The sequence below is a fragment of the Pelecanus crispus genome, chromosome Z (genome assembly GCF_030463565.1).
Source record: "Pelecanus crispus isolate bPelCri1 chromosome Z, bPelCri1.pri, whole genome shotgun sequence".
NCBI classification, from domain to species: domain Eukaryota; kingdom Metazoa; phylum Chordata; class Aves; order Pelecaniformes; family Pelecanidae; genus Pelecanus; species Pelecanus crispus.
Window position 1 is genome coordinate 52,569,072 of NC_134676.1, and position 71,773 is coordinate 52,640,844.

A 71,773-nucleotide genomic window follows, 5' to 3' on the forward strand; every position below is an offset into this window, starting at 1 on the left:
AGTGTGCATGAACTGCTATGTTTCCACTTATGTTAATAAAACAACACTGATTTAAACTAGGAAAGGACTGAGAGTTTGACTAAAACCAGTCATGTTTCATCCAACAGACATGGAAGAGAGAGGTGGGCTTCCGCATCAAGAAAACAGAGAGCAAACTGTAGGTAATATAAACAGCATGCAGTGAGAGGTAACTAAGATTAGCAAAGCAAATTAAATAGATCACTCAAAAATGTTACAAAGTTCTTTTGTGGGCAAAATGAAAAAACTTTCCCTTTCATACTAGAAGAAACTTTACTACTGGAAATGAACCTAAGAAAAGGCAGCACTGTGTTTGCTTCTTTTGTCTAAAACTGTGTGCATTCACACACGTGACTTTATGCAAGTATTGTACGGACTTTGCTAGTACTGCTTAATGTGCATCAAATCATAGCTAGTCTTTATTCTGTTTCAGTGTAACAATCTAACCTGTAAATGCATATGTTCAACTGTTTCATACCCAATATCAAACAGTCCTCCAAGAATAAGTAAAAAAAAGTAAAGTCGCTCATACAGTGGCTTCCAAAGTTATTTCAGATAATTACAGTGGCAAGAGAAGATATGGCGACACACACCGTCATCAAGAGTGCCTGGGTTTTGCATCAGCTCTCACCCACATGCTTCCGCCTCCCTTTACTTCACACTCTTAGTGCCCAAAATACAGCTTCAAGTCCGCATCCTTATCATTTTACGCTATACCATCTTAAATTAGGCTTATACCCCTCCTTCCCTCCTCAGCTTTGTGCCACATGCTTCATCATCAGATAGATCTTCCGCAGGTTCCTATGGCAAAAGTACTGTTCCCACCATGGATGGATTGCTGTACAGCTAATGGGAACCAGAAACAAGCTCCAAAACCCACCTGAAGTCAGCCATGGCATTTGCAGGCATCAGATTTTGTTTCTTGGTTGCACTTAAGAACCCAGGAAGCAAGAAGAAATTGGGAGCTCACTCCCAAGTTTACAGAGGTTCAAAGTTGCTCACTTACTAATTTGGTTGTCGCTGGTGGTAAGAGAACCTGCCCTCATAGATTCATGGGATTTGTAGCACTTCAAAAAACCAAAACCAAAACACCTTATCCCTAGTGATAATTTTAATTTCTTAGATTTATCAATTTAAGACCAAATTTTGTATGCGTTACTGAGTTGCAATGTCCAAGGAAATAAGCTCTGCAGGTACAAAGGACTGCATCTACACGGGACAGAGAGAGCTTATAATGCTTACAACCTTCTAAGTATTGGGATGTGCGTTTTTGTATATACTCTGAGATCCACAGATGAAAAGAACCATGTAACTGTGCAATTATTGATTACAGCAGCTCCCATTACATTAAAAACAAATATTATCCTGTACATTCCTCTCCAGACACAAGTCTGTTGATTTTGTTTTGGTTTTAATATGTTTAATCAAAAAACACATTGGAGCAGCTGCCTTGCATGTGCGTAGCTAGACTTATTCACCCCACAGCAACATCTCAACTACACCGTTGATTGCAGGATAACCTTTTGGCCTGTCTGGGAAGATGTTCTAAACCTGTTGCTCTGCAAGATACTGTGTTTTACCTCTTGTTGGATGGCATAGCTATTTCAGAATCCCGCTACTGGTCAAAATACTCTTCCTTACAGAACTTTCTGCACTTTTCCAAGAACTCATGGAACAATCACCACTTATTTGCAACAGTTGTTTCTGCAACTGTAAGAATTAGATCCTGAAAATGATCCCTAAGCACTATGCATTCATGTGTGGACTATGGTAAAAGGAGACCTGTTTGATACTTAAGGAAAAAATAAACTAGGGTGCTTCTCACTGCAGATAAATGCTGCTCTTTTCACAGTCTGTCCCAAGTTGGTAAATATAGCCAGTCAAGAGTTTAATTAAGCCTGTATCTCTTATCTACTCATTTTTCTCACCAGAAGACAAAATTAATCCATTTTTAGCATACAAGCAGGACAACAGCTGTACTCTTTTTTGTTACCAAGCTGAAAAGAAACAAATTCCTTCTAGTACCCTGTTAGATGAGAAAAGTGTTTTCTCCCATTAGGAAACAGTCCTATAAGATTCAGAGCAGAACTGACTCAACTGCACAAGATGTAAGGCATGAACATACAGATACTCAAACCAAGCCTTTCAAAGTGCAAACTGAAAACTCAAGAGAATTTTTGGTGGAATACAAGAGAAAAATGAGGGAGGAATTTGACTCAGTGATTCAATGCATTGTTCACAACAAAGCTACTGCATTAGTTAATTTTAAGTTTGATCTTTATCAAATACATGCTGTTTGCACTGATCAGATAAAAATAAAAGACGTTTGAAAGTCTTGATGCATAATTTCTAGCACCAGATCTTAAAAAAAGCAACAAAAAAATCACATTCACTCCTGTTGCAGAGTATACTTTTACAGGCATGTTTCTGTGATTAGTACCATAAACCAAGACATAACATATAATTCTGTGTAATTTTGTACTAAAGAAAGCCAACATAACCTTGGAAAACCAACTCATCTGCTCTCTCCTCTGCTATATGTGGTACCTTCCCTATTTTACAGGGAAGTCCATGGCTACATTCACTCACAGTTGTAGAATGCAAAGTTAGTTGGAAATAACTTTTTCAACACAAAATATTTTAAATTTGCCTGTAACCTTTTTAAAACTACATCTACTTTGATTCCAGTACATGAAAAATCACTGTGTTAGCTCAGAAGCAGCAGTTGAGTCGTTTTGGATCTGTTATTCCTCTGCAGCACTGTATATTCACAATTTAATTGCCAGATCATAGTCTGGCTGCTTTACAAAGTCAACTGGCTGGAATATCTAAAGCTTTGACAGAATTCTGCACAATGAGACGATAAATCAAACCAATTGGCATTTTTTCCTTTTAGAAACTGTAGCTCTGTACACCATTACTTTTATGCAAATAGTTTTTCCTTAATTGTATAACTATGGATGGAACAGAGCCATAAAGTCAAAGCCAAATGGCTCCAAGATTCAGGATGTCAAAATGTGAGTTCCTGATAGATTACAGACTTAATTGTTGAAGTTAAAATCCACATTGGAAAATTAACCAAGTTTGAAGCTATTTTATTCTGGTTTTCAAGTCTGTTAACAACTTTTGATGGGATACAGAATGTTCTCATTTGCTACTCGTTCCAGTGTCTGTTAACAGTTGGAAAAGAAGGGCGCTTTTTTTTAAAACATTTGCTTGGATAAAAATTATTAAATGTAATTGTAAACTAGACCCACAGAGTTCTATCTGTCAGAGTGAATACTGTTCAGTGGTAAACTCTTATTTTCCATCTGCAAAGTTTACATTACATCATACTATTACCAAAAAAAGGCTACTTTTACAAATAACCTTAAGAATTTTTACTAAAATTCTCATTTTCACAGGTTTATACTTACAGAAACTCTTCAAAAACCTCCCACTTGAAAAACACTCAGTGAAAAACCTACCCCGTGCTGCATGCAAGGGTAAACATCAAAGGCAACTTCTAAACTTCATTAAACAGAGATACGGAATCACAATTATGCTAAACCTCTCTACTGCAAGACTTGCACGTATGTGTTGGAGCTCTTCTAAAGCCAGCCAAGATCAGCAGTAGCAGCAGACACACCCAAGTTATTCTTTAGAAGTATTCAGGAATTACACTGCATTCCCATCTGATTTCTCAGCTACTCCCTACCACCTCTTGCATCCAGAGCATTGAATAAAAGACAATGAAGCTGCTGTACACTCTCCTCCATTCCCCACTAGACAGTCCTATTTCTCTGGTAATCTCCTGATTGCTTTCACATCCTTTCATACTTCATTCTTTTCTTTGCCCTCTTCTGCCACTGCTCACTATCTTGCCCAAGTTGAGCGGGTGTCTAAAAAAGAAGACTGGCACTGTAAAGTGTTTCTAATAACCTTTTGTTAAAGGACAAGTTCTGGAAAGTAATATGAGCAGTCATTGAGGCTGTTTGATTTCAGATCAGGATGTTCCACCAAACTGTATTTGCTGTTTCAGCAGGTCCCACATGCCCTGTCTTTTCTTCACAGATGTTTATGGCAAATCCTGAGAGGGGGAGCTGGGTGAAAGTTACCAGATTAATTTCAATGAACGTGTGGGGAGTTTTATAATGAAGGTTTTTCTAACAGAGCTGTGCCATTCTGAATGGTGCTGTGATGAAAAAACTGAGGCCAGGCACAGGGCAGTAACTGTTCAACTCAGCCTAGCTGCAGCCGAAACGGAGTGTGAGAGCAGCCCCAGGTAACTTCAGCTGATTGTGAGTAGAGAGAGCTTATTCTGCTAGGAGATCTGCAGGGGCAGAAACCTCTACGAACAGGACTGTACCACCTTAAGCCACTACAGCTGCTTGTAAAGTCAATGTCTGACTAAGGCCACAGCATAAGACCTGGGATAACTATGTACTTTCTGAGGAAAGAAGCTGTTAAGACTACTGACTACGTGAAAATGAAGTCCAGGAAAAAAGTTTCATCTGAGCAAAGCAATTTTTGCACACTTAAATTTCCAGCCCTTCTCTACTGATAACCCAGTCATGGTCACCTTCAAAATCTTTATTTGTGACATCATGTCTAAAATTCATCTATCTAATCTTACAGAGAGGCCATACCAGTGTATTTGTTCCACAAAGTACTTCCACACATTAAGGAGTTGAAACAAGTAAGTAATAGTTACTTGCTCTTATTCATGGCTGCTGTACCTTCAATGAAATCAAATCAATTGCAACAGGACTGAATTTGACCCTGGCATGTATTTGCAGCATACATCTCATTTTAAGCTTTCCTATTCTGCATTGTATATTCTTAAGGCAGGGCACCATAACAAGATAAAGGTGGAAATGCAGCACACATATCCACACTTTTGCCACCTGTACCTTGACACAATTAGCAAGTGTTTTGAAAAAGCAGTGCCAAGGGTTTCATTGCAGGTTATCAACCAGTCCAAAAATATCCAGAGCCCAAATACAACCTTGCGTTTTTCCTTCTGTTGTCATCTGCACTGACTAGAATAAAATTAGCATATGTAAGCTCATCACTGCTACCACGCCATGCATCCTTTATTTCACAGGTACACCTGTAACTGGTAGGCACTTGTTCCTCTTTTTGAGGATACTACTACTGAGACAAGTATCTGTCTTCTTTTTGCAAAGCTTTCAGCTTGGACCTCAGTTGGATAACTTTTTGGCAGGCTACAGGTATTTAAAAAAATATGGAGTATCCTTTTTTTTTTTGTACAGAATGGACATACTAACTTTGGGACCAGAATATTGGGGTAAAAAGAGATAAAACTAAGTCTAAATATTTCACTCTCTGCTAACCACTCATTTTTGAATCAGACAAGCAGGCAAACTGAGTGCTTGCAGCAAGCCTCTGAGAAACTTCCTTTTCTCGGTTCTGGCTTCCCAGCTTTCCAGTCATGCAGGAAGGTCCAACTTTCACAATTCATTCATTCTGCTCCTAGGAACCTCTCAGCCCATTAAAGTTTTCAGCCTCATCACTGCATGGGAATATTTGTGGGGATATTCCTTAGCTGAGCCATCCTTCTACATTTTCTGTTTAGTTTCTTTAAACATTATCCTCTTGTGGGAGGTCACTTGTTGTGAAGTTGGACCAAACAGGCAGAGTACGTTTGTGTTAAAAAAAAAAAAAAATCAGAATTTCCTAAGCCCATTGATAATAAAAACTACCCAAAACTCCCACTACAAAAGGGAAAGCTCAATAGTGGGCACTAGAAGTAACTTGTCACAGAAAGTATGTGTGACACAGAATGTCTTTTTAATAGGATGGCTGTTGACATAGCAGGTTTCTCCCCTTCAAGAAAACCAATCAGAATAAAAAAGCTGGAAAAACATCTTTAGCTTCCCTCTGACCTACGAAAATCTCAACTGCAGGAACAAACAAAAATTCTTTGACTCTTAGAGCTGGCATCACATTCACATAATAAATTTCAGAGGCATCTACACTCACCAGCAGGTGCTAGCTTTAATTTCTTTAAACAACTTTAAGTACTGAAACTATTTTTCAGCCTCAGAATAAAAATCCAGTATTATTCTTTATATAAAATCCTTGTGCTGACTTTTCTGAAGACTGATCCTTCTCTTACTAGCCTATACAGATCTTCTTAAGTTCAACCTGAATTTAAAACAGCTCTGCTAAATACTACTTTCCATAACAACTAAAATCCTGCCATTGTGCAATGCACAAGTGACTTAAGGAGTCACTACCTTAACATGTCCAAAGCAGTGCATTTAAACACTTAGCATGAAAGGGACTACACAAAAGCAGCAAGCGTTGCTGCTTAGGGTACCAGGCAATAGCAGGGCTAATGAGCTACCTCCAACATTTTAGACTCTGCCTCAGTTTAAAGATTGTGTAGATCTGCTTGAGTTTGATGCAAACTGGAAGAATTTGGCTGCATCTACCTCAAACACTCTTTAAACAAATGGTAGTATAATGGACAAGTATGTATTTTGGCATGCATGCAGACATGTAAAGAGTTTTAATCAGGACATCCTTGTCAGAGTCATGAAATAGCGGTTAGGCAGTGCTGAGAAGCACTGGTGCAATTATCTGTCACATTCCAGCCCCAAGGACATGCACTGACCACATTCTGGCAGTGAATGAAATTACGGTATCATTATAAAGATGTGCTGCAAAAACAATCAGTGCCACCAACACCATAGCAGAGCATGCAGTTATTACTACTATTACGTTTTGGCTTACCTACAGATGCAGACCATCTCTCGCAGCCTGGCCTTCTGCTCCCTGCTGATCACAGTGCTTTTTACATTTGGCTGCAGCGAGGCAGGAGCTACAATAGAAGTAGGTCATGCCAAATTATGTTCTTTTTACAATGTTATTTATCAACGTGTATTTCCTTGATGAGGCCAGTACCTCCGACACGTCATGAGAATATTGAACAAGCCCATGGTCACGGAAAAATTGCTTTCAGTACCACTTGCTACAAAAGATACAGTAAACGAAACAAGTAGAACAGCAATTCCAAGTGTGGAAATAAAACACAGCAATTAATACAGCTGGTCTCCCCTCCTTCTGGACATATCCCCAGCACCATTTTCAGCAATACTCAATATCCTACATCTTCAAATGTGGGAGCTTTCCTGATTTTTTTTATGACACTCATATTTGAGCAAACTTATCCCTTCACAAAGCAGCAGAAATGGCTTCTGTAGCTGTATCTACAGTGATGACTAGCAGTTGAGAATTGTCTTTACGTGTCCAAATGTATTCTTATATCTGCTTTTCTAAGTTGATTTCAACATAGATTTAACACAGGATGTCAGTGTCCTACCTGTAGAGCTTCTTCTCCTATTATTGCCCACAACATGACCCAGCAGATGGTAAGGTGAACATTATCTTAGCTTGCTCCAGAATTTATCCATGCCAACTGCAGCTCAGACCCTGAAAAGGGTCTTCACTCAGGAAGTAATTTCAAATTTTATTAGCTTTCCAGAGCATACTGCAGACATTTTTCCTTTCCGTGGCCTCTCAGGGAAGAAACTGAGCTCCTAGCTTTTATGTGAGGATGTTATTTTTTTATATATAAACAAGCAATGCTCAGTAAAGGGAGGGAACTAATCGGAAGTTATCAAGTTGAGCCATTTTAATTCTTGGGTGAGCAGTCAAAACTACGTCAAAAGACCTTCATCAAGCCAGAGATTTTGAATGGAGAAAGACCATTTCACTTGACCATATCATATCCCAACACCCAACCACAAGAAGAAAGTAAGTACACAGAAAGAACAGGCAGTCGCACTCATTTTGCCATAAAGAAAGCAAATTTCTACAGAAGAGAGACCTAAAAATTCTCTAAGGCAGGCCAGGGCAGCCTTAGAGTGCGCCACATTAGCAGCCTCGTAAGATAGCTGGAATGCTGGGCCAGTGTTACCACAGTGAACCAGGTGCTGCAAAATGAGAAGCCGCCTTCTGCCTCCACCCTTACCACCTCTGAAAAACAGTGAAGGCCAGGGCCAGGAAAGGGAGAAAGAAAATGGAAATTCCTCTTCAGTTTTGATTTTAGCTCATGCCAGCGTACATAAACCTACTGATGATTTCATGTCCTCTCCCTTTGCATCATGGAGGATGCTGTAAGCAGGGCATAAGACAGCAGCATTCAACACCACAAACTGAAATTATAATAAAAGCAAAGATGCCTTTAATGAACAATGACAAACAGAAGTCCCTGTATCATCCTTTTACTTTATGACACAAAGAAGTGCTCCCAATGAAAGACCTCAAGACCACAAGAGTCAGGTTCTGTTTGTTCCCCCCCCCCCAGACAAGACAGGCATTTAAGTATGTGCCAAATTTTAACTTCGCCATGTAAATATAATTTCAATAAACAGATGTTCATCAGCTATATTAAAAAATAAACCTTTAAAATAGATACAGTCCTCTAGGAAAAACATTTATTCAGCTAATTTACAGAGTAAGCCAATTAAGGCAAAATATATTACTTGGAAACAGGCTTTCACTGGGTACAAATATGAGCTGGCTTAACAGTATATTGTATATAAAAATGTCCTTTGAAAGCATCTAAGAAAGGTAAAGGCAGACCAATATAAGCTGAAAAAACTGCTTCTTTAAGGCGAACAAAAAGTATTTATTTATTCTTCATTTCTTAAAAAAAGTATTATTACCAAAATATTTTCTTCACAATTACTTCCATGTTTCTAAATAGAAATTTGAGATTGTGTGAACATGGATAGAAGGCATTTATCCCCATTAAAAAAATCAGACACCACTGAAGACTTATGAGAAACAGTGAGCTCATGACATCAAGACAGCATTTAAAACTTAAAAATGTTTAGAAGCCCCAGGATAGGAAAGCAAGTGATACACATCTCACCATTTTCCACATCAAATTGCTGACAACCATAACTTGATAGAAGAAATTACATAATTCCATACAAAATACGAAGTTTGGAAGCACTGGAGTAAATTATGTTGTTTAAACTGCTGAGATAATTTCATCCGTATGTAGTACCTGATCCAAAACCCACTGAAGCAATTTGACATTTGTCTAGTGTTTCAATTGGACATGAATTTCATTACTGTTACATAAAAAGAAAAAAGATGCAGCATGGAAAATGAGATTTCAAAATTACTTAGCAATGACTTCAACTAATGGGGCATGGATTTGTGCTCTTCTTCAGCAGCTCACTGTTATATGTTGTAAAAACTACTTAGCATCACTCCTGAGAACTTACACACAGACACCAAACCTATGAGGTGTTAAGTACCACCTAAGCACAGGCCCCAAGAAAAAGTCTAATACAAAAGGTAGTCTCTCTGGATTGAAATGCATATATAACACACGTGTTATGCTGTCAACACGTTTATATTACTAATATAATAGAAATAGCTAAACAATGAACCCCTTCTTTAAAAAAGTATACTAACTAAAATAACTCAGCAAATGCCTGGTAAGGTGTCAAGTAATAGCACATTCCACTTTACAAACTGTAATGCTATTTGTCCCCGTTATAAATATATGTTTGTTCTCATTTCCTGTTTTGTGAATCATATTGGAAATCATATAGTAGTTAAAAATTGCAATTGCTCATTTCCACTATTGGCAATTACTTTTACTTCTTAAGAAGTAAAATGCTGTTTACAGCTAGATTACAAATCTGTGTTGTATCCACTGAGAATTAGAATATGTAGCTTTCACTTCAATTCTAGAATCAAAACCAGTATTCCTTAGTGTCATGGATCAGTCTTCTTTCAAACGGTCCTGGGTGGTAAATGTTGTTTGTACATTCCTGCTAGAGCCTTAGCTGCACTGTAGATCATCTGTCGACGGGACATGCCAGTGAATACCACGTGCCAATCAGTCCTGTTGACGTTCAGGATACTCTTCTCAAGAACTTCACCCACAGTCACCAACAGGCCTGACCATCTCAGATTGTAGTCCTGAGGAGTGAGACTCTTAGCCTGTGTAACATTTTGAGAAGTGATTATTGAAAGAGTTTGAAATGAGTAGTTTTGCTTCCACCATTACCAACTTTCGTAAATAATCACTCTTGTATCAACAGGACTACATGACAAATTCAAGGGTATCAGAATCCAAATTTCAGACTGCCCCATAATTTGCCTAGCCAATTATACTCTTTGGATTTGTATGTATCATGATCCATATTACATCCAAACAGTATAAAACCAAAATATGATGCTTAAGAGAGCAAAGACATTCTGCCATTACCAGGACGTAGTTTTCTCTTTTAAAGTAGCTAATAGATGGAATCAATAACAGTACATATTTATACAATGACTCTTACCCTCCACAGGTTTTAAGAACAGTTAAAATGTCCCTCTGAAGCAGGCAAGTAGCCAAATACAAAAAGAAAGCTGAGCCTGTCAGAAATGGTGGACAGAGTTATTTGCATGAAATCACAGAGGGATTACATACTGTAATTCCCTGAAATTGGAAGCAGAAGGGAAACAGTGAGGGAAGTATCACTGCATTTATCTGGTCTGATGCTCATCTGAGGCAACCACCTCTGGCCACTGTCACACACAATGAAGAAGACTTTTAGCCTCAGTAATACTGTTCTTAGTATTACTCAATTCTTCACAGCATTGCACATTGGGCCCAATTCTTCATACGATTTTATTTTGACAAATATTTGAGTTAGTCTGTTTCCAATGCATGTAGAGCAGATCAAACTTCATTAGCGTTCCATCCTTCCTAAAACTACTGTCTTGCAACAATTACAGCATATCTAAGTTTACTAGAATATGCAGTCTGCTCCAACATCGAAATAACTTATTATCAAGAGGTACATAAAAGGCAGATTTCTTAAGCAAAGCAACAGTAAGTTTTCCTTATTAGTCAGAACATATTGGCAGTAAGTAGTAAATAAGAGCACAACTAGCTGCAAGTAGGAAGTAGGGACTGAATATCTGATGATGATATCTCCACTATGATCCACAATTGCACATAATAATAAATTAATTATTAGGTATTTCTACTGCTAAAAATCAGTAAACTTCAAAAAAAAAAACCAAAACAAAAACAACCCCTTGCAGTAGTTTCCAATCCTGGTTGCAATTTCTGGCTCAGCAAAAAACAAGATGACACCTGGTCTCTTAACAGAAAAAGGTTCTCAAAACAAGCCCTCAAATCCACCTTTTTACCTCCTCGAACCAAGCAATATTTAGAGTTACGAACAGCCATGAGTGTCGTATTATGTGCTCAGGGAACTCTATGCCATTGGTAAAGACATTAACAAAAGAGTATCTATTCTATACAGACAGTTTTATCACTATTTGCATGACACAGAACAATAAAACACATAGCAAGAATTTCGAGGAATATAACTGCTTTTCATGTTGCCTCTATTAAATCTTTTGTACTGTGAATGACAAATAACATTGCCAGTCCAACACAGATTTCTTCTCTGTTCTTAAGTCTGAAGTACAACTATACAATTGCTGGCTTTTTTCCTGTCGTAATCTAGATTTTGCTTAGATATTGGACTGGATTTATACAAACATATGTTTTTTGCACACTCTTGAGAGAAACCCACTCTGATTCTAGAAGGGACGTAAGGGGAACAAAGGTAACAACTGGTGCATGCACACAATCAAGAGACCAATGATTCACCACCACGCATTATGCGTAAGTTAACTGAAATACATAGCAGCAAGACTAGGAAAAATTTAACTCTGAAGGTATGAAATGAAACTATGTTTTGCTGTTGATGCATACACAAGAACAGTTTTCTTTAAATAGGAGAGTAGAGTTCCATCTAGTTCAAGTTTAAAGACTTACAGTTCCACTGAATCTGTACTATACACCAAGCTATACACTAAATGGGTTGCATAAAAGTTAAAACAAGAATGTTTTCTGCTGTTACAAGGTAAACACTACTTTTCAAAGTACGTTTACCTAAGAGAAAAAAAAATACTCAAAAAGTTAAGCTGTTAACTATAGTTTTTAAATGACAAAGAATATTCTGTGAAACAAAAGTTAAAGATACCTACTGTGCTTTATGTTTAAAAAAATAGTTTAGTTCATCTCAATGCTCCATAGAGAATGTGACAATTATTTAAGTAGTAACCACATTGCTGTGCCTATTTTCATAGCATCACAGAATGGTTTGGGTTAGAAGGGACCTTTAAAGATCACCTAGTCAATGAAGTTGTACCTGCTTAATTAGTATTTTTTTCCTGTAGCTTAATGTCTTTCTCCACTCTTTTTGAAAAGCACTCAGGAAAACGACAGAGAGACAGAGCAGTATTTCTCCTTTTGCCACTCATCCGCTTTTCAAAGTTTTAAGAACTCTGAATAATAAGAACTAAAACCAATCCCACAAATGTTCACTCTATTGGAATTGGTACTACCAAAAAAAAGAAAATTTAGACAGTTACTATTTGTTTTCTCAAAACAACTCTGTGAGGATCAAACCCCAAACAGTTTTGTTTTTAAATTCTTCACCAAAACATTTACTTAAAAATAATTTTCAGAACAGAGTTAACTAATATATGACTCATATATATCTGCTGTCAGGCAACATGCACTGACTGAAGTTTGGAGTAATTCCCAGTGTGTGCCCAAAGAAATGTAAACAATCTCACAAAAAACTTCTATTGGTGATATTTAAGAACTGCATTACTTTCAATGGGATGAACCTGATATTTCCAAGATTTAAAATCTTTCCGTTTCAGAAATTTTATATCCTTGTCAGAATAGCACAGTCAGAAGAGGAAATCAGCCTTGCCTTTTAGGTGAGAGTCTATATGTTCATGGTGGAATTAAGTCCAAGCACAGATCTGAAGAAGGGGTAACATTTATTTATTTATTTATTTATTAGGAATGAGTTTTCGGAATACTAATCAGTACACTGTGCTGTGTGTTTGCTGGTAATTAACAACATAAATACCAAGGCTTTATGAGCTTTGTTAAAAATTGAATGGTAAGATCTCAGTTTATAAACTTGCGCCTAAACGAAGTGTAAGCTACTTCACTGAATTGCTAACATGTACATATGTGCACACAGACACTTCACTATTACACAGTTTTGTTGGCATTAGATGAAACTCCAATACATATGTGAAGTAAGTTAAGGAAAGGAAAGCACACCTTCAGATGGATAAGAGCACTTACTGGACTTCCTTGGTGCAGTTGCTTAGTGCATTACTTAAGCTGAAAAAACCTCCTTTCGCACCTGAGGAAGAGTAAGTGTTCTTATTTTATCTATGTAAAGATTCATGAGGGTTCATTTTGAGTCACTGAACCAGACTGATGACAATATCTCAATGATTAAAGTTATATTTCCTTTCTGAGGGAGTAGTTCTTTGCGGTTAATTTCTTCTTGGTTAATAGTTCTTCTTCATTAACAGAAAAGTAAAACTACTGCTTCCAAGTGCCATGTATTGCAGAATGAGAATCCATCAAAAATTGCTTTGCCACAAATGCCTGAAGATTTTTAGGTGATACATAAACATGATTCAAAAACAGTTTTTATCCTCATTTCATAAATCAAAACATCCAAGTAGACCACTTCAGTAAGAACTGACATCATAAATGAAATTGAAATTTAAATCTTGTTAATCCAACATTGGTAAGAAAACTGAAAACTCACCTGCTGAACATATTGCAAAGGCACTGGTGTTGCTTGGGTAAAAGCTTCCAGATGAATTCCATGAATTGGATCCTCAATAATCAGGCATCCAATGTCAAACCACCTGCAATGACAATGCAAGTCACTTTTCTTTCGACTACCGAGTATCACTCAGTTGAAAAACATGTTAGCATTTGACTTATGACCATTTTACAAACTCTACTACAAATACAGTAATAAGGTAATGAGTTTCAAAGTGTACTAGTATTTTTCAAGTAAAATTTGCACATATCAATTTTACATGCATACACATGCACTATATATATAAAAATACATAATATACATGAAAATATATAAAATACCTGAAACTTACAGATCAAAGAAACAAAGAAAGCTGGTGGGGTGGGCATACATGCAGATATGTTCTTTTGGTCATATTTATTATGCTACAGTTTTAATTCAATCTTTGAATGTTTCCCATTAACATAAGCTTCCCTAACAATTAAAAAAAATAATCTATTTATCATTCATGTTCTATATTCAGAAGATTTTTTTGGTATGTCTAATCCTATAACAATCATTTAAATTATTTATTCAGAGAAACACTTCTGCACCTTTTGGAAAAGATGGTGCCTGCTGTAGCAGACACATTAAAAGCTACTGAAGCAGAACCTGAAAGGGTTCCCTATCCAGCTTGCAAAAACGTTAAACCATTTCTCCCTATCAACAAACAACACTGATATGATCCAAGTAAAACCAAGGGCAATGCATCATCACTACCTCAGTGTATTCAATTCCTGTAACAGTTTTACAGTTGAGTTGCCTCAGGAGAAACATACTCCAGGGAAAGCACAAACACAAAATCAAGGCCAAGAATCATAAAAGATTTAAAAAGGAAAATACCATTGTAGTTGTCATTTCATATATATTATATGCGCATCTACGTATAAACTGTATTTTATTCTTTAAAGCATGGGAAGCAAGGATATTGTTATAAAAGGAAATGCAAGACTCCAATTTTAAGAAACAACTGGCTGGGCCACATAACCTTCGTGTTAAGAGTTTAGGAGCAAGACAAGAAGTACTTCACTTGCATCATCTTTGTAGCAGGGAACAGAGCACTGGAATGCTCTGTGATAGAGGACGACCTCACTTGCAACTACAAGTACTGTTGAGACAGCTTCATGGTTAAAGATAACTTGCTCACAATTAATAAAGGAGATAGAGTCTAAAGGGTAAAATACACATAAAGAGTTTGCAACCTTTTCTACAAATAGTATTCAGGACATGCAATTGGAAGGGGAAGTAATGATGGACATTCATGCTGATGGACAGCTGAGAAGTTTAGCAGTGAGCAGTGACTGATCTGTTAAGTGTTAAGTGACTGATCAGTTAAGTGTTAGGTGCAGAACTCTTAGTATTGGTGGGTGGTTGCTTGGAAACTCCTCTCGTTCAGACATGTATAAATATGGTAAATAGTATCAGCGAACACTGACTGCATCCCCCATATCAGAACCGTAAACACCACAATGCTCACTTCAGAATAATAATTAATCAATTACTAGCACCATGACCTATCATTTCATTGCAGAAAAACAGGGGCCAAAAATAGTTTGAATGTTTTTTGTAACACCATGCAAGGAAGCATTCGATGTGGCCTACTGAATAAAAATTAAAGCATGCATTAAGTTATTCTTTTTCTACTGCAACTAATATCGAAGATGAAGGTGTTCTTGGGGCCTGTAACGCGTGGACAGAAAAGCTAGCATTCCTTTCAATAACACTGCAGTCCTGGGTGAGCTCTTTCATGTTTAGTACTTTGAGCAACATTTTCAGATTTAGGTATGAGTAAATTCAAAGGATGAGAACAGTAATTATTTAGAAACAGAGATCTCATTGTCATAGTTACTCCTTTGTGGAAATACAATAAAACATCTAAATCAGACTAGATGGAAATAAATACTAAACAAAAATTAAAACACTTCCTCATTCTATTTACTTTAGAAAATCCACCATCCGTCTTCCACTAAGGATACTAAATGTACCTTTATAAATGGAGCAAAAGCAGAGTATGTGACCAAAAAAAAAAAAATCAAAGCCCATCACATGAACAAAAATGCAAACATGAGGAAAAAAACCTATTTAAGTTTGCATTAAGAAAAACACGACATTGTCCTTAATATTTTGGAAATGAATGATAAAGCTACTTCAAGAACTGTCGGTCAAAAACCATGTTACACAATCAAGTAGTAATACATTTGAAAACACCATTGTTACGTCTGTGCAGTGCAAATTAGAAGTAGTAAGTACATTCTTGGTGAAAGGAAAATGTATAACATTATCTGACAAAATCATATTACTACAAATGCCAGAACAACTCCCAATATACTTTCTGAACTGAATACAATTTCAGAGAAAGAGAAGAGAGAGCGCACACACAAGAGTGAGCAAACTACTAGCCAAATTCCAGCTTTTACAGCTCCTTAATTTTGTTGGTTCAGTATAACTTCATTGTGTTTTTATATTGCGAATCTTGAAAAACCTGACAAGGATTTTGTATATTAAAGTCTCAAGATGTCTGGACAAAAAACTGAACATCATCACCAAAATCAAGTCTGCCAAAGCAATACTGAAGACAGACTCTCTCCTTTTTTCTGCTCAGAGTGATACTGCCAGCAACACTTTATAGGCCCCTTTGAGTCAACAAAGAATATGCCTTCCTCCCCCCTGGAATATATTCAGAGTTCTCACTTGTCAGGAAGCAATTCCTCAATGAAGTTTTCTACTGATACAGCAGGCTGTTTTTCATGTATTACTCCTGTCCGACGCAAGCTGTCTATCCTTTCTTGGGCTCCCTAAATGGTAACATAAGCTGTTAGACAACATTTTCTTTAAATCACAACACAGTACAATGCCTACAGATGAATGCAAAAAGAACTCTAGAACATACTTTTCAAGTTAAAGAGAATATATGAGAGATTTTGAAAAATGACTCTTACTTCAACATTAGAAAAACAAAAAGAAAACTCATGAAAAACCATAATGGATTCCAAAACAGTAACAAAAACTATGATAAAACTGATCAAATATTTTCAGGTTTTTTTCCATGAAAAAGACCTAGATTAGCATGCAAAGAATTCCTAACCTGTAATTGTGCCAAATTTCACTATTAGTTAAAGCATCAGTATATATTTCTGTTACTCACACTGACATTTTTGCAGCTTAAGGTTTGTCACATTTAGATCCTTTAAGAGCTTTGGACCAACTTTGTGGGATGAAGGGAGAGAACCTCTTTGTTGTGGCACCTATCCAACTAAGATGCAGGAATTATTCACTCCAAACCTGTTATCACTCTGAAGCTGTAATAGAAATACTATTACTACTACTACACTGCAGTAGCTAAACTGGTGAAAGAACATATATATTATCCTCCTTTACCTCAATATAAAATTGTATCAGCCAATATATTGTGATGACTATGGGCTTTACTCAGATGTGAACAGTGCCACAGCAGTTAGGAGAAAATACTTCCTTTTTAATGAGTAAATGATTTGCTTACATTTAAGAAACAGAATACTAACTAGTTGTTTTCAGGGTTTTTAGTTATTGGCCAAGGAGGTGGTTGCACCTAGATACACCTGACGAACACATACCTTTTTAAAATCTAGTGAAACAACCTTTGCTAACCCTTGCTCTGGGCCAGCACAGCTGTTTGCAAGGCTGCACAGTGAATTCTTACTTTTTAAACGCAACATAGATCTGTTCGGAAAGATCCCTGACAAGTGTTGATCAAAAAATCTTTGATCTACAGAATTAGTGGGGAGAAAACTCAGTCTCAAAAGTCTCTTTTAAATTCTAACTTTCCCAACATGGTGTGTTAATAATAGACGAAATGCCTGATATACTTTGAAACTACAGTAATATCACAGTGTACGCTAGATGTTATAGCAATCAATGACAGTATAAGAAAAATGACAAATATTCTTCATTTGTTGTGAATGTGTTTGCAAAAAATCCAAAAACTATTTCAACAAGCAGCTTTATACAGATCTAATGATCCAGACAGCATACCTTCTTTTCATGGAAATCAGATCACTTTTCATGGAAATCACTTCTGGGTGAGTGTTTCCACACTCTCTCTTTGCATTGGAGGTACTTTAATACTGTTATATATCAACTTACTTTTAAACCTGCAGCATAGCCCACAGGTTGGGGTGCGATGTTAGACTGTGCAGCCTCTCCAGTAACAACAGCCATTCCAAAGACTTCTTGAAAGGCATCTCGAATTGCTGCAACTTTTACCTCTTTATTAGAAGTAACCACTATGTCCAGTTCTCCCCCAGTTTCTGTAAAATACATATATATATATATATATGCATGCATTTTTTCTCATTCTCATTATAAGCTAGTTCAAATACATTCTACATCTTAAGAGTATGCTTCAGTTGGTCTTTCTCAGGCGCTGTACAAAAGTTCTTTCACGAAGCAGAAGCAAGTTAGGAAGTAAAAGTTAGATGAATAACTAAGTGGATGAAAGACAGACAACAGGAACTGATGGTTGTTCAGCACCTGAAAAAAGCATACCACTCATTTAAGATGACAATTCATACATTTAAGAAAATAACTTGGACAACCATTTCTAAGGATGTTTTGGTGTTCTGGGAAGTGGTAAGGAGTGTTGAGTGACACAAAAACTCTTCCTTATGAAAGGTACCAAGAGCACAGGTGCAGTTCATAAAATCCAGTGAACAGCTGTCAAATTACATAAGCTTTAAAAGAATGTCTCACATTACTTTCTGGTTGTCCTTGGGCTGTGAATTTCAGTGTCATTTTATTGCCTGTCTGCCTCCCTAGAGCTTTATCCTAGTTTTGGATATTAAGTATCTATGGAACCAAAATGTTGTTAAGTATTTCTGAATGATTTCCATATGGCAGTATCTCAATAAAGAAGGATGAGTTTTCACTAAGCTTTTTTAGAACAAAACAAAACAGTTAATGAATTAAAAGAAATCTAGAAGTACTACAAAAGATTGATGAGCTCAATTATACCTCGCATCTGTCTTTATCACAGCTGGATCATTTTTATTGCCAAATTTCATTTATACAAAAGCATCTCATAAAACTTGCTCCTGCTGTGGCAAGCTTTCTTAAGAACAGCTTAAACTTTTTTCAAACATGGAATATGACATCAGAGAAAGCTGCATAAGTTAATTGCATCAGCAAGTGTAAAGGACAAATTAATGGACACATGTCCACAAGCAGGCGCTGAAAGTAATAGGTATGGACATACATCTTGTCATCCTTAGTCCAATGGCTGTGGATGATGGAGGAGTACAAGGAGAAAGGACTACAGAAGTTACCAGATCTACTGTCATTTACCATACAGCATCTCCTGTTGCTTCCGCTGAAGACAGAACATTGAGCTAGATGAATCACTGGACTGTACCATCTCTTCTATGAGGAAAGACTGACAGAGCTGGGAATGTTCAGTCTGGAGAAGAAAAGGCTCAGAGGGATCGTACTAATGTGTACAAATAACTGAAGGGAGGCTGCAAAGAGGATGAAGTGAAGTTCTTTCCAGTGTTGCCCAGTGGTAGGACCAGAACAGGCACAAACTGAAACACAGGAGCTTCCATATGAACATTGGGAAAAACTTTTTTACTGTGAGGGTGACTCAGCACTGGCACAGGTTGCCCAGAAAGGTGGTGGAGTCTCCATCCTTGGAGATACTCAAAAGCTGCCTTGACACAGTTCTGGGCAACTGGCTCTAGGTGGCCGTGCTGAAGGAGGGGGGTTGGACAAAATGACCTCCAGAAGTCCCTTCCAACCTACACCGCTTTGTGATCCTGTGATCCCGCAGGGCGCTTCTTATGACCACAGTAGCAAACTAGTGAAGAAACAGCCTTTTAACCTGTCATTTCTTAGGCCCACTGACTGTACAAAAATATGTTAAGCTACCTCTCTTAGAAGAAAAAAGAACAGAGCTCAGTGGTTTTGCTTCTAAACACTAACACTCCACCTAATTACACAGGCTGACAGTCTGCAATATTTATCCTGATGTAAGAAAAATTACTCCATTGGTAATGATAAGCCTGAAGCTTAAATTTTAAAGAAAAGAACAATTTATTCTTTGGCTCGTATTACTTAGCAGACCTCAGTTACAGGAAACATCTTTTTTATGATGAATCACCAGAGATATGCCAGAACAGCAGTAAAATAGTCTATTTTGGTTTTAGGCTATTTTTTATCTTTTTATTTGTCAATTGCTTTACTGAATGGGATTGGGTGTATGCACTGAACTTTGAGCAGTATTTTTAAACACTGGGTTAACAACAGGACCAAAAAATTATTGAGAGTATCTTTTTTCATTGATTCCTTCTTGATAGAAATCAAGTAACGTAAGTAAACAAGTGCTTAAAATTGACTGCAGGCTTTTGCTAAAGTTAGGCTTGTTTGAGTATACAGGGATAGAAAACCTGTTAAAGAGTTTTTAATGTATTAAATTTCTATTTAATATTTCTATTTAATTTTATTAAATTATTATTATTAATTTATATTAATATATATTAAATTATTATTAATTTCTATTAAATTAAATTTCTGTTTAATAGAAATACTATTTGCTCACACACACACACAAAGGAAAAAATAAGAAATTCCACCACCTCATCCAGAAGCTTTGGAAATTTCAGGCTTTGGTGTGAGGAATCTGCAATTTGTTTGGAATTGCAGCAGTGGAGAGAGCAGAGAGAAGTGGGGCCACTTGTTGAGGGTATGGCTTTTGTTGATCCCAAAAAGCATTTCTAGAAGGAAGTAAATACTAAGTTTACAAATCTCTGCCTTATTTCCACAACCTGCAAATACCAAAAAAATGCAATGTGTTAATGGCCAAGATGCATATAGATGCTTTCCTTTCCAACATGACTTTAGAGAACTTTGAGATAACCACTGAATTTGCTTAGTCTAACTGAATCTTACAAGCAAAGTATTTTATTAGAATTACTTCCTCCCCTCAGTAATGTTTTTCTGTCCAATGAATATTGTGCCAAATTATCCAAATTGTCATTGGATACTCACAGATCCTATTTTAAAAAGGGATGGTCATGACTGCAATAGAAACCTTAAATACAGTTCACCAAACAGTGCATAATCAACATTTACTGTAGCTTTGTGTTGCATCCCGCTATTCCTCTCAAATATTTTCCCAGTTTCTGGCTGGCCTTCTGTGCTGTTTTTGGCTGCGATATAGTTTATTTTCTTCATAGTAGCTAGTATGGGGCTATGTTTTGGATCTGTACTGAAAACAATGTTGATAACACACGATGTTTTAGTTACTGTTGAGCAGTGCTTACAGAGTCAAGCCCTTTTCTGCTTCTTACACCACCCCACCAGTGAGCAGGCTGGGGGTGCACAAGAAGTTGGGAGGGGACACAGCTGGGACAGCTGACCCCAGCTGACCAAAGGGATATTCCATAACACATCATGTCATGGTCAACATACAAAACTGGGGGAAGAGGAAAAAAGGGGGAGACATTTGGAGTGATAGTATTTGTCTTCCCAAATAAGTGTTACACTTGATGGAGCCCTGCTTTCCTGGAGATGGCTGAACACCTGCCTGCCGATGCAAAGCAGTGAATGAATTCCTTGTTTTGCTTTGCTTGTGTGCGCAGCTTTTGCTTTACTTGTTAAACTGTCTATCTCAACCCACCAATTCTCTCACTTTTACTCTTCCAATTCTCTCCCCCATCCCACCAGGGGGAGTGAGAGAGTGCCTGTGTGGGGCTGAGTTGCCAGCTGTGTTTAAACCATAACACTATCTCCTCACTAGTCAGCTGATGGGATATCTTCCCTTAAATGTAAGACAATTAACTAATAGTCAATAATTAGGTCATCTTTCCCTTTTATTCCACATACTGTCCACTGGATTAGTACAATAGTGCAGCAATGTTGTTAGCTGGATCACAGAATAGGTCCAGCTGAAAAACAGCTCAGAAAAACAAAATGCAAAAACATTTTAACAGTTTCTTCTCAGCCTTATCAGTTTACTGACCAGCCTCACGTACACACAGACAAAGGGCAGTACTGGCACAACTAAGGAGGACTGCTTACCAGACTGCTGGAAGGACAAAAACCCAACCAACCAAAACAAAACTAAAACCAAACCAACACCCTGGGCAAATTATGTCTTTTGTTTCCCTGTTTTAATGAAGTAGAAATCTCAGGTCAGTTATATGTGATATGCAATTACTCTAGTAAAACAAAAAGTGGTGAATACCACAATGCTTCTCCTCCCTATTAATTTTGAAGCTGTAATTGAAATGCTACACTTTTCCTTCCAGGCTCAATGCTCAGCAATACTTCAGACTTTATTAAACCATTTTAGAATTTTAACGTTCCTACTGATTCAGGTACTGCTTCAAGTCTGCCAAATTTCCTAAAAATAGTATAAATACTATTAGGCTAGAAAAGTGGAATAGCTCAAAGTCAGAAGAAAGCCTCAAAAGCTATGTAAATACCTCTGTCCTATGCCTCTGAGTATGCCTACCTTTTGGCTTGTTTTAACTTCAATGTGATAGCTAACACAGTAGTATATAAGCATGTGATCCAACAGAACAAATACAGTGTATTTTAGACTCAACTCCATAACGCTTAAATACAGACACAGCTGAAGAAAATACTGTGCAACTTAGGGATTACAGACAAGGTCTCTTAATTGTTTTTTTTTTCTTTATAATTTCCTCATCTTTCACAATCTGAATTAAAGGGTATTACTATGCCACTATCTGAACTATAGCAGAACACAAAAGTCAAATGAACCTCAAGACAAACATTAAAAAGTCAGCCTCCAGAGTGAGAGTTTCACTGGACAATACACCTGAGCAATCAGTACAAGTATTGTGACTTTGAATTAAGACACTACATATACAAACTTGAAGTGTAAATAGTGTGCTATTATATTAACCTCTCTAACATTTACATGTATTAGTTAATGGTTTGTCACAAATACTTACTGATATATGGAACCATGCCAGGATCCAGCGTTGTGATCATGGTCTCCACTGAATGCTTGGTTTTATCAAGAACAGATTTCACCATGGGATTCTCAGCTACACCCTAAATTTAAGCAAATAGATTTCCATATTATCTTCTGTTTTTTTCCCCATGAAACTCAAAATGTTACAGTTAAAAAACAAACAAACAAAAACCAAATATTAAGCTGCTTTGTGTTTTTCTTACTACATATACGCTTTGTAACACCTACTTTATCTCACTCCTCCGCACAAACGCTACAGGATGTAACTATTAGCGCCTGACTTCTCAGTTACAACAGAAAGTTCAAATACCATCTTTACCATCCTCTTCTGCATTAATGCAGAAACAGCCCCATCAGTGATGGTGGGCAACACACTTGATCTAGTCCTATTCTGGGACCGGAAGCCTTGAGCATTTAGCAAAGTTGTACATTCTCAATGCTAATTATAGGTATCATCAGACTAGGTAGCTAAACTTAGACTGTGGTAACTCAAGCTGAAAAGTCTCTCTTTTCTAACCTTCTTGAAGACAATAGGATCTATTTTTGAATGGCTCATTACTAACAAGTATTTCTAGAGCAATTGAGCTGAAAGCCCTCAATTTATAAATAGATTCTAAACATTGCTGGAAAAATGTTCTACATTAGCCAGCCAAATCATAGGTGGAGCTGCTGACAGACCTAAAAGTTCATTAAATATAAACACAAACACTGTCCTGTGTCTTGCAAATAGTTTTAATGAATGTCTGTATCTTGTCAAAAGTTTGTTTAAATTCAGATAGGATCACAGGGGAAAGAAGAAAGATACCAATGCTGAAACAGTGAGAGATAAAGCACTGGAAACTATTTTACAGAAAGAAGCCACACTTCTACAACTACTGAGATATTGTATAGCTACTAATAATGATTATCTCACTCCATGCCTCACACTGAAATAGTTCACTTCTGGGTTCATGTACTCTTTGCACCACTGTGCAGAACACTAAGCCTGACTACAAAACAGTTAATTACTCACTCTAGCACAGTTAAGCTTTTTCAAGCCAGAGCCTACTGTAGCCACTTACTTCTCATGAATGTAACACAAGACTTTTCTGAATGGTAACATTCACTGAGTAATAAATATACTTTTGTGACTACTGATGTACCCACAGGATGCCATCAAGAACAGGGAATTTTCTGTTCCTCCTTCAGATCTCTCACAATCTGAAGTTTGTCTGTTGTTTTAACAAAAACTGAGTGAATGCTATGGGATCCTCAGAAACATTTTAAGTAGGAATTTCCAATTCTAGTGTCTTTCAAGTTATGCAAAGCCAAGCAGTACTTCTCCAATCAGCAGCCTGGCTGTGTAACTAACACGAAGTCATTATACATCTCCTGCAGAAAATCAGGTTCATGAGCAGCAAGAAGCTGCTGCTTCTACCTGTGGAAGCTGCCTTTACGTTCATCAGCCTAGAACAAGCAGGGAGAAATTAGAAAGCAAGGGGGGTCTATTCTGAACCTCGTAACTCAATGGGAGGGTCCTCCTTATCCCTGGCATCCACAATCTCTCTCACCCAAGTGTAACCTAATTTTCTTTTATGCACTTCTTCTAGGTACTAGATATACATATATATATAAACCTTATTCACATAAACTGTTGACCAAGTCTGAGACTAAGAGTGGGCCTAGCCACACCTAGGCTCCTCTCTGAGAAGGAGTTTAGAAGGCAGGGGGGTCTATTCTGAACCTTGTGACTCAACGGGAGGGTCCTCCTTATCCCCTACACACACAATCCCTTTATGAATCATTCCAACTCAGTGTAACTTAGTCTTCCTTTATGCACTTCCATGTAGTAATAGACTGAACCTTGCCATCTTCGAATCTCTAAGTCACTGTTTTGATCAATTTTGTCTAATCACTTTGTTAATCACCGATGACTGAGTACTATTAAAACATTACAATCAAATCCTTTGATTTGATACAAGTAAATTCTAAACTGCTACTAAATCAAACTGTGTAAACTCATTCATTCACAATAAATGGACATAATCAGCAGGATTCACAAACCTGCATTCGTGACATATAGTCAGTAAAAAAAGGTAATTCCTCATGAAGGGTCACAGACAAAACCGCATACCTTTATAAACCCCCACAGTCCTCCAGCAGGTGCTCCACCTTGGGCAGTAGATATTCTGGGGTCTTCACGCTCCTCGGGAAAAGTGATTGCAGAACCAGTTCCAGGAGCCAAAGGTGATGAGAAAGTTGCTTGTTGAGTAATAGGATCTGCCAAAACACCTAGTAAGAGGGAAAAATAAAACACAAGTGTTCCTTTAGTTTACTGCATTTAATTTGTTATACTGTAGCAACATGCAATTGTTTAACTGGAAAATGCGCAGGAAGAATAGAAGAATACTGGGCTGATTCACTTCATTTCTTGAAGGCCTCAGAACAATTGTGCTTGTTAAAGGTTAGCAAATATAACTACTATAAATGAGTTCAACAATACCTGCTAATAGAACTGAGACTGCCTGTACATTATGTATAAAATTAAACAATTTTTTTTTCTTAGCAGGTTAGCTTAGCAGTGGTGCTTTTTATTGTATTCAAATTCTCATAATAAGCCCTCAGTAGAGGAAAAAGAGGAATGGGTGTTGCCCTCTGAACAAAGAGATAGGAATGTTCTCATAAATAATAAAAGAGAAAGAAGTAGGAAATTTTCCAACCCTGACTGCTGGAAATTAGTAGCAATAGAAAAAGGAGCAAGCAAATAAATAGCTTTACATATTTTAAAGGAAAACAAAAGAAACTCAAACAGTAGAAAATTTAAGCATGAGCCTTTGCCCCATTACTTAAGTCTATTTTAACAGATTTTCCAACACTAGCCTTAACCAAAAGTTATTTTTATTTTACACAGCACAATTAATAGGTCTTTTTAGACATTTTCCTAATACAGACTACTTAAAAGAGATATCACCAATAATAGTAAAAGCCTGGCCCAGTTGCAGTTGAGGAGCCAAGTTTCCATTCCACTAGCAGAAAATGACATCAGTTCAGCAACTACAGCAATTGCTTGCATGGAAGGTGTGTATTTTTAGCTGTCCTAATGCAATTTAGTGGCTGGAAAGAAGAAAATAGAAGCTGGTGTCATGTGAGGGACAGCTTGTTATAGATAGCTTTTTCAGAAAAAAAAAAAAAGAAAATTATGAGATTACAGCCTGAGATATCATATTCTGGGGAAATATAAAGGCTGAAGTTGACTCTTTGATCTAAACAAAGATATGTATATACATTCAGCTGGGCTTTCCTGTGCAAGTTAACGAAAAATAAAGCCTTGAAGATTTTTCTGTGGGCCTGAATGCTAGCAGAACTCTACTGAAGAGGACTCTCTGTCCTAGACCATGACTGTATTTTAAAGGCTACTCTCCCTTCTTCTGAGTGCAGCTACATTAGTGTACCCCAAATAATGAAAAAACTGCACTTGCAGGACTCTAGCAGAGTGGTGGAAAAAGCCACCAAGGAGATCCCTCATCCTGTCTCACAAACACAGAAGCATATAAACAAAAAGTTACCTGTGACTGGAGGTGCAGAAAATGATGGCATCAGTGGGCTCTGTGGTGCTCGACCAGCATGACCTCTGGTAATATCATAGGTTGAAGACATGGAAAATCCTGAAATGGGGGGACCAGTGGGAGGTGCAGGAAGACCAGGGCCAGTAGTAGAGCTTAATGGAGGAGGTGTAGAGAGCTGGGACATGGAGGTACTAAAAGCTGAAGGGGCAACAGAAGGTGGGGCAGGAGTTAGAGGTGGTGCAATAGTAGAAACTGTTGCAGAAGGCACAAATGGAAGAGAAGCTGAAGTCATCATAGGAGGAGGAAGCGGAGACACTCCAGTGGGCAAGGCTGGTGAGTATGCGGGAGAAGATGACATGCTTGGTGTAGCAAGGGGACTGGACAAAGCTAGGGAAAAAGAGAAAAAAGGAATTTTAGAAATGCTGAGCCTTAATCTCAGAGATTCAGTTATATAATTGTTCAGACAGTTCACAAATCAGTTTTGACCTGGTCTGCTTTTTTCCCCTTCAAAGTGAATTTTAGTTCTGCTTGAGTTTGCATAAAACACCAATTGTGCTCAATTTTTGGTGATATTATCTTGTAAGCCACATCTCTTTTTCTTACATGACCCTATTTGTCATAAGTTTAAAAACATGAGTCAACATTTGACTACTGAATTTACAGCAGCTGAAGTCTGCCTCAGAAATTTCTAGCAAGCGCTGTTCTTTCTGAGTGACTGCTTAATCAACAGGAATAATGATGGTGCAGGAAGTACCAATCTTTAAGAATAAAACATACACTCATAATATCTAGGAGTGTGGGATTTACTTCAGAGGTATGGTTCTATGACATGGGTTGAGCACCAGGTAGCCCTCTCCTCCCTGGCACCCAGCCTCCTAATCCCTCTGCTTTCTCTGTTTCAGTCTGGCTCTCAGCTGATCCTTGGATAAGCCAATTTTGCTCTCTAAGCCAGGTTTAGCCAGAAAACTAAGTCAGAAAAACAGAAACGACCATTTCTATAGCAGTAAGCTGTTGGATCAGCTCAAGCATCTCACTGGCCTCAGCCTAAACATCAATGACAGTGAAATGATATGTGAAGCTGCACTAATGCAGTAGTCTCCAAACTTTATCACACATACCTATCAGTAAAAAATTTTTAAGCATGCACCCCAACATATGTAAATTAATTTACAAATTATTTACATATACCACTGTACTAGTATATTATAAAACATACACAATAGACATTTCAAAAGGGTGAGATAGATGAATGAAAAAATATTTAAAATAATTTTATTAACAGTACAAAAACTTTTCTGCTCCCACTGAAAATGGTTTTATTAATATACTACTAATATAATAACATAGCATGTTAATAATGGTTAACATACTACATAATACAATTATTAATAGTAATTTTTTACTGTGAGCAATGTGATTGAACAAGCCTCATTATTTTTTACATCGTGGTTTAACACCTCATGATACAGCAATCTGAAGATCTGGTCTATGTTCAGATTATTTCCATACTTGGGTTTAATGGCTGTCATCACTGGGAAAGTGTCCTGGTTTCAGCTGGGATAGAGTTAATTTTCTTCCTGGTAGCAGGCATAGTGTTGTGTTTTGGATTTTGTATGAGAATAATGCTGATAACACACTGATGTTTTAGTTGTTGCTGAGTACTGCTTATGCTAGTCAAGGACTTGTCAGCTTCCCAGGCTCTGCCAGGTGCACAAGAAACTGGGAGGGGGCACAGCCAGAAGAGTTGATCCAAACTGACCAAAGGGCTGTTCCATACCATATGACATCATGCTCAGTATATAAACTGGGGGGGTTGGCCAGGAAGCAGGAATTGCTGCTTGGGAACTGTCTACGTATTGGTCAGCGGGTGGTGAGCAATTGCATTGTGCATCACTTGCTTTGTATATTATTAACATTACTATTTTACTTTATTTCAATTATTAAACTGTTCTTATCTCAACCCAGGAGTGTTTCTCACTCTTACTCCTCCAATTCTCTCCCCCATCCCATCAGGGTAGGGGGAGGGAGCGAGCAGCTGCGTGGTGCTTAGTTGCTGGCTGGGGCTAAACCACGACAGAAAGATACCTCAAAGATACATAGATCCAAATGGAAGTAGTACATTGTTGGCTGTGCTTACTAAATCATGGTATTCATTTTCCACTCCCACCCACCAATTATGCTTTTTCTTGAAATTCAGCTAGCAAATTTCCATCTTTCCTGATGTCAATCTTGCAAACTAATCAGAAGGTATTGCACTTTGGTATTTTAACAAATGGGTTCAGAACCCACTAAAACTCTTTGTTTTGGAAGATTTGCAAGTTCATGTGTACAGATACGACAGTTTGTATGTGACACTTGCATTGTTTTTGGCAACAGGATTGCATAATGATGAAACATGTCAAAATACCAATTTTCAAAATGCTCTCTCAAAGCACAAGTTTCTTACAAAAAGTAGGTACTGTAGCACTCCTTGTTAAACTATCACCTTTACCTTGAAGTGTGTATTTTTTTGAAAATATCTACTAGGTTGCACACCGCTGACAGCCACTTGTCATCATAGAAACTATCAGCAAATCTGGGAGACTTGTCTTTTTGTAAGAAGAATGTTCATGTCATCTTTAAGTTCAACAACTCTTTTAAACACATTGCCACATGACAACCAACAAACCTCTGTGTGATACAAAAAAATTTCATGGTCACTCCCTATCTCATTACAAAGTATTGTTAAAAAATCCACTATTTAAAGATCATTTTTATAAAATTAACAACACCGACGACATCCTGTAGCACTTCGTGCACTTATGGCTCCAGTTTCTTTGCTGCAATAGCTTGTCTATGAATGAGGCAGTAAGTAAATTTCACATGTGGTAGTATCTCTGTAGCCTTATTCCAGAATCCATTTTTATCCTAGTCAAAGCAACTGCTCCATCAGTGCTTACACTACAGAGTTTTAATAAAAATATTGCTTTTGTTAAAGAAGTCATTTACTGTTGAGGATATACCTTCTCTGGCACATCTCTCCTTTAGCATTTGACAATAAAGTCGTTCTTTGTGTATTTTATCACTGAAACAGAATTTAGCAAAAACCATAAGCTGAGACATGTTAGTAACATCTGTACCTTCAGGCAACTGTACAGCAAACCTCCCATGCTATGTAATGTGTTCTAATACTTGTTTCTTCAGATCTTCAGCAATGTTTTCTATGCATCTTCCAACAGTATTTGCTGATGAATGCATTTGAGTTTGTCACTATATTGTTTTACACGTATTTCAGACATTTTTACCATGTCAGGAAGAACAAGTGTTTCTCCAATGTACACAGCTTTTTTGTCTTCACTATTAGGTAAGAAATCTCCAAAGAGGCTTCTAAAGATTTATCAGAAATTTTACTGAAATCTTTAAGTACTGGATTGAGTACTGTATGACTTGAAACATTAAAAAAAAATTGTAGAGGTTTGTTTTCATGTTCTGCTTAGTTTTTAGATGTCTTGCTAATCACAGTGGCTTCATACCAAGCTGATTTCTCAAGGTACAATATACACTTAGGGCAAGGTTCATCATTAACAACAGTGGATTTAAACTTATATTTCAAACAGTCCTCTTGAAAATTTTGACTTTTTTTTGGCCAACTTCTTGTCAGATCCGATTAGATTGTTAGACATATCACAAGGTAAAAACAATGGCAAAGAGCTCATACTAGGAGTTGGAGAAGTGTCAGCTCTTCCATTTTCTTGTTGTTTGCTTGCGCTCACATTATTAGCAGTATTTTCAATCCATGGTCTCTTTGCAAGAATCTTTTAAGTCACTTGTCCATTTTATGAGTTCGTCTAGTTAAAACTAGATAACATAACCCATAAATCCACTTAAGCAGGCACACAAACTGCAAGGTGTTGCATTATGTTGAAAATGAGCAAACGAGTGAGGGTGCCACTGTCAACCCCTTTTGCCTCATGGAACACCCACTGTTCCCTCAGGACATGTGAATGTCCGACATAATGGACCAACTGATTGAGGACACCAGTGTCAAGCAGTATATTAAATACTAGTAGAGCTTAATTTCTTTCTTACATTTTTAGATAAAAATAAAGATTAATGGACATTGTAATATTTTCTGCCCACACCCCAACGGATTGCCTTGCACAACTCCTGGGTTAAGGGCACCCCACTTGAGAGTCCACTGCACTAGTGTGACTCAAGATAACAATACCAGATGTGTCAGAAAATTAAATATTTGGTATTCAGAATATGGTGTTCAAATTCTTGAAAAATCAGGTAAGTGCTTTGATTACCACCCACAATATTATAAACCAAGTGATTATCCAGGCTTGCCACTGTCCCCCACATGACTAAATTTGTTTTGTTTTTAACTCCCTTCTATGCTGCTCATCTAACTGTGCTCTGTAGTTGAAGGTATTATTTCTGTGGCCCCACATCCTTAAACACAAGTGCATCCACATGACTTCATAAAGAAGTTTCAAGAATAAAAAAACGTTTAAAATATTGTGTGTCAGATCCATGTCAGATAAGCAGCACACTTCCATGATTAAGAAATAATTCAAATTCCTCCAACTACGCTGGAGAAGAGCACTGTAATTATGCTGATTACAGCAGTTTTGGATGAATTGCTGTGCTTCAAAAGACATGAATAAACACGACCAAGTTGCTGAGGAAGTTTCTGTACCTAATGAGACAGGTGTAGCAGCAGCAGCCCCTGCTGTGCTTGGTGGGGGGGTGCCAGGTGGAGTTGTCTCTATTCCACTCTCTTCCATCATTTTCCTTCAGCTATGAAAAGCTGTGAAGAAAAAAAATGTGTATGTTGAGAAACAAGGGAAAAGATTTTAAATGAGAATTTAAAGGCGACAACACAGTGATTTTCATTCCCGAACAGAGGAGGTAATTCAAATGCCAATTCTAGAAAAAAGAAAAAATTGACTGAAGTACATAATTATCCAGTACATCTCATTTCTCCAGTATCTTCCCTTTATTTTTAGCACTGTGATAATACCTCAAACTCCAAGCCTCTTTCTAAAAACCTTACCATGCATGACCAGTTACTGCTTCCAATACATACTGGTGGAACTTAGATGGGTAATAACAGAGAAGTAATTACACATCCACATCACAAAACCCATATCCCGTTGCAAGAAAAACTTCACTACAGGGTAGTATTTTGCTGCATTATTGAGCGGCAGTAACCCAAACAGGGACCTGTTGTTTCCAGAGCTGACGCACACCAGGATGCAAGACGTGGCCAGGGGCGAAATGGAGGACTGAAGTCTCCCCCTCTTGGCAGCCAAGAACCATGGCTGCTCAAGGTGCTGTAGCCCTCTCGGGCTCAAGCACTTCAGCAGATGCTCCTGGGCATCACACCTGAGCGCAAACACCTTGCTGAACACCAGGAAGAGCAGCATAGCTGGCAACGGCCCAGGAATTCCGACTCTGTGACCCAGGCTCTAACCATTACCTTGTCTACCTTAAAGCATTTTGGGGTCAGCTAAATAAACCTCCAGAAAAGCCAAATGAAACCAGCTGAAATTCACTTCCAATATGAATAAAGTTACATTGAAAATAATCTACACTGCATTAAAAATAATCTACACTGAACAAGTTTTCCAGTATAGACCATTCCTGTAAAATCCAAACACCATACTGCTCTGGTGATGCTATCAGATGTGAAAGTAACTGAAAACAAAAAAATTGGCTTTTATTTTGAAGGCCAGATTATGTTGGAAGTATCTTCTCGTATCTCTGAGTAAACCTGTAAAATATACTACTTCTGGAAAACTAAAGCTATATGCTTATTTAAAAATCTTAATGTAAAAGGGCTTAGGAGAAGAAAAGGAGAGGGGAAAAAATGAAGACTTTCACAAACACCTGGAGATTTTTGTTATTCAGTGCAGAGCAGCTAACAAAAAACCCTGCTTCCTTCCAAGTCTGGTAAACTAGACAGCAATGATTTGTATCACTCCCTGAGGTAACAATTCTTAAGGAAATTTTAATGAAATAAAAATCCTATACAGAGTAATTATATGTATGATAAATAGACGGACTCAAACGTTTTCCACTATATCCATTACATCAGCAGCTGCAGACTGCCAGCTTATTCCCTTTAACAATTTACAGAGGAAAAGGCTTAGATAATGTGTTGAGTAAAAATACCCATGTGTGTATATAAAGAACTCCACTTACAAAAATACAGGCATCTTCCTCCCTTTCAAAAAAAAAAAAATTCATTGTTGTTTTACAAGTATGTACAACTCTTAAGTTTAATATGGAGGAAAAATTAGTTATTAGCAAATTGAAAAATCCAAAAAGTAGGATGTCCATGTTAGTCTTGACAGACTTACAAAGAGTCTCAAAAACAAATGAAAGCATCAAAATCACATAGGAGAAATTATAGTCCCTCTGACAAACCAGTATGCTTTGCATAAGTGACTCAAGATTAAATGTTTGAGCCCAGCCTTAGAAAGCAAGTAAATGTGGCTTATCTGCAGTGCGCTTCATGAAGACTCTTATGACAGAGGGATTTTAGGTTATGAGTACCTCTTCAATTCATTTAAAAGCTTCTCTTCAGATGCGATGAAATGGTCAGCAATTGGCTGGTGGGGAACAGACTGTCCCGGGAGAATGAGAACTTATCATCATCCCTCAAAAAGGAACTGCACAGCCTTCCGTTAAACTGCACTGAGCGGAAGAATTTGCAATAATAAGAATTTGTCTTTTAATCAAGCTACAGGAGTTTATGTTCCCCCTCATATTTCTATTTCTAAAGTCATTCTTCTTCCAATTATACAACGCAAAGCAAGAAAGAATTTTCCATTGTGCAACTAAAGTAATCATTGACCAAAACCACCTAGAAACATCTTATTTTATCAAGGCTCTTTTAATCTGTTGCTTGATTTCACGTAATGCCATGATTAAAAACTGCTGAGAGGTGCTTACTAAAAATAAATACTGTGGCTATGTGGAATGACTGAAGAAGTTCCACAGAGCAGCTTTTCAAAAACTCTGTACAAAGCTTTTTCAAAGTTTCACAGAGCTATTAATGTTGGGTGGGGGAACAACCTCCCAAAAAGTAACCTAACTGACATCTGGAAAGTTAGGAATTAGTAGAAATGTAAATAACACTGTAGTTGCTTTTCTCTATTAACTTTACAAGGAGGAAAGTGAAGTGAGCATTAAACAGAAACAGCTTGCAAAAATTATGAGTCAGTTGCTGAAATATAATGATTAAAACCCCCATGGAACCGACTTAAAATTTGAATTTAAAAAAAGCAAAAATCAGTAGTTTCACATTTTCTCCTTTCACTTGTAAGCCCCTCTAGGAAAGCCAACTATCTGCAAATCCAGCCTGGCTAGGAGATGGAAGTTCAAGAGGGGAATCCCATTAGTTGTAGGGCTTATTTCCATTGCCTCAGACTTTGCAGGTCCAGGTATGCACCCCTAGGCAATGTGTCCCAGTAAGCTGGATATCCTCACAGTGATGCTCAGTCAGAAGCATACTGCTATCTCCCATCTGTTCTGGCTTAAATTTTATCCTTTGACCCTTATACATCCCATACGCTTTCATATATTGCCCACTATAATCAATTGGGGGTTTGCCACTAGCTGGGGAAAAGATGACCTCTCTCTACCTTTTGCTGGAAGAGTAGACAAATTCCTTCATTCTCTCACATAATGCACAACCACAATAGCCTGTAGTATTTTCCTCCCACTCTCAACTTTTTGCTTCACTCTTTTCCCTTTCCATCTACTCACCCCCCTGCCAATTAGAGAACCCTGAAGCCTAAATGCTCCTACATTCCTTCCCCTTTAGCTTACCCATACCCTCACACAACCATCAATCTCATTGTGAAGTCCTGATCTGGCAGGGACTAACATGAAGCCTGCACAACTAACAGCTTTCTATACACTGAGTTCTCAACATAAGCCAGTTGTAGTTTGCATGTGTTGCATGAAAAAAACATAACTAAATTTAAAAAAATAAGGTTAAGGAGAAATATAAGACATGGGAGCAGGGAATACACAAAAGGAAAGGAAAGGAAAAAGTACAATAGGTGTAATTGGAAGCTAATACCTCATCATTTGGAAAGAATCCAGCACGACATATAATTAAAGCTGATCCTACAGGTTGGTTTAACACTTCAATCTAAATGGCCTACCTGAAAGCAGTTTTATGTGAGAAATTGGGAAGCACTGGGGTGGAAGAAGAACATGGGGGGCAAAAAACCCAAGCAATCCACAGACTGTAACAGCGTTTGGTCCTCAACAAAGTTTCCAATGAGGGTTTCCAACTTTCCTTAGGGGAGTTCCAGGGAAAACGTTCCCCAGTAAGATCAGCCTACAAATCCTAATGACTACCGGGGTGTGGAACTGGACTGTCTTTTCAGTGATTAAAAAAAATAGTAATAATTCTTCATAGCCCAAGCCACAAACACAGAATTTACAGCACGTAGCACCTGACAATTCAGTCTAACTTCTTAAGGAAGTGACTTCTGTGCCTTCTTGCAAACTAGAACATTTTGTATTACAAAATTGAAGAGACAAAAGGGAAACTCCGAGACAGGCAAATTGAAGCATGTGCAACTAGGTGAAAATAACAGCAGTACTGCCATCTAGTGCTTTGTGATCATAAATTGATTTGATTTCACAAATTTGATAATCTTGCCATATTTAGCTAGAAGAAAATCTTGTCTTATGCCTATATGAAAGTAAAAAAGAAGGGATATGGAAAAAGAGAAATACAGAAAAACACAGAAAAAACACACATTCCCAATGATCAGCTATCCTTAAAATAACCCCTTTAAGAAGCAGAAGCATGATTTTTCTTAGGCTTCCATCAATGACTTAGTTAAAAAAATTAACCCTTTCCAGTACTAATGAAGACACTACAGGGATGATGTTAAACTCCCACATGACACAAGGAAAATATAGTATACCCACAAGGTCTATCCCTAGTTGACTGGTAACTATATTTTACTGATTCTCACCAGCTGAATCTCATCCATTAACTTAAAGCCAAATCTCAGCCATTAACCTAACTCCCATATGCAAGGCCTGTGCATACTGAAGGGAAAACCAGGCTAAAGTTCTGACAGAAGATTTTAACAGGGCTCGTATTAAAAGCAGGAATGAAATAATTTGATTTAGAGACTAAAAGGCTGAACCGGCAAATTATTAATATTGTGACTTAAGTTTAATAGGAAGTAATTACATTTGCGTTAATATTTTGCAATAATCTTAACTACATAAGAATACTTCAAAAGCATTCTTCAGGTTATTACTCTAAAATATAGAAATTCACAGTTAACGATAAGATTACCTACAAATGCAGATTAGCAAATTTCACATGCATAAAAACACTTTATCTAGATATAAGTCATACTTTCGAGTTTATAATGAGGCCGTATTTTCAGTCATTCTTAATTAACCCCTTCTTGTATTTCAGTAAATGCTCCTGCTATTAAAAAAATCAACAATACACTTAAGAACCCTAAGAGGAAAAACTATTCTCTAAACGGAGCCTAAAATGAAACAAACCCACAACTAGAATACTAAATTCAGATGCTATTAAGCTTCTCATCTTTAATCATAATAGGCATAACTATTTTAATTAGGTGTGTGGAACAGTACTGGTTACACACATTGTTAATGGCTAAGCACAAGTTGACAACTGTCCAGAATAAGGAGCAGTCATTTATTTATTTATTTGAACACAACAACCTCTTCAAACAAAATGTTACACCCTAGGTTGCATTAACTGAGAGAGAGATTCACAGACACATACTTTTATTCAACAGGAGAGAAGTCAAAGGGAAATAAAGCCCAAGAATTCATAAAGATGCAAACGAGAGAGATTAAAAACAGAATGACCAAGACGAAAACAACAAAGAAAATGACAAAAGAAAAACCTTCAGCTGTTAAAGATGGAGTGAAGCTGACATCAAAAAGGCAACACTCTTCAAAAATCCCTCACATTGGTTTATTCCATTTTAGAAAGGGAGAGCACAAAGTCAGGGATAAAGCTTCCTTCAGACTATGGTCTGTTAAATGCAGGCAGGTCCCAGAGAACATACGAAGCCTCACTGAAGCCAAAGGAAGGGCATAGAGGGATCATCAGTCTAATCACCTGGTGTTAAATGACTTGTTCTAAAGTCCAAAGCCTTAAAGAGAGGTAATCAGGAAAGGAAAAAAAAAAAAAGATAACAGAACTCTCCTATGCCTGTTTTACATTCATAGCATAAATAATGTTAATCACAACACCTGCACCACTTTCTCACCTTTTCAAAAAAAAAAAAAAAAGTCCAAGCAGAATCCAGTATGCCTCAGACCCAACCAAGATAACTCGAAACACCAGGCATGCCAGAAGGGGTTGGCCTCATCTTGAGGCTACTGCAGATAGAGTTATCATAGTCCATAGATACCATAAAAAAGTTAGTTCCACTTTTCTAAAAGCTTCCTAATCTCTGAGAATTATTTCGTTTCCCACATTCTTAGTGCGATTGCCAACCCTTGGGATTTGTTCCAGACCACACACATCCCTACTATCAAATATTTATTTTTAAAATTTCACAAAGCTTATGTAGCTCCATGGACACTTAATTCCAGATCACTGATGACCACAGTTTAGAGAGCTACTGATCCAGTTAGTATACAATGTTACATATGACTACATAAAACCATCAAAGAAACAGCTAGAGAAAGCCATGTGCGTTCTACCAGTTTGCACCAATACCTGTATCATATGATGTGATGCAACAGCTCCAGCACTTTCAGAGGTTTTTCACAAAAGAAATGTCTTTTTCATGTGACAATAAAAATAAATAAATGATATAAATAAAGAACAAATCACTTCAACAATGCTTCCAGGGACATTACAGTAACTAATAAACCTCCTAAAGCATCACTTCTATCAGATACCAACACATCCTCACGGGTAAGGATTTCCACTGTCAATCACAATAATTGAAGCTGAAACCACTCAGTTCTACCAAGACCAGCATTTCCATCCCTAGCTCCAAGGCTGGAACGCACAGCCCTGAGGCCAGGCATCCAAACTCTACACAGCGCCTGGAGGAAGCTGCTTGGTCGCTTGGAGGCCAACTTGCAAGAGCAGAACAATATACATGATCTAGCAAGGCACCAGGACCAGCCAACTAGGAATTCTATGGAGTGCTGGTCCATGCGTGTGTTTGCAATGCCACCAGTCACTGAAGCAGCAAGGAGTCCTGCTGTGAGGACTCCGATCTGCATTCATAGCCCACGACCCTCACCTTACAACAAGCCCCAAAGCCTGTTCCTGTCAGCAGGGAGGACAGGAGCCGCTGCTGCCCTTTAGAAGGACGAGACGGTTCAGAACACCAGGGATAAGCCAGAGTGCCCACAGCAGGCTCAGGCCCCTGGCCGCTCTCCAGGACTGAGCCCGGTGAGGGCCCGACACCGTGCAGCCCCAGGCGTGCCTCCCAAGGGGGAAAAGCGCCGGGCGGCAGGTCTCGGGGGGGCTCCCGGAGCTCGGCCCGGGGCCGCTACGCGCCCAAAGACACGCACACAGGCGGTCGGGACAGCAGCCGCCCCGCAGGCCAGCGGCGCTGACGGAGCCGTGCGGACCCCGCCGGCGCCGGCACCCCCACCCCCGCCAGGAAGCACCCCAGCGGCCCTCCCGCCTCCCACGCCGCCGCCTCCCACGCCGCCCCCCGCCCCGACCTCCGGACCTGCCCCCGCCGCTTCGGGCCCCAACGGCACCAGCCGGGACCGCGGGGAAGCCACCGCTGCCCGCCGCCGCCGCCGCCCGGCCGAGCCCAGCCCCCCAGCCACGCCCTCACGGCCGCCGGGGACGACGGGTGCCAACGCGGCCCCTCTGCCCGCCAACACAGGCGGCCTCACCGAGCCCAAGCGCCGGCGCCCGCCGCCTCTCCCCGCCGCGGCCCGGCCGGCCGCGCTCGCCTGAGGGGGAAGCCGCACCCCGGGCCCCGCCGGCGACGAACGGAGGCACCGACCGGCTCCGCCGCCGACTACAGCTCCCAGCAGCCGCCGCGGCGCCGCCCCCCCGCGCCGGCCCCGCCCCGCCCGGCGCCGCGCGCTGCCACGTCTCCCGCGGCGCTGCCGAGCGGCGGAGCGCGGCCCACGGCCGCTCCCGGCCCCTCCCGCCGCGCACCTCCGCGCCCCGGCTCCCGGGCGGCGCCTCCTTCGGCCGCGGGCGGCGGGAGCCGCTCCTCGCCCGGCGCGCCGCTGGGGCGGCTCGCTCCCGGCCTCCAAAATGGCGGCAGCGGGAGCCGGACGCCGCTTCTGCCACGTTCGCGGGCGGCCGCGGGGAGGGGCCGCGGTGGGCGGCAGCGGGGCGGGGCGGGGACTCTGCCCGGCGCGGCGGGGCGGGCCGGCCCTGCGGCGGGGCACGGCCAGGCCCCACCGGGCGCCCCGTTTCTGCGCTGTCTGACACTCGCAGCTGCGCAAGGCCTCAGCGGCATGGAGAGCAACAGCCCCTCCGCCGCCTTTCTCTGACTGCCGGGCAGAAAAAACTGTACGATGCACTTAAGCTTTACAGCCTTAACGAGCCATGAGGCAGCCTTGCCTAGATTCTAATTACAGGAATTTAAAGTATATCTTACTTACAATCACTTGTAGTACATCCCTCGATGACATCAGAACCCATCCTCTGGAATGTCAAAACTTTTTTAATTTTTACCATTTAAAATTTAATGCAGGTAGCAAGTATAGTCATGACTGAGCATAACATTAGAAAAAAGAGTGGGAGATTACATCTGTTCTAAACACAATACTATTTTCATTAACAGCTTGAAGCGTTACATGGTAGGTATGGTAAGCAAATTAGTGGGTGATACGAAGCTGGGATCAAACAATATTTTGAAGTATATGAATAAATCCTAATTAAATGGGAAATAAGTGCAAATTAACACAATGGGATTCAACAAAAGGAGAAAAGAGATTAATTTTAAAAAGTTTTCAAGCTGACAGTCCCAGGGAGAATTCTTTCCCTGCTGACATAAATTGCCACATTCTTGTCTGAAACTGAGCTTTTTGTGCCTTCCATTGTGACAGACACTTGGCCGCAAGGGAGGGCCCCTGTGTAAAAAAATGTGTCATGTGTCTTTCTTTGCTCTTGATGCTCTGTTTGACTACTGTGCAGTGTCTCTGTTGTCAGGTGTGTTCCTCTTCTTTTCTCCAGAAAAGTGTTTTAAATGAAAAATCGCAAGTGTTCACTGATGGGGTATGAAAACTGTAGGCTCATGTTCTTTTAGCTGCTGTATTTCCAGCAGGATTTTGGTTGTGCTTTTGTAGTTGTTCCTAGGCTGAGAGTGGGAGACAAATCTTCTGGGGTCCAGACTCAAGTCAGCTTCCCCTCCTCATCTGTGCTTTGAGAAGTACAACAGCATGTAGTGGGAAGGCCCTCCAGGAGAGCAGTTTTACCCTGCTGACACGGCATATCTAATTAACTAGCAGACTAAACTAACATGAGGATTAGTCAGCTCCGGGTCCTAGTGACTCATTTTCAACCACTATCTTAATCCCTTCTGTTGAACAGAGATGTAATGCTGGCAGCTGACACTGGCTGCTCATTTTTGTGTCAGAATCAGAAAATCCAGTATCAGACTTTGGCATTGGCATATGCTAGACCTGTCAAGCCTCACATGACAGCATCGCTGAGCTGGCTCCCACCTGGCTTTTAATTTCTGAGAAGGAAGACATTTAGGGAGAGGGCAATTTCAGCAGAGGTTGGTTGAAAAGCAGCGGTAAGTAAAGAGATAAGCAAGTTCTTGACATCTCATGTCCCAGATTATTTTTATCCCTCTCACTCCAAAACCAAATCTAGCCTACTTCGGGACCTGTATCTAGGATTTCCAAAGAAACCTAGAGGAGATAGGCACACAGTTCCCAAACTGGTCGGTTTATTCAAACAGGATTGCTGCTGAAGCCAAGCGGTGCTCTGGCTGTGTTTGTTTCCTGATTTCAATGTGATTGTCATGTTGCCGAACTCCATTCTACGACTAACCAAACCACTAATTGGCCCTGCCAAGGTAACTGTTCAGAATGGCATTCATTTGATTGTGTGATGTTTGCAAAACAAAAATATTTTTCAAGAGCCTTTGGTCTTATGTTGTGACTTGTATTTATTTGTTCTGTGTTTATGTGTATCTGGTGTGGGCTGGTTTCACCCTTAAACCAGGTTGTTTATCATCTGGGGTAAACATGTAAAAGAAGAAAGAAAAGAGGGTTCCTTATGCTACAAATTCTGCAAAGAGAATTTACTATTTAGAGTGCTTTGTAATTGACCAGTTTTGTTTTGGGAGGTTTCTGGTACACCTTTGTGGATAGTTCAGCACAAAATTACCTTTGGTTATGTGATGAATCTTCTTTAATATTCATAGCAGTTTAAGGTGAAAATATTACAGATGCAGAAAGAATTATTAGCTTAGAATGTGTGTCACTACCGCTGTGCTTGGGAATAAGATAGATTGCTGTAAAGTTTGCTATTTAAAAACATGTTCTGAGATCTGAAAGTAGTGCAACTCCACCCTATTTTTCATTCTGGCACATAGGATATCTTGGAATATCAAGGGCAGTTACTACTCACTGGTTAAAATTGCTGCATAGGCATCCTGCTGTAGTGTACAAGTCTTACTATCTTTTTTTGCGTATCTCCTAAATAAAGTGTGGACATGCTTTCACAATTCTGGACTAAAAAGAACTCATATTGTAATGGATTGCTGTGCCCAATGGCCTTCAATTCAGTTCGGTTCTATTCCAGATTTCTTTGGTATTTCCCTGGTGTTTTGACTGAAGGTATAGCTTCACATTTTTGTATCGGGTATATATCACAATACCCTTTTCATTACATTGCATGGTTACTTTTATTTGGAAATTTAATAGATACTGTACTTAAAATGCAGCATAGCACTGCTAAAAGATGAATTGTGCATTCCTCTCTTCAATCAACAGGTTGTAAAACAAATAGAATAAACCAGAATAGTTCAAATTCACCTTCCTCAGGTATCAGCCCAACGTTTTCCTCCTCTTGCTATTAACATACTTGAAAAGTCCTTTCTTGTCCGACACGCCACTGGCCAGTTTCAGCTCTAGCTGAGCTGTGGCCTTCCGTGCCCTTGGGACCTGGGTCTTCCTCTGGGGCCCCGCAGCAGCTCTTGGTGCCAAAGCCAGCAGCCGCCTTCCGCCCCTCCCCTCGTCTTGCGCGGCCGCTTGGCTGCAGAAGGGGTCACGGAGCGGTGCGTGAGAGGAGGGCGAGGGGCCCTGGGGAGCAGGGAGGAGACGCGCTGCCATTTCTGCAGGGTTCGGTCGCGGCAGAGAGGAGCCGTGCTGCGGCAAGTCCTGCAGAGAGCATGCGACGGCGAGGGGTGGTGTGGGGGGTGGTGAGGGTGCTGGGGAACCGACGGCGCCCATGTGCCCAAGAGGGGTCCCTCCCAAGCGGAGGAGAAGAAACGCCAGCACCGAGGCTGGATCTGGAGGAGTGGGAAGAAAGCCTGTGCTCGAGGGCAGCAGCATGCCCATCTGTCTTGGCTCGTGTCCCCATAGCACTTGAATGAGGGAAGGAGGGCCCAGCAAGAGCAGACAACGCGACTCAGTGGCGCTGAGATCAGCGCAAAGAAACCCTTCTGGTCCATAGGGCCAGGCCCCATGGCGCTGGAATCCGGGGAAAGGGCCCCTGCAAGAACCACAGGGCCAGGCGCCATGGCACCTTGCTCAAGGGAAAAAGGCCCAGCAAGAGCAGAGGGCCAAGCCCCACGGCACGGTGCTCTGGGGAGAGATGCACTCCGAGCGCAGAGGTCCAGCCCCGTGACAACCAAAGCAGGGCAAGGAGGCTGTGCAAGGCTGGAGGGAGAACCCCATGGTGCTGTGATAAGGACAGCGACAGGAAAGGGTGGTCATAGCACCGGAAAAGGGGGAGAAAGCAGCACTGGTGGGCATAGCAACCAGTTTGTGCACCGTTAGGAACACCGAGACGTTTCCTCCAGGTTTCAGGCTTTTATTTTCTTTTCGTGCGTGACAATTAGAGGGCTGGGAGCCCTTGAGGGCTGGTGCAGGCCCCAGCTGCTGGCCCAGCCCCGGTTTTGGCAGCGCCCGGGGCATCCTTCTAGCGCTGCCGTCGCGGTGGCCTCTTCTTGGCTGGAGACGAGGCCTTGGGGCTGCCAGCCCTCCTCTTTGGGGGTCGCTGTGGCCCCTGAGGGGAGCACTCCCTGCCGCGGCTGGGAGCAGACGGAGGTGCCGCGGCTTCCTGGGGCTCCTGCTGGGGCTCTTCCTGCTCCCTGGGGAGAGGAACGCGGGCAGAGGGGGGGCTGCCGGGACCCCCACGAAGGGCAGCCGCTGAGGTGCTGGGCAGGGCGTCCGCGTCGGCTCCTTCCGGGCTGCCGGAGGGGGCTGAGCCCGGTGTGGGAGACCCCCCTCGGGCGGCGGCGGGGCCGGGGGCAGCGGCAGGGCTGCCCTCCCGCCCGCCGGCAGCATGGCCGTCCCCCAGGCCCAGCAGGCGGCGGGCCTCCCCGCTGCACCGTTGCACGGCGACATCGATAAGCTGGTGCACGAATGTCGCCGCGCGGTTTTGGAGGGTGGCCCCCAGCAGCTGGACCAGGAGGTCTTCGTCCAGGCCAAAGAGGACCAGGAGGGGCACGAGGAGGTCCTCCACGACGGCTGCCCGCGACGAGCGGCTGCCAAAGATCTCTCCCAGCTCCTGACGCACCCAGGGCAGAAGGCTCTGCAGGAGAGCTGGGTGGTCCCGGAAAAGGGCCGCCCAGGTGCTGGGGCGGAGGCCGCCCGGAGGAGCCCCGGGCGCCAGCCCTGCAGGCTGTCGCTCCCTTGCCGCGGGGCTGTGGGCAGCTGGACGGCCAGGAGCTCGACCTGCCTGCCGGCCGCCAACTGGTGACGCCGTAGGTGGTGTGAGGACGTGCTCCTCAAAGTCGTCGTCTGCCCGGACCGAGTGCACTATGGAGAGGATCCTCCTCTTGCAGAGGGGGCACTCGGGCTTGCTCTCAGCCCACCGCAGGATGCACGGGTAGCAGAACTGGTGGAGGCACGGCATCACGTAGCTGGCCTCCTCCCAGCTGTCCAGGCAGATGGGACAGCGGTTGTCCAGCTCGGTGGCCATGCCGTGCGCGGGCTGGGGTGGGCTGGGGGGAGCTGGGGGTGTCGAGCCGCTCCCTCTCGCCGGCGCTGCGGCAGCGGGCGTCACGCTGGAAAAGGAGGAGAGGCCACGGTCACTGGCTGGCCTGGGGAGGGCTGGAAGAAATGCCCACGTCCCTCCAGGAAGGCAACCCTCCCAGCTGCCCAGGCTGAGGTGTCCCCGCACAGCTCACCTCTGCTGCTGCGAGCGCGCCTCCGGCGTGCCCCGGCTGCCGGAGGCTGGCAGGGCCGGGGAAAATCCTGCAACGGCTCTGGGGTCGGGCACTGGGAGCTGCAACAAGCAAGCCCCCGAGCACGACACCAGCACCAAAGGCCTCGCTCAGCGCTCCAAACTGCGCGACCTCGCTCAGCTGGAGTGCAGGCGCGAACTGCCTGGGTGAGGCTCAGCACCCCAGTGTAAGCAGCGAGGGTTGCCTGGACACAGTTCACCGCTGGGGGAAGTCATAGTGCATCCCTCGGTGACATCAGAAGCCCTTGCTTGGCACATCACGACGGGCCATCCCCTCCCACGGCGCTTGCCCCGGCAGCAAGCGCTGTGGCCCCGGCATACGCGCCTGGCGTTACCGCTGCGCCGGTGCCCACTCCAGTCCCCCACCTCTTGTCTCGTGCTGGGCACCGGCGTTTCGCGCCACTCCCCGAGGCCTTGGCTGCGTCTTCCCGGGGCCACGTGCTCCAATCTATGCAGATCCCTCCGTAAGGGCTCTTGTTGCTCAAGAGAGTCCACAGCACCTCCCGCTTTAGCGTCACCGGCAAACTTGCTAGCAGTGCATTCAACCCCTGCTTCTGCATTACTAATAAAAACAGTGAAGAGAACTGGTCCTCGGATTGAACTGGCCCTGAGGAACAGCACTAGGGACCGGCCGCCGCCCAGATGCAGCCCCCTTCGCTACAGCCTCTTGAACCCTGCCGTTCAGGGCTATTCTTTGAACTTAATGTTTTAACAAGACCACAAAACTCATCTCTCTCTCCCGTCTTCTCCCATGTCCACTTAACCAAGTTTCCTCTAACTCTCAGCGAGAGGACATAAAAGTAGCAAACTTCCGGTAAAGGAAACAATATATAACTAATGTAAAATAAGCAAGGAGCTGAGAAACATGACAGGCAATTAATAATTATATCACAAATACAAATAAGCCTAATAATGTTGACAGAAACCCCTTTATTTTTTCCATAGCTATTGCTTGAGCAAGACACTACACATTTCTTGCCCATTAGTTTTTATTCCTTCTGTCTTATATATATTGTTTTAATTGATCACTCACTCTTGTGAATGTTTTATTTTTTTCTATTATTATTTGTATTATTATTCAGCCATCACCAGTCTTAACGGACAGTCTGTTTGATGAGTAACTATAAAGTAGAATGCGTTAAGATGTAGTCAGCTGCCTACACTTGGGTGGTGTCCTTGCTGAAAGCCGTAAGGCTTACTTTGCGAATGGTGTGAGGCCTCACTGAACCCAGGAAAGCAACTCTATCTCCTGAAGAATATCGTCCTCTTATTTGCTAGTACCCTTTTAAAATATTTCGTTTCTCCCGCCTTTCTTCCTGGATCCTGAATGTATTAATGGAGAGAATCAAAGGATTCTAAAGGCCACTACTCAAGAGCAGGTACCATGGGGGTGTATCGTGGCAGAGGGGGCTAGCCTCTGCTCTGCCCATACGGTATTTCCGGTTCCTTACACACAGCCACTACCATGTACAGGAAGGAAATATTTAGAATAGAACAGTCCCAGTTGGAAGGCACCTACAACACTCCTCTGGTCCAACCGCCAGACGAGTCCAGGGCTGACCAAGAGTGAAAGCGTATTAAGGGCATGGTGCAAATGCCTCTGGGACGCTGACAGGCGTGAGGCGTGGACCAGCTTCTCCAGGAAGCCTGTCACAGTGTTTGACCACCACGAAAATGGTGGGCATAGCCCCAGGAAAAGGGGGAGAAAGCAGCACTGGTGGGCACAGCAACCAGTTCGTGCACTGTTAGGAACACCGAGACGTTTCCTCCAGGTTTCAGGCTTTTATTTTCTTTTCGTGCGTGACAATTAGAGGGCTGGGAGCCCTTGAGGGCTGGTGCAGGCCCCAGCTGCTGGCCCAGCCCCGGTTTTGGCAGCGCCCGGGGCATCCTTCTAGCGCTGCCGTCGCGGTGGCCTCTTCTTGGCTGGAGACGAGGCCTTGGGGCTGCCAGCCCTCCTCTTTGGGGGTCGCTGTGGCCCCTGAGGGGAGCACTCCCTGCCGCGGCTGGGAGCAGACGGAGGTGCCGCGGCTTCCTGGGGCTCCTGCTGGGGCTCTTCCTGCTCCCTGGGGAGAGGAACGCGGGCAGAGGGGGGGCTGCCGGGACCCCCACGAAGGGCAGCCGCTGAGGTGCTGGGCAGGGCGTCCGCGTCGGCTCCTTCCGGGCTGCCGGAGGGGGCTGAGCCCGGTGTGGGAGACCCCCCTCGGGCGGCGGCGGGGCCGGGGGCAGCGGCAGGGCTGCCCTCCCGCCCGCCGGCAGCATGGCCGTCCCCCAAGCCCAGCAGGCGGCGGGCCTCCCCGCTGCACCGTTGCACGGCGACATCGATAAGCTGGTGCACGAATGTCGCCGCGCGGTTTTGGAGGGTGGCCCCCAGCAGCTGGACCAGGAGGTCTTCGTCCAGGCCAAAGAGGACCAGGAGGGGCACGAGGAGGTCCTCCACGACGGCTGCCCGCGACGAGCGGCTGCCAAAGATCTCTCCCAGCTCCTGACGCACCCAGGGCAGAAGGCTCTGCAGGAGAGCTGGGTGGTCCCGGAAAAGGGACGCCCAGGTGCTGGGGCGGAGGCCGCCCGGAGGAGCCCCGGGCGCCAGCCCTGCAGGCTGTCGCTCCCTTGCCGCGGGGCTGTGGGCAGCTGGACGGCCAGGAGCTCGACCTGCCTGCCGGCCGCCGACTGGTGACGCCGTAGGTGGTGTGAGGACGTGCTCCTCAAAGTCGTCGTCTGCCCGGACCGAGTGCACTATGGAGAGGATCCTCCTCTTGCAGAGGGGGCACTCGGGCTTGCTCTCAGCCCACCGCAGGATGCACGGGTAGCAGAACTGGTGGAGGCACGGCATCACGTAGCTGGCCTCCTCCCAGCTGTCCAGGCAGATGGGACAGCGGTTGTCCAGCTCGGTGGCCATGCCGTGCGCGGGCTGGGGTGGGCTGGGGGGAGCTGGGGGTGTCGAGCCGCTCCCTCTCGCCGGCGCTGCGGCAGCGGGCGTCACGCTGGAAAAGGAGGAGAGGCCACGGTCACTGGCTGGCCTGGGGAGGGCTGGAAGAAATGCCCACGTCCCTCCAGGAAGGCAACCCTCCCAGCTGCCCAGGCTGAGGTGTCCCCGCACAGCTCACCTCTGCTGCTGCGAGCGCGCCTCCGGCGTGCCCCGGCTGCCGGAGGCTGGCAGGGCCGGGGAAAATCCTGCAACGGCTCTGGGGTCGGGCACTGGGAGCTGCAACAAGCAAGCCCCCGAGCACGACACCAGCACCAAAGGCCTCGCTCAGCGCTCCAAACTGCGCGACCTCGCTCAGCTGGAGTGCAGGCGCGAACTGCCTGGGTGAGGCTCAGCACCCCAGTGTAAGCAGCGAGGGTTGCCTGGACACAGTTCACCGCTGGGGGAAGTCATAGTGCATCCCTCGGTGACATCAGAAGCCCTTGCTTGGCACATCACGACGGGCCATCCCCTCCCACGGCGCTTGCCCCGGCAGCAAGCGCTGTGGCCCCGGCATACGCGCCTGGCGTTACCGCTGCGCCGGTGCCCACTCCAGTCCCCCACCTCTTGTCTCGTGCTGGGCACCGGCGTTTCGCGCCACTCCCCGAGGCCTTGGCTGCGTCTTCCCGGGGCCACGTGCTCCAATCTATGCAGATCCCTCCGTAAGGGCTCTTGTTGCTCAAGAGAGTCCACAGCACCTCCCGCTTTAGCGTCACCGGCAAACTTGCTAGCAGTGCATTCAACCCCTGCTTCTGCATTACTAATAAAAACAGTGAAGAGAACTGGTCCTCGGATTGAACTGGCCCTGAGGAACAGCACTAGGGACCGGCCGCCGCCCAGATGCAGCCCCCTTCGCTACAGCCTCTTGAACCCTGCCGTTCAGGGCTATTCTTTGAACTTAATGTTTTAACAAGACCACAAAACTCATCTCTCTCTCCCGTCTTCTCCCATGTCCACTTAACCAAGTTTCCTCTAACTCTCAGCGAGAGGACATAAAAGTAGCAAACTTCCGGTAAAGGAAACAATATATAACTAATGTAAAATAAGCAAGGAGCTGAGAAACATGACAGGCAATTAATAATTATATCACAAATACAAATAAGCCTAATAATGTTGACAGAAACCCCTTTATTTTTTCCATAGCTATTGCTTGAGCAAGACACTACACATTTCTTGCCCATTAGTTTTTATTCCTTCTGTCTTATATATATTGTTTTAATTGATCACTCACTCTTGTGAATGTTTTATTTTTTTCTATTATTATTTGTATTATTATTCAGCCATCACCAGTCTTAACGGACAGTCTGTTTGATGAGTAACTATAAAGTAGAATGCGTTAAGATGTAGTCAGCTGCCTACACTTGGGTGGTGTCCTTGCTGAAAGCCGTAAGGCTTACTTTGCGAATGGTGTGAGGCCTCACTGAACCCAGGAAAGCAACTCTATCTCCTGAAGAATATCGTCCTCTTATTTGCTAGTACCCTTTTAAAATATTTCGTTTCTCCCGCCTTTCTTCCTGGATCCTGAATGTATTAATGGAGAGAATCAAAGGATTCTAAAGGCCACTACTCAAGAGCAGGTACCATGGGGGTGTATCGTGGCAGAGGGGGCTAGCCTCTGCTCTGCCCATACGGTATTTCCGGTTCCTTACACACAGCCACTACCATGTACAGGAAGGAAATATTTAGAATAGAACAGTCCCAGTTGGAAGGCACCTACAACACTCCTCTGGTCCAACCGCCAGACGAGTCCAGGGCTGACCAAGAGTGAAAGCGTATTAAGGGCATGGTGCAAATGCCTCTGGGACGCTGACAGGCGTGAGGCGTGGACCAGCTTCTCCAGGAAGCCTGTCACAGTGTTTGACCACCACGAAAATGGTGGGCATAGCCCCAGGAAAAGGGGGAGAAAGCAGCACTGGTGGGCACAGCAACCAGTTCGTGCACTGTTAGGAACACCGAGACGTTTCCTCCAGGTTTCAGGCTTTTATTTTCTTTTCGTGCGTGACAATTAGAGGGCTGGGAGCCCTTGAGGGCTGGTGCAGGCCCCAGCTGCTGGCCCAGCCCCGGTTTTGGCAGCGCCCGGGGCATCCTTCTAGCGCTGCCGTCGCGGTGGCCTCTTCTTGGCTGGAGACGAGGCCTTGGGGCTGCCAGCCCTCCTCTTTGGGGGTCGCTGTGGCCCCTGAGGGGAGCACTCCCTGCCGCGGCTGGGAGCAGACGGAGGTGCCGCGGCTTCCTGGGGCTCCTGCTGGGGCTCTTCCTGCTCCCTGGGGAGAGGAACGCGGGCAGAGGGGGGGCTGCCGGGACCCCCACGAAGGGCAGCCGCTGAGGTGCTGGGCAGGGCGTCCGCGTCGGCTCCTTCCGGGCTGCCGGAGGGGGCTGAGCCCGGTGTGGGAGACCCCCCTCGGGCGGCGGCGGGGCCGGGGGCAGCGGCAGGGCTGCCCTCCCGCCCGCCGGCAGCATGGCCGTCCCCCAAGCCCAGCAGGCGGCGGGCCTCCCCGCTGCACCGTTGCACGGCGACATCGATAAGCTGGTGCACGAATGTCGCCGCGCGGTTTTGGAGGGTGGCCCCCAGCAGCTGGACCAGGAGGTCTTCGTCCAGGCCAAAGAGGACCAGGAGGGGCACGAGGAGGTCCTCCACGACGGCTGCCCGCGACGAGCGGCTGCCAGAGATCTCTCCCAGCTCCTGACGCACCCAGGGCAGAAGGCTCTGCAGGAGAGCTGGGTGGTCCCGGAAAAGGGACGCCCAGGTGCTGGGGCGGAGGCCGCCCGGAGGAGCCCCGGGCGCCAGCCCTGCAGGCTGTCGCTCCCTTGCCGCGGGGCTGTGGGCAGCTGGACGGCCAGGAGCTCGACCTGCCTGCCGGCCGCCGACTGGTGACGCCGTAGGTGGTGTGAGGACGTGCTCCTCAAAGTCGTCGTCTGCCCGGACCGAGTGCACTATGGAGAGGATCCTCCTCTTGCAGAGGGGGCACTCGGGCTTGCTCTCAGCCCACCGCAGGATGCACGGGTAGCAGAACTGGTGGAGGCACGGCATCACGTAGCTGGCCTCCTCCCAGCTGTCCAGGCAGATGGGACAGCGGTTGTCCAGCTCGGTGGCCATGCCGTGCGCGGGCTGGGGTGGGCTGGGGGGAGCTGGGGGTGTCGAGCCGCTCCCTCTCGCCGGCGCTGCGGCAGCGGGCGTCACGCTGGAAAAGGAGGAGAGGCCACGGTCACTGGCTGGCCTGGGGAGGGCTGGAAGAAATGCCCACGTCCCTCCAGGAAGGCAACCCTCCCAGCTGCCCAGGCTGAGGTGTCCCCGCACAGCTCACCTCTGCTGCTGCGAGCGCGCCTCCGGCGTGCCCCGGCTGCCGGAGGCTGGCAGGGCCGGGGAAAATCCTGCAACGGCTCTGGGGTCGGGCACTGGGAGCTGCAACAAGCAAGCCCCCGAGCACGACACCAGCACCAAAGGCCTCGCTCAGCGCTCCAAACTGCGCGACCTCGCTCAGCTGGAGTGCAGGCGCGAACTGCCTGGGTGAGGCTCAGCACCCCAGTGTAAGCAGCGAGGGTTGCCTGGACACAGTTCACCGCTGGGGGAAGTCATAGTGCATCCCTCGGTGACATCAGAAGCCCTTGCTTGGCACATCACGACGGGCCATCCCCTCCCACGGCGCTTGCCCCGGCAGCAAGCGCTGTGGCCCCGGCATACGCGCCTGGCGTTACCGCTGCGCCGGTGCCCACTCCAGTCCCCCACCTCTTGTCTCGTGCTGGGCACCGGCGTTTCGCGCCACTCCCCGAGGCCTTGGCTGCGTCTTCCCGGGGCCACGTGCTCCAATCTATGCAGATCCCTCCGTAAGGGCTCTTGTTGCTCAAGAGAGTCCACAGCACCTCCCGCTTTAGCGTCACCGGCAAACTTGCTAGCAGTGCATTCAACCCCTGCTTCTGCATTACTAATAAAAACAGTGAAGAGAACTGGTCCTCGGATTGAACTGGCCCTGAGGAACAGCACTAGGGACCGGCCGCCGCCCAGATGCAGCCCCCTTCGCTACAGCCTCTTGAACCCTGCCGTTCAGGGCTATTCTTTGAACTTAATGTTTTAACAAGACCACAAAACTCATCTCTCTCTCCCGTCTTCTCCCATGTCCACTTAACCAAGTTTCCTCTAACTCTCAGCGAGAGGACATAAAAGTAGCAAACTTCCGGTAAAGGAAACAATATATAACTAATGTAAAATAAGCAAGGAGCTGAGAAACATGACAGGCAATTAATAATTATATCACAAATACAAATAAGCCTAATAATGTTGACAGAAACCCCTTTATTTTTTCCATAGCTATTGCTTGAGCAAGACACTACACATTTCTTGCCCATTAGTTTTTATTCCTTCTGTCTTATATATATTGTTTTAATTGATCACTCACTCTTGTGAATGTTTTATTTTTTTCTATTATTATTTGTATTATTATTCAGCCATCACCAGTCTTAACGGACAGTCTGTTTGATGAGTAACTATAAAGTAGAATGCGTTAAGATGTAGTCAGCTGCCTACACTTGGGTGGTGTCCTTGCTGAAAGCCGTAAGGCTTACTTTGCGAATGGTGTGAGGCCTCACTGAACCCAGGAAAGCAACTCTATCTCCTGAAGAATATCGTCCTCTTATTTGCTAGTACCCTTTTAAAATATTTCGTTTCTCCCGCCTTTCTTCCTGGATCCTGAATGTATTAATGGAGAGAATCAAAGGATTCTAAAGGCCACTACTCAAGAGCAGGTACCATGGGGGTGTATCGTGGCAGAGGGGGCTAGCCTCTGCTCTGCCCATACGGTATTTCCGGTTCCTTACACACAGCCACTACCATGTACAGGAAGGAAATATTTAGAATAGAACAGTCCCAGTTGGAAGGCACCTACAACACTCCTCTGGTCCAACCGCCAGACGAGTCCAGGGCTGACCAAGAGTGAAAGCGTATTAAGGGCATGGTGCAAATGCCTCTGGGACGCTGACAGGCGTGAGGCGTGGACCAGCTTCTCCAGGAAGCCTGTCACAGTGTTTGACCACCACGAAAATGGTGGGCATAGCCCCAGGAAAAGGGGGAGAAAGCAGCACTGGTGGGCACAGCAACCAGTTCGTGCACTGTTAGGAACACCGAGACGTTTCCTCCAGGTTTCAGGCTTTTATTTTCTTTTCGTGCGTGACAATTAGAGGGCTGGGAGCCCTTGAGGGCTGGTGCAGGCCCCAGCTGCTGGCCCAGCCCCGGTTTTGGCAGCGCCCGGGGCATCCTTCTAGCGCTGCCGTCGCGGTGGCCTCTTCTTGGCTGGAGACGAGGCCTTGGGGCTGCCAGCCCTCCTCTTTGGGGGTCGCTGTGGCCCCTGAGGGGAGCACTCCCTGCCGCGGCTGGGAGCAGACGGAGGTGCCGCGGCTTCCTGGGGCTCCTGCTGGGGCTCTTCCTGCTCCCTGGGGAGAGGAACGCGGGCAGAGGGGGGGCTGCCGGGACCCCCACGAAGGGCAGCCGCTGAGGTGCTGGGCAGGGCGTCCGCGTCGGCTCCTTCCGGGCTGCCGGAGGGGGCTGAGCCCGGTGTGGGAGACCCCCCTCGGGCGGCGGCGGGGCCGGGGGCAGCGGCAGGGCTGCCCTCCCGCCCGCCGGCAGCATGGCCGTCCCCCAAGCCCAGCAGGCGGCGGGCCTCCCCGCTGCACCGTTGCACGGCGACATCGATAAGCTGGTGCACGAATGTCGCCGCGCGGTTTTGGAGGGTGGCCCCCAGCAGCTGGACCAGGAGGTCTTCGTCCAGGCCAAAGAGGACCAGGAGGGGCACGAGGAGGTCCTCCACGACGGCTGCCCGCGACGAGCGGCTGCCAAAGATCTCTCCCAGCTCCTGACGCACCCAGGGCAGAAGGCTCTGCAGGAGAGCTGGGTGGTCCCGGAAAAGGGACGCCCAGGTGCTGGGGCGGAGGCCGCCCGGAGGAGCCCCGGGCGCCAGCCCTGCAGGCTGTCGCTCCCTTGCCGCGGGGCTGTGGGCAGCTGGACGGCCAGGAGCTCGACCTGCCTGCCGGCCGCCGACTGGTGACGCCGTAGGTGGTGTGAGGACGTGCTCCTCAAAGTCGTCGTCTGCCCGGACCGAGTGCACTATGGAGAGGATCCTCCTCTTGCAGAGGGGGCACTCGGGCTTGCTCTCAGCCCACCGCAGGATGCACGGGTAGCAGAACTGGTGGAGGCACGGCATCACGTAGCTGGCCTCCTCCCAGCTGTCCAGGCAGATGGGACAGCGGTTGTCCAGCTCGGTGGCCATGCCGTGCGCGGGCTGGGGTGGGCTGGGGGGAGCTGGGGGTGTCGAGCCGCTCCCTCTCGCCGGCGCTGCGGCAGCGGGCGTCACGCTGGAAAAGGAGGAGAGGCCACGGTCACTGGCTGGCCTGGGGAGGGCTGGAAGAAATGCCCACGTCCCTCCAGGAAGGCAACCCTCCCAGCTGCCCAGGCTGAGGTGTCCCCGCACAGCTCACCTCTGCTGCTGCGAGCGCGCCTCCGGCGTGCCCCGGCTGCCGGAGGCTGGCAGGGCCGGGGAAAATCCTGCAACGGCTCTGGGGTCGGGCACTGGGAGCTGCAACAAGCAAGCCCCCGAGCACGACACCAGCACCAAAGGCCTCGCTCAGCGCTCCAAACTGCGCGACCTCGCTCAGCTGGAGTGCAGGCGCGAACTGCCTGGGTGAGGCTCAGCACCCCAGTGTAAGCAGCGAGGGTTGCCTGGACACAGTTCACCGCTGGGGGAAGTCATAGTGCATCCCTCGGTGACATCAGAAGCCCTTGCTTGGCACATCACGACGGGCCATCCCCTCCCACGGCGCTTGCCCCGGCAGCAAGCGCTGTGGCCCCGGCATACGCGCCTGGCGTTACCGCTGCGCCGGTGCCCACTCCAGTCCCCCACCTCTTGTCTCGTGCTGGGCACCGGCGTTTCGCGCCACTCCCCGAGGCCTTGGCTGCGTCTTCCCGGGACCACGTGCTCCAATCTATGCAGATGCCTCCGTAAGGGCTCCTGTTGCTCAAGAGAGTCCACAGCACCTCCCGCTTTAGCGTCACCGGCAAACTTGCTAGCAGTGCATTCAACCCCTGCTTCTGCATTACTAATAAAAACAGTGAAGAGAACTGGTCCTCGGATTGAACTGGCCCTGAGGAACAGCACTAGGGACCGGCCGCCGCCCAGATGCAGCCCCCTTCGCTACAGCCTCTTGAACCCTGCCGTTCAGGGCTATTCTTTGAACTTAATGTTTTAACAAGACCACAAAACTCATCTCTCTCTCCCGTCTTCTCCCATGTCCACTTAACCAAGTTTCCTCTAACTCTCAGCGAGAGGACATAAAAGTAGCAAACTTCCGGTAAAGGAAACAATATATAACTAATGTAAAATAAGCAAGGAGCTGAGAAACATGACAGGCAATTAATAATTATATCACAAATACAAATAAGCCTAATAATGTTGACAGAAACCCCTTTATTTTTTCCATAGCTATTGCTTGAGCAAGACACTACACATTTCTTGCCCATTAGTTTTTATTCCTTCTGTCTTATATATATTGTTTTAATTGATCACTCACTCTTGTGAATGTTTTATTTTTTTCTATTATTATTTGTATTATTATTCAGCCATCACCAGTCTTAACGGACAGTCTGTTTGATGAGTAACTATAAAGTAGAATGCGTTAAGATGTAGTCAGCTGCCTACACTTGGGTGGTGTCCTTGCTGAAAGCCGTAAGGCTTACTTTGCGAATGGTGTGAGGCCTCACTGAACCCAGGAAAGCAACTCTATCTCCTGAAGAATATCGTCCTCTTATTTGCTAGTACCCTTTTAAAATATTTCGTTTCTCCCGCCTTTCTTCCTGGATCCTGAATGTATTAATGGAGAGAATCAAAGGATTCTAAAGGCCACTACTCAAGAGCAGGTACCATGGGGGTGTATCGTGGCAGAGGGGGCTAGCCTCTGCTCTGCCCATACGGTATTTCCGGTTCCTTACACACAGCCACTACCATGTACAGGAAGGAAATATTTAGAATAGAACAGTCCCAGTTGGAAGGCACCTACAACACTCCTCTGGTCCAACCGCCAGACGAGTCCAGGGCTGACCAAGAGTGAAAGCGTATTAAGGGCATGGTGCAAATGCCTCTGGGACGCTGACAGGCGTGAGGCGTGGACCAGCTTCTCCAGGAAGCCTGTCACAGTGTTTGACCACCACGAAAATGGTGGGCATAGCCCCAGGAAAAGGGGGAGAAAGCAGCACTGGTGGGCACAGCAACCAGTTCGTGCACTGTTAGGAACACCGAGACGTTTCCTCCAGGTTTCAGGCTTTTATTTTCTTTTCGTGCGTGACAATTAGAGGGCTGGGAGCCCTTGAGGGCTGGTGCAGGCCCCAGCTGCTGGCCCAGCCCCGGTTTTGGCAGCGCCCGGGGCATCCTTCTAGCGCTGCCGTCGCGGTGGCCTCTTCTTGGCTGGAGACGAGGCCTTGGGGCTGCCAGCCCTCCTCTTTGGGGGTCGCTGTGGCCCCTGAGGGGAGCACTCCCTGCCGCGGCTGGGAGCAGACGGAGGTGCCGCGGCTTCCTGGGGCTCCTGCTGGGGCTCTTCCTGCTCCCTGGGGAGAGGAACGCGGGCAGAGGGGGGGCTGCCGGGACCCCCACGAAGGGCAGCCGCTGAGGTGCTGGGCAGGGCGTCCGCGTCGGCTCCTTCCGGGCTGCCGGAGGGGGCTGAGCCCGGTGTGGGAGACCCCCCTCGGGCGGCGGCGGGGCCGGGGGCAGCGGCAGGGCTGCCCTCCCGCCCGCCGGCAGCATGGCCGTCCCCCAGGCCCAGCAGGCGGCGGGCCTCCCCGCTGCACCGTTGCACGGCGACATCGATAAGCTGGTGCACGAATGTCGCCGCGCGGTTTTGGAGGGTGGCCCCCAGCAGCTGGACCAGGAGGTCTTCGTCCAGGCCAAAGAGGACCAGGAGGGGCACGAGGAGGTCCTCCACGACGGCTGCCCGCGACGAGCGGCTGCCAAAGATCTCTCCCAGCTCCTGACGCACCCAGGGCAGAAGGCTCTGCAGGAGAGCTGGGTGGTCCCGGAAAAGGGACGCCCAGGTGCTGGGGCGGAGGCCGCCCGGAGGAGCCCCGGGCGCCAGCCCTGCAGGCTGTCGCTCCCTTGCCGCGGGGCTGTGGGCAGCTGGACGGCCAGGAGCTCGACCTGCCTGCCGGCCGCCGACTGGTGACGCCGTAGGTGGTGTGAGGACGTGCTCCTCAAAGTCGTCGTCTGCCCGGACCGAGTGCACTATGGAGAGGATCCTCCTCTTGCAGAGGGGGCACTCGGGCTTGCTCTCAGCCCACCGCAGGATGCACGGGTAGCAGAACTGGTGGAGGCACGGCATCACGTAGCTGGCCTCCTCCCAGCTGTCCAGGCAGATGGGACAGCGGTTGTCCAGCTCGGTGGCCATGCCGTGCGCGGGCTGGGGTGGGCTGGGGGGAGCTGGGGGTGTCGAGCCGCTCCCTCTCGCCGGCGCTGCGGCAGCGGGCGTCACGCTGGAAAAGGAGGAGAGGCCACGGTCACTGGCTGGCCTGGGGAGGGCTGGAAGAAATGCCCACGTCCCTCCAGGAAGGCAACCCTCCCAGCTGCCCAGGCTGAGGTGTCCCCGCACAGCTCACCTCTGCTGCTGCGAGCGCGCCTCCGGCGTGCCCCGGCTGCCGGAGGCTGGCAGGGCCGGGGAAAATCCTGCAACGGCTCTGGGGTCGGGCACTGGGAGCTGCAACAAGCAAGCCCCCGAGCACGACACCAGCACCAAAGGCCTCGCTCAGCGCTCCAAACTGCGCGACCTCGCTCAGCTGGAGTGCAGGCGCGAACTGCCTGGGTGAGGCTCAGCACCCCAGTGTAAGCAGCGAGGGTTGCCTGGACACAGTTCACCGCTGGGGGAAGTCATAGTGCATCCCTCGGTGACATCAGAAGCCCTTGCTTGGCACATCACGACGGGCCATCCCCTCCCACGGCGCTTGCCCCGGCAGCAAGCGCTGTGGCCCCGGCATACGCGCCTGGCGTTACCGCTGCGCCGGTGCCCACTCCAGTCCCCCACCTCTTGTCTCGTGCTGGGCACCGGCGTTTCGCGCCACTCCCCGAGGCCTTGGCTGCGTCTTCCCGGGACCACGTGCTCCAATCTATGCAGATCCCTCCGTAAGGGCTCCTGTTGCTCAAGAGAGTCCACAGCACCTCCCGCTTTAGCGTCACCGGCAAACTTGCTAGCAGTGCATTCAACCCCTGCTTCTGCATTACTAATAAAAACAGTGAAGAGAACTGGTCCTCGGATTGAACTGGCCCTGAGGAACAGCACTAGGGACCGGCCGCCGCCCAGATGCAGCCCCCTTCGCTACAGCCTCTTGAACCCTGCCGTTCAGGGCTATTCTTTGAACTTAATGTTTTAACAAGACCACAAAACTCATCTCTCTCTCCCGTCTTCTCCCATGTCCACTTAACCAAGTTTCCTCTAACTCTCAGCGAGAGGACATAAAAGTAGCAAACTTCCGGTAAAGGAAACAATATATAACTAATGTAAAATAAGCAAGGAGCTGAGAAACATGACAGGCAATTAATAATTATATCACAAATACAAATAAGCCTAATAATGTTGACAGAAACCCCTTTATTTTTTCCATAGCTATTGCTTGAGCAAGACACTACACATTTCTTGCCCATTAGTTTTTATTCCTTCTGTCTTATATATATTGTTTTAATTGATCACTCACTCTTGTGAATGTTTTATTTTTTTCTATTATTATTTGTATTATTATTCAGCCATCACCAGTCTTAACGGACAGTCTGTTTGATGAGTAACTATAAAGTAGAATGCGTTAAGATGTAGTCAGCTGCCTACACTTGGGTGGTGTCCTTGCTGAAAGCCGTAAGGCTTACTTTGCGAATGGTGTGAGGCCTCACTGAACCCAGGAAAGCAACTCTATCTCCTGAAGAATATCGTCCTCTTATTTGCTAGTACCCTTTTAAAATATTTCGTTTCTCCCGCCTTTCTTCCTGGATCCTGAATGTATTAATGGAGAGAATCAAAGGATTCTAAAGGCCACTACTCAAGAGCAGGTACCATGGGGGTGTATCGTGGCAGAGGGGGCTAGCCTCTGCTCTGCCCATACGGTATTTCCGGTTCCTTACACACAGCCACTACCATGTACAGGAAGGAAATATTTAGAATAGAACAGTCCCAGTTGGAAGGCACCTACAACACTCCTCTGGTCCAACCGCCAGACGAGTCCAGGGCTGACCAAGAGTGAAAGCGTATTAAGGGCATGGTGCAAATGCCTCTGGGACGCTGACAGGCGTGAGGCGTGGACCAGCTTCTCCAGGAAGCCTGTCACAGTGTTTGACCACCACGAAAATGGTGGGCATAGCCCCAGGAAAAGGGGGAGAAAGCAGCACTGGTGGGCACAGCAACCAGTTCGTGCACTGTTAGGAACACCGAGACGTTTCCTCCAGGTTTCAGGCTTTTATTTTCTTTTCGTGCGTGACAATTAGAGGGCTGGGAGCCCTTGAGGGCTGGTGCAGGCCCCAGCTGCTGGCCCAGCCCCGGTTTTGGCAGCGCCCGGGGCATCCTTCTAGCGCTGCCGTCGCGGTGGCCTCTTCTTGGCTGGAGACGAGGCCTTGGGGCTGCCAGCCCTCCTCTTTGGGGGTCGCTGTGGCCCCTGAGGGGAGCACTCCCTGCCGCGGCTGGGAGCAGACGGAGGTGCCGCGGCTTCCTGGGGCTCCTGCTGGGGCTCTTCCTGCTCCCTGGGGAGAGGAACGCGGGCAGAGGGGGGGCTGCCGGGACCCCCACGAAGGGCAGCCGCTGAGGTGCTGGGCAGGGCGTCCGCGTCGGCTCCTTCCGGGCTGCCGGAGGGGGCTGAGCCCGGTGTGGGAGACCCCCCTCGGGCGGCGGCGGGGCCGGGGGCAGCGGCAGGGCTGCCCTCCCGCCCGCCGGCAGCATGGCCGTCCCCCAGGCCCAGCAGGCGGCGGGCCTCCCCGCTGCACCGTTGCACGGCGACATCGATAAGCTGGTGCACGAATGTCGCCGCGCGGTTTTGGAGGGTGGCCCCCAGCAGCTGGACCAGGAGGTCTTCGTCCAGGCCAAAGAGGACCAGGAGGGGCACGAGGAGGTCCTCCACGACGGCTGCCCGCGACGAGCGGCTGCCAAAGATCTCTCCCAGCTCCTGACGCACCCAGGGCAGAAGGCTCTGCAGGAGAGCTGGGTGGTCCCGGAAAAGGGACGCCCAGGTGCTGGGGCGGAGGCCGCCCGGAGGAGCCCCGGGCGCCAGCCCTGCAGGCTGTCGCTCCCTTGCCGCGGGGCTGTGGGCAGCTGGACGGCCAGGAGCTCCACCTGCCTGCCGGCCGCCGACTGGTGACGCCGTAGGTGGTGTGAGGACGTGCTCCTCAAAGTCGTCGTCTGCCCGGACCGAGTGCACTATGGAGAGGATCCTCCTCTTGCAGAGGGGGCACTCGGGCTTGCTCTCAGCCCACCGCAGGATGCACGGGTAGCAGAACTGGTGGAGGCACGGCATCACGTAGCTGGCCTCCTCCCAGCTGTCCAGGCAGATGGGACAGCGGTTGTCCAGCTCGGTGGCCATGCCGTGCGCGGGCTGGGGTGGGCTGGGGGGAGCTGGGGGTGTCGAGCCGCTCCCTCTCGCCGGCGCTGCGGCAGCGGGCGTCACGCTGGAAAAGGAGGAGAGGCCACGGTCACTGGCTGGCCTGGGGAGGGCTGGAAGAAATGCCCACGTCCCTCCAGGAAGGCAACCCTCCCAGCTGCCCAGGCTGAGGTGTCCCCGCACAGCTCACCTCTGCTGCTGCGAGCGCGCCTCCGGCGTGCCCCGGCTGCCGGAGGCTGGCAGGGCCGGGGAAAATCCTGCAACGGCTCTGGGGTCGGGCACTGGGAGCTGCAACAAGCAAGCCCCCGAGCACGACACCAGCACCAAAGGCCTCGCTCAGCGCTCCACACTGCGCGACCTCGCTCAGCTGGAGTGCAGGCGCGAACTGCCTGGGTGAGGCTCAGCACCCCAGTGTAAGCAGCGAGGGTTGCCTGGACACAGTTCACCGCTGGGGGAAGTCATAGTGCATCCCTCGGTGACATCAGAAGCCCTTGCTTGGCACATCACGACGGGCCATCCCCTCCCACGGCGCTTGCCCCGGCAGCAAGCGCTGTGGCCCCGGCATACGCGCCTGGCGTTACCGCTGCGCCGGTGCCCACTCCAGTCCCCCACCTCTTGTCTCGTGCTGGGCACCGGCGTTTCGCGCCACTCCCCGAGGCCTTGGCTGCGTCTTCCCGGGGCCACGTGCTCCAATCTATGCAGATGCCTCCGTAAGGGCTCTTGTTGCTCAAGAGAGTCCACAGCACCTCCCGCTTTAGCGTCACCGGCAAACTTGCTAGCAGTGCATTCAACCCCTGCTTCTGCATTACTAATAAAAACAGTGAAGAGAACTGGTCCTCGGATTGAACTGGCCCTGAGGAACAGCACTAGGGACCGGCCGCCGCCCAGATGCAGCCCCCTTCGCTACAGCCTCTTGAACCCTGCCGTTCAGGGCTATTCTTTGAACTTAAGGTTTTAACAAGACCACAAAACTCATCTCTCTCTCCCGTCTTCTCCCATGTCCACTTAACCAAGTTTCCTCTAACTCTCAGCGAGAGGACATAAAAGTAGCAAACTTCCGGTAAAGGAAACAATATATAACTAATGTAAAATAAGCAAGGAGCTGAGAAACATGACAGGCAATTAATAATTATATCACAAATACAAATAAGCCTAATAATGTTGACAGAAACCCCTTTATTTTTTCCATAGCTATTGCTTGAGCAAGACACTACACATTTCTTGCCCATTAGTTTTTATTCCTTCTGTCTTATATATATTGTTTTAATTGATCACTCACTCTTGTGAATGTTTTATTTTTTTCTATTATTATTTGTATTATTATTCAGCCATCACCAGTCTTAACGGACAGTCTGTTTGATGAGTAACTATAAAGTAGAATGCGTTAAGATGTAGTCAGCTGCCTACACTTGGGTGGTGTCCTTGCTGAAAGCCGTAAGGCTTACTTTGCGAATGGTGTGAGGCCTCACTGAACCCAGGAAAGCAACTCTATCTCCTGAAGAATATCGTCCTCTTATTTGCTAGTACCCTTTTAAAATATTTCGTTTCTCCCGCCTTTCTTCCTGGATCCTGAATGTATTAATGGAGAGAATCAAAGGATTCTAAAGGCCACTACTCAAGAGCAGGTACCATGGGGGTGTATCGTGGCAGAGGGGGCTAGCCTCTGCTCTGCCCATACGGTATTTCCGGTTCCTTACACACAGCCACTACCATGTACAGGAAGGAAATATTTAGAATAGAACAGTCCCAGTTGGAAGGCACCTACAACACTCCTCTGGTCCAACCGCCAGACGAGTCCAGGGCTGACCAAGAGTGAAAGCGTATTAAGGGCATGGTGCAAATGCCTCTGGGACGCTGACAGGCGTGAGGCGTGGACCAGCTTCTCCAGGAAGCCTGTCACAGTGTTTGACCACCACGAAAATGGTGGGCATAGCCCCAGGAAAAGGGGGAGAAAGCAGCACTGGTGGGCACAGCAACCAGTTCGTGCACTGTTAGGAACACCGAGACGTTTCCTCCAGGTTTCAGGCTTTTATTTTCTTTTTGTGCGTGACAATTAGAGGGCTGGGAGCCCTTGAGGGCTGGTGCAGGCCCCAGCTGCTGGCCCAGCCCCGGTTTTGGCAGCGCCCGGGGCATCCTTCTAGCGCTGCCGTCGCGGTGGCCTCTTCTTGGCTGGAGACGAGGCCTTGGGGCTGCCAGCCCTCCTCTTTGGGGGTCGCTGTGGCCCCTGAGGGGAGCACTCCCTGCCGCGGCTGGGAGCAGACGGAGGTGCCGCGGCTTCCTGGGGCTCCTGCTGGGGCTCTTCCTGCTCCCTGGGGAGAGGAACGCGGGCAGAGGGGGGGCTGCCGGGACCCCCACGAAGGGCAGCCGCTGAGGTGCTGGGCAGGGCGTCCGCGTCGGCTCCTTCCGGGCTGCCGGAGGGGGCTGAGCCCGGTGTGGGAGACCCCCCTCGGGCGGCGGCGGGGCCGGGGGCAGCGGCAGGGCTGCCCTCCCGCCCGCCGGCAGCATGGCCGTCCCCCAGGCCCAGCAGGCGGCGGGCCTCCCCGCTGCACCGTTGCACGGCGACATCGATAAGCTGGTGCACGAATGTCGCCGCGCGGTTTTGGAGGGTGGCCCCCAGCAGCTGGACCAGGAGGTCTTCGTCCAGGCCAAAGAGGACCAGGAGGGGCACGAGGAGGTCCTCCACGACGGCTGCCCGCGACGAGCGGCTGCCAAAGATCTCTCCCAGCTCCTGACGCACCCAGGGCAGAAGGCTCTGCAGGAGAGCTGGGTGGTCCCGGAAAAGGGCCGCCCAGGTGCTGGGGCGGAGGCCGCCCGGAGGAGCCCCGGGCGCCAGCCCTGCAGGCTGTCGCTCCCTTGCCGCGGGGCTGTGGGCAGCTGGACGGCCAGGAGCTCGACCTGCCTGCCGGCCGCCGACTGGTGACACCGTAGGTGGTGTGAGGACGTGCTCCTCAAAGTCGTCGTCTGCCCGGACCGAGTGCACTATGGAGAGGATCCTCCTCTTGCAGAGGGGGCACTCGGGCTTGCTCTCAGCCCACCGCAGGATGCACGGGTAGCAGAACTGGTGGAGGCACGGCATCACGTAGCTGGCCTCCTCCCAGCTGTCCAGGCAGATGGGACAGCGGTTGTCCAGCTCGGTGGCCATGCCGTGCGCGGGCTGGGGTGGGCTGGGGGGAGCTGGGGGTGTCGAGCCGCTCCCTCTCGCCGGCGCTGCGGCAGCGGGCGTCACGCTGGAAAAGGAGGAGAGGCCACGGTCACTGGCTGGCCTGGGGAGGGCTGGAAGAAATGCCCACGTCCCTCCAGGAAGGCAACCCTCCCAGCTGCCCAGGCTGAGGTGTCCCCGCACAGCTCACCTCTGCTGCTGCGAGCGCGCCTCCGGCGTGCCCCGGCTGCCGGAGGCTGGCAGGGCCGGGGAAAATCCTGCAACGGCTCTGGGGTCGGGCACTGGGAGCTGCAACAAGCAAGCCCCCGAGCACGACACCAGCACCAAAGGCCTCGCTCAGCGCTCCAAACTGCGCGACCTCGCTCAGCTGGAGTGCAGGCGCGAACTGCCTGGGTGAGGCTCAGCACCCCAGTGTAAGCAGCGAGGGTTGCCTGGACACAGTTCACCGCTGGGGGAAGTCATAGTGCATCCCTCGGTGACATCAGAAGCCCTTGCTTGGCACATCACGACGGGCCATCCCCTCCCACGGCGCTTGCCCCGGCAGCAAGCGCTGTGGCCCCGGCATACGCGCCTGGCGTTACCGCTGCGCCGGTGCCCACTCCAGTCCCCCACCTCTTGTCTCGTGCTGGGCACCGGCGTTTCGCGCCACTCCCCGAGGCCTTGGCTGCGTCTTCCCGGGACCACGTGCTCCAATCTATGCAGATGCCTCCGTAAGGGCTCCTGTTGCTCAAGAGAGTCCACAGCACCTCCCGCTTTAGCGTCACCGGCAAACTTGCTAGCAGTGCATTCAACCCCTGCTTCTGCATTACTAATAAAAACAGTGAAGAGAACTGGTCCTCGGATTGAACTGGCCCTGAGGAACAGCACTAGGGACCGGCCGCCGCCCAGATGCAGCCCCCTTCGCTACAGCCTCTTGAACCCTGCCGTTCAGGGCTATTCTTTGAACTTAATGTTTTAACAAGACCACAAAACTCATCTCTCTCTCCCGTCTTCTCCCATGTCCACTTAACCAAGTTTCCTCTAACTCTCAGCGAGAGGACATAAAAGTAGCAAACTTCCGGTAAAGGAAACAATATATAACTAATGTAAAATAAGCAAGGAGCTGAGAAACATGACAGGCAATTAATAATTATATCACAAATACAAATAAGCCTAATAATGTTGACAGAAACCCCTTTATTTTTTCCATAGCTATTGCTTGAGCAAGACACTACACATTTCTTGCCCATTAGTTTTTATTCCTTCTGTCTTATATATATTGTTTTAATTGATCACTCACTCTTGTGAATGTTTTATTTTTTTCTATTATTATTTGTATTATTATTCAGCCATCACCAGTCTTAACGGACAGTCTGTTTGATGAGTAACTATAAAGTAGAATGCGTTAAGATGTAGTCAGCTGCCTACACTTGGGTGGTGTCCTTGCTGAAAGCCGTAAGGCTTACTTTGCGAATGGTGTGAGGCCTCACTGAACCCAGGAAAGCAACTCTATCTCCTGAAGAATATCGTCCTCTTATTTGCTAGTACCCTTTTAAAATATTTCGTTTCTCCCGCCTTTCTTCCTGGATCCTGAATGTATTAATGGAGAGAATCAAAGGATTCTAAAGGCCACTACTCAAGAGCAGGTACCATGGGGGTGTATCGTGGCAGAGGGGGCTAGCCTCTGCTCTGCCCATACGGTATTTCCGGTTCCTTACACACAGCCACTACCATGTACAGGAAGGAAATATTTAGAATAGAACAGTCCCAGTTGGAAGGCACCTACAACACTCCTCTGGTCCAACCGCCAGACGAGTCCAGGGCTGACCAAGAGTGAAAGCGTATTAAGCGTGGATGTCATCTACCTCGACTTTAGCAAAGCTTTTGACACCGTCTCCCATAATATCCTCCTCGGGAAGCTGGCAGCTTACGGCTTAGACAGGCATACTCTTCGCTGGGTAAAGAACTGGTTGGGTGGCCGAGCCCAGAGAGTAGTGATAAATGGAGTTAAGTCCAGTTGGCGGCCGGTCACGAGCGGTGTTCCCCAGGGCTCTGTTTTAGGGCCAGTCTTGTTCAATATCTTTATCAATGATCTGGATGAGGGGATCGAGTGCACCCTCAGTAAGTTTGCAGACGACACCAAATTGGGTGGGAGTGTCGATCTGCTGGAGGGTAGGATGGCCCTGCAGAGGGACCTGGACAGGCTGGATCGATGGGCCGTGGCCAACTGTATGAGGTTCAACAAGGCCAAGTGCCGGGTCCTGCACTTCGGTCACAACAACCCCATGCAACGCTACAGGCTTGGGGAGGAGTGGCTGGAAAGCTGCCTGGCCGAAAAGGACCTGGGGGTGTTAGTAGATAGCCGGCTGAACATGAGCCAGCAGTGTGCCCAGGTGGCCAAGAAGGCCAACAGCATCCTGGCTTGTATCAGGAATGCTGTGGCCAGCAGGAGCAGGGAGGTGATTGTCCCCCTGTACTCGGCGCTGGTGAGGCCGCACCTGGAACACTGTGTCCAGTTTTGGGCCCCTCAGTACAAGAAAGACATTGAGGTGCTGGAGCGTGTTCAGAGGCGGGCAACGAAGCTGGTGAAGGGTTTGGAGAACAAGTCTTATGAGGAGCGGCTGAGGGAACTGGGGTTGTTTAGCCTGGAAAAGAGGAGGCTGAGGGGAGACCTTATCGCTCTCTACAACTACCTGAAAGGAGGTTGTAGTGAGGTGGGTGTTGGTCTCTTCTCCCAAGTAGCTAGCGATAGGACAAGAGGAAATGGGCTTAAGCTGCGCCAGGGGAGGTTTAGACTGGAAATTAGGAAAAATTTCTTTACGGAAAGGGTGGTCAGGCATTGGAACAGGCTGCCCAGAGAGGTGGTGGAGTCACCATCCCTGGAGGCGTTTAAAAAACGGGTAGATGTGGCACTTCGGGACATGGTTTAGTCTGGTCTACCCTTGATTAGTCTAGAGTGGGCTTGGTAGTGTAGGTTAATGGTTGGACTGGATGATCTTAAAGGTCTTTTCCAACCTAGATGATTCTATGATTCTAAGGGCATGGTGCAAATGCCTCTGGGACGCTGACAGGCGTGAGGCGTGGACCAGCTTCTCCAGGAAGCCTGTCACAGTGTTTGACCACCACGAAAATGGTGGGCATAGCCCCAGGAAAAGGGGGAGAAAGCAGCACTGGTGGGCACAGCAACCAGTTCGTGCACTGTTAGGAACACCGAGACGTTTCCTCCAGGTTTCAGGCTTTTATTTTCTTTTCGTGCGTGACAAGTAGAGGGCTGGGAGCCCTTGAGGGCTGGTGCAGGCCCCAGCTGCTGGCCCAGCCCCGGTTTTGGCAGCGCCCGGGGCATCCTTCTAGCGCTGCCGTCGCGGTGGCCTCTTCTTGGCTGGAGACGAGGCCTTGGGGCTGCCAGCCCTCCTCTTTGGGGGTCGCTGTGGCCCCTGAGGGGAGCACTCCCTGCCGCGGCTGGGAGCAGACGGAGGTGCCGCGGCTTCCTGGGGCTCCTGCTGGGGCTCTTCCTGCTCCCTGGGGAGAGGAACGCGGGCAGAGGGGGGGCTGCCGGGACCCCCACGAAGGGCAGCCGCTGAGGTGCTGGGCAGGGCGTCCGCGTCGGCTCCTTCCGGGCTGCCGGAGGGGGCTGAGCCCGGTGTGGGAGACCCCCCTCGGGCGGCGGCGGGGCCGGGGGCAGCGGCAGGGCTGCCCTCCCGCCCGCCGGCAGCATGGCCGTCCCCCAGGCCCAGCAGGCGGCGGGCCTCCCCGCTGCACCGTTGCACGGCGACATCGATAAGCTGGTGCACGAATGTCGCCGCGCGGTTTTGGAGGGTGGCCCCCAGCAGCTGGACCAGGAGGTCTTCGTCCAGGCCAAAGAGGACCAGGAGGGGCACGAGGAGGTCCTCCACGACGGCTGCCCGCGACGAGCGGCTGCCAAAGATCTCTCCCAGCTCCTGACGCACCCAGGGCAGAAGGCTCTGCAGGAGAGCTGGGTGGTCCCGGAAAAGGGCCGCCCAGGTGCTGGGGCGGAGGCCGCCCGGAGGAGCCCCGGGCGCCAGCCCTGCAGGCTGTCGCTCCCTTGCCGCGGGGCTGTGGGCAGCTGGACGGCCAGGAGCTCGACCTGCCTGCCGGCCGCCGACTGGTGACGCCGTAGGTGGTGTGAGGACGTGCTCCTCAAAGTCGTCGTCTGCCCGGACCGAGTGCACTATGGAGAGGATCCTCCTCTTGCAGAGGGGGCACTCGGGCTTGCTCTCAGCCCACCGCAGGATGCACGGGTAGCAGAACTGGTGGAGGCACGGCATCACGTAGCTGGCCTCCTCCCAGCTGTCCAGGCAGATGGGACAGCGGTTGTCCAGCTCGGTGGCCATGCCGTGCGCGGGCTGGGGTGGGCTGGGGGGAGCTGGGGGTGTCGAGCCGCTCCCTCTCGCCGGCGCTGCGGCAGCGGGCGTCACGCTGGAAAAGGAGGAGAGGCCACGGTCACTGGCTGGCCTGGGGAGGGCTGGAAGAAATGCCCACGTCCCTCCAGGAAGGCAACCCTCCCAGCTGCCCAGGCTGAGGTGTCCCCGCACAGCTCACCTCTGCTGCTGCGAGCGCGCCTCCGGCGTGCCCCGGCTGCCGGAGGCTGGCAGGGCCGGGGAAAATCCTGCAACGGCTCTGGGGTCGGGCACTGGGAGCTGCAACAAGCAAGCCCCCGAGCACGACACCAGCACCAAAGGCCTCGCTCAGCGCTCCAAACTGCGCGACCTCGCTCAGCTGGAGTGCAGGCGCGAACTGCCTGGGTGAGGCTCAGCACCCCAGTGTAAGCAGCGAGGGTTGCCTGGACACAGTTCACCGCTGGGGGAAGTCATAGTGCATCCCTCGGTGACATCAGAAGCCCTTGCTTGGCACATCACGACGGGCCATCCCCTCCCACGGCGCTTGCCCCGGCAGCAAGCGCTGTGGCCCCGGCATACACGCCTGGCGTTACCGCTGCGCCGGTGCCCACTCCAGTCCCCCACCTCTTGTCTCGTGCTGGGCACCGGCGTTTCGCGCCACTCCCCGAGGCCTTGGCTGCGTCTTCCCGGGGCCACGTGCTCCAATCTATGCAGATCCCTCCGTAAGGGCTCCTGTTGCTCAAGAGAGTCCACAGCACCTCCCGCTTTAGTGTCACCGGCAAACTTGCTAGCAGTGCATTCAACCCCTGCTTCTGCATTACTAATAAAAACAGTGAAGAGAACTGGTCCTCGGATTGAACTGGCCCTGAGGAACAGCACTAGGGACCGGCCGCCGCCCAGATGCAGCCCCCTTCGCTACAGCCTCTTGAACCCTGCCGTTCAGGGCTATTCTTTGAACTTAATGTTTTAACAAGACCACAAAACTCATCTCTCTCTCCCGTCTTCTCCCATGTCCACTTAACCAAGTTTCCTCTAACTCTCAGCGAGAGGACATAAAAGTAGCAAACTTCCGGTAAAGGAAACAATATATAACTAATGTAAAATAAGCAAGGAGCTGAGAAACATGACAGGCAATTAATAATTATATCACAAATACAAATAAGCCTAATAATGTTGACAGAAACCCCTTTATTTTTTCCATAGCTATTGCTTGAGCAAGACACTACACATTTCTTGCCCATTAGTTTTTATTCCTTCTGTCTTATATATATTGTTTTAATTGATCACTGGCTCTTGTGAATGTTTTATTTTTTTCTATTATTATTTGTATTATTATTCAGCCATCACCAGTCTTAACGGACAGTCTGTTTGATGAGTAACTATAAAGTAGAATGCGTTAAGATGTAGTCAGCTGCCTACACTTGGGTGGTGTCCTTGCTGAAAGCCGTAAGGCTTACTTTGCGAATGGTGTGAGGCCTCACTGAACCCAGGAAAGCAACTCTATCTCCTGAAGAATATCGTCCTCTTATTTGCTAGTACCCTTTTAAAATATTTCGTTTCTCCCGCCTTTCTTCCTGGATCCTGAATGTATTAATGGAGAGAATCAAAGGATTCTAAAGGCCACTACTCAAGAGCAGGTACCATGGGGGTGTATCGTGGCAGAGGGGGCTAGCCTCTGCTCTGCCCATACGGTATTTCCGGTTCCTTACACACAGCCACTACCATGTACAGGAAGGAAATATTTAGAATAGAACAGTCCCAGTTGGAAGGCACCTACAACACTCCTCTGGTCCAACCGCCAGACGAGTCCAGGGCTGACCAAGAGTGAAAGCGTATTAAGCGTGGATGTCATCTACCTCGACTTTAGCAAAGCTTTTGACACCGTCTCCCATAATATCCTCCTCGGGAAGCTGGCAGCTTACGGCTTAGACAGGCATACTCTTCGCTGGGTAAAGAACTGGTTGGGTGGCCGAGCCCAGAGAGTAGTGATAAATGGAGTTAAGTCCAGTTGGCGGCCGGTCACGAGCGGTGTTCCCCAGGGCTCTGTTTTAGGGCCAGTCTTGTTCAATATCTTTATCAATGATCTGGATGAGGGGATCGAGTGCACCCTCAGTAAGTTTGCAGACGACACCAAATTGGGTGGGAGTGTCGATCTGCTGGAGGGTAGGATGGCCCTGCAGAGGGACCTGGACAGGCTGGATCGATGGGCCGTGGCCAACTGTATGAGGTTCAACAAGGCCAAGTGCCGGGTCCTGCACTTCGGTCACAACAACCCCATGCAACGCTACAGGCTTGGGGAGGAGTGGCTGGAAAGCTGCCTGGCCGAAAAGGACCTGGGGGTGTTAGTAGATAGCCGGCTGAACATGAGCCAGCAGTGTGCCCAGGTGGCCAAGAAGGCCAACAGCATCCTGGCTTGTATCAGGAATGCTGTGGCCAGCAGGAGCAGGGAGGTGATTGTCCCCCTGTACTCGGCGCTGGTGAGGCCGCACCTGGAATACTGTGTCCAGTTTTGGGCCCCTCAGTACAAGAAAGACATTGAGGTGCTGGAGCGTGTTCAGAGGCGGGCAACGAAGCTGGTGAAGGGTTTGGAGAACAAGTCTTATGAGGAGCGGCTGAGGGAACTGGGGTTGTTTAGCCTGGAAAAGAGGAGGCTGAGGGGAGACCTTATCGCTCTCTACAACTACCTGAAAGGAGGTTGTAGTGAGGTGGGTGTTGGTCTCTTCTCCCAAGTAGCTAGCGATAGGACAAGAGGAAATGGGCTTAAGCTGCGCCAGGGGAGGTTTAGACTGGAAATTAGGAAAAATTTCTTTACGGAAAGGGTGGTCAGGCATTGGAACAGGCTGCCCAGAGAGGTGGTGGAGTCACCATCCCTGGAGGCGTTTAAAAAACGGGTAGATGTGGCACTTCGGGACATGGTTTAGTCTGGTCTACCCTTGATTAGTCTAGAGTGGGCTTGGTAGTGTAGGTTAATGGTTGGACTGGATGATCTTAAAGGTCTTTTCCAACCTAGATGATTCTATGATTCTAAGGGCATGGTGCAAATGCCTCTGGGACGCTGACAGGCGTGAGGCGTGGACCAGCTTCTCCAGGAAGCCTGTCACAGTGTTTGACCACCACGAAAATGGTGGGCATAGCCCCAGGAAAAGGGGGAGAAAGCAGCACTGGTGGGCACAGCAACCAGTTCGTGCACTGTTAGGAACACCGAGACGTTTCCTCCAGGTTTCAGGCTTTTATTTTCTTTTCGTGCGTGACAAGTAGAGGGCTGGGAGCCCTTGAGGGCTGGTGCAGGCCCCAGCTGCTGGCCCAGCCCCGGTTTTGGCAGCGCCCGGGGCATCCTTCTAGCGCTGCCGTCGCGGTGGCCTCTTCTTGGCTGGAGACGAGGCCTTGGGGCTGCCAGCCCTCCTCTTTGGGGGTCGCTGTGGCCCCTGAGGGGAGCACTCCCTGCCGCGGCTGGGAGCAGACGGAGGTGCCGCGGCTTCCTGGGGCTCCTGCTGGGGCTCTTCCTGCTCCCTGGGGAGAGGAACGCGGGCAGAGGGGGGGCTGCCGGGACCCCCACGAAGGGCAGCCGCTGAGGTGCTGGGCAGGGCGTCCGCGTCGGCTCCTTCCGGGCTGCCGGAGGGGGCTGAGCCCGGTGTGGGAGACCCCCCTCGGGCGGCGGCGGGGCCGGGGGCAGCGGCAGGGCTGCCCTCCCGCCCGCCGGCAGCATGGCCGTCCCCCAGGCCCAGCAGGCGGCGGGCCTCCCCGCTGCACCGTTGCACGGCGACATCGATAAGCTGGTGCACGAATGTCGCCGCGCGGTTTTGGAGGGTGGCCCCCAGCAGCTGGACCAGGAGGTCTTCGTCCAGGCCAAAGAGGACCAGGAGGGGCACGAGGAGGTCCTCCACGACGGCTGCCCGCGACGAGCGGCTGCCAAAGATCTCTCCCAGCTCCTGACGCACCCAGGGCAGAAGGCTCTGCAGGAGAGCTGGGTGGTCCCGGAAAAGGGCCGCCCAGGTGCTGGGGCGGAGGCCGCCCGGAGGAGCCCCGGGCGCCAGCCCTGCAGGCTGTCGCTCCCTTGCCGCGGGGCTGTGGGCAGCTGGACGGCCAGGAGCTCGACCTGCCTGCCGGCCGCCGACTGGTGACGCCGTAGGTGGTGTGAGGACGTGCTCCTCAAAGTCGTCGTCTGCCCGGACCGAGTGCACTATGGAGAGGATCCTCCTCTTGCAGAGGGGGCACTCGGGCTTGCTCTCAGCCCACCGCAGGATGCACGGGTAGCAGAACTGGTGGAGGCACGGCATCACGTAGCTGGCCTCCTCCCAGCTGTCCAGGCAGATGGGACAGCGGTTGTCCAGCTCGGTGGCCATGCCGTGCGCGGGCTGGGGTGGGCTGGGGGGAGCTGGGGGTGTCGAGCCGCTCCCTCTCGCCGGCGCTGCGGCAGCGGGCGTCACGCTGGAAAAGGAGGAGAGGCCACGGTCACTGGCTGGCCTGGGGAGGGCTGGAAGAAATGCCCACGTCCCTCCAGGAAGGCAACCCTCCCAGCTGCCCAGGCTGAGGTGTCCCCGCACAGCTCACCTCTGCTGCTGCGAGCGCGCCTCCGGCGTGCCCCGGCTGCCGGAGGCTGGCAGGGCCGGGGAAAATCCTGCAACGGCTCTGGGGTCGGGCACTGGGAGCTGCAACAAGCAAGCCCCCGAGCACGACACCAGCACCAAAGGCCTCGCTCAGCGCTCCAAACTGCGCGACCTCGCTCAGCTGGAGTGCAGGCGCGAACTGCCTGGGTGAGGCTCAGCACCCCAGTGTAAGCAGCGAGGGTTGCCTGGACACAGTTCACCGCTGGGGGAAGTCATAGTGCATCCCTCGGTGACATCAGAAGCCCTTGCTTGGCACATCACGACGGGCCATCCCCTCCCACGGCGCTTGCCCCGGCAGCAAGCGCTGTGGCCCCGGCATACACGCCTGGCGTTACCGCTGCGCCGGTGCCCACTCCAGTCCCCCACCTCTTGTCTCGTGCTGGGCACCGGCGTTTCGCGCCACTCCCCGAGGCCTTGGCTGCGTCTTCCCGGGGCCACGTGCTCCAATCTATGCAGATGCCTCCGTAAGGGCTCCTGTTGCTCAAGAGAGTCCACAGCACCTCCCGCTTTAGTGTCACCGGCAAACTTGCTAGCAGT

At 47.9% G+C, this 71,773-nt stretch overlaps 1 protein-coding gene across 1 annotated transcript; it reads right to left on the reverse strand.

Annotated features, from left to right (window-relative positions):
- Window positions 1-9,764: 9,764 nt before the first annotated feature.
- Window positions 9,765-30,989, reverse strand: PRRC1 (proline rich coiled-coil 1). Its single transcript, XM_075726542.1, has 8 exons — window positions 30,886-30,989; window positions 26,205-26,591; window positions 24,773-24,930; window positions 22,637-22,739; window positions 17,808-17,971; window positions 16,377-16,480; window positions 13,647-13,749; window positions 9,765-9,993 (listed from the first exon to the last, which is right to left on the reverse strand). The coding sequence occupies exons 1-8, from the start codon at window positions 30,974-30,976 to the stop codon at window positions 9,784-9,786; spliced, it is 1,320 nt and encodes a 439-aa protein (XP_075582657.1). The 5' UTR covers window positions 30,977-30,989; the 3' UTR covers window positions 9,765-9,783.
- Window positions 30,990-71,773: the final 40,784 nt, after the last annotated feature.

Bases quoted from the DNA above. Each gene is read 5' to 3' on its own strand.
- PRRC1 (XM_075726542.1), bottom strand. From the start codon at position 30,976: ATGATGGAAGAGAGTGGAATAGAGACAACTCCACCTGGCACCCCCCCA. The intron at 22,740-24,772 runs GTATGCGGTTTT...GCTTAAATTTAG, and splicing joins GACTGTGGGGGTTTATAAAG to GGTGTAGCTGAGAATCCCAT. The intron at 9,994-13,646 runs GTGAGTTTTCAG...AATGTTACACAG, and splicing joins CTTTGCAATATGTTCAGCAG to GCTAAGAGTCTCACTCCTCA.